At 32.3% G+C, this 72,089-nt stretch overlaps 2 protein-coding genes and 1 long non-coding RNA gene across 4 annotated transcripts; all 3 read right to left on the bottom strand.

Annotated features, from left to right (window-relative positions):
• Nucleotides 1-6,518: 6,518 nt before the first annotated feature.
• LOC128032466 (uncharacterized) lies at nt 6,519-7,399 on the bottom strand. Its single transcript, XR_008188639.1, has 2 exons — nt 7,178-7,399; nt 6,519-6,850 (listed from the first exon to the last, which is right to left on the bottom strand). It is a non-coding gene; the product is annotated as an uncharacterized LOC128032466 (long non-coding RNA).
• Nucleotides 7,400-23,328: 15,929 nt separating this feature from the next.
• Nucleotides 23,329-28,054, bottom strand: LOC105798093 (protein DETOXIFICATION 41). Its single transcript, XM_012628006.2, has 8 exons — nt 27,694-28,054; nt 26,777-27,321; nt 26,281-26,367; nt 25,655-25,711; nt 24,754-24,992; nt 24,140-24,258; nt 23,583-23,669; nt 23,329-23,495 (listed from the first exon to the last, which is right to left on the bottom strand). The coding sequence occupies exons 1-8, from the start codon at nt 27,985-27,987 to the stop codon at nt 23,427-23,429; spliced, it is 1,497 nt and encodes a 498-aa protein (XP_012483460.1). The 5' UTR covers nt 27,988-28,054; the 3' UTR covers nt 23,329-23,426.
• Nucleotides 28,055-63,256: 35,202 nt separating this feature from the next.
• Nucleotides 63,257-70,530, bottom strand: LOC105798094 (auxin response factor 6). 2 transcript variants are annotated; one of them, XM_012628008.2, is made up of 14 exons: nt 70,341-70,530; nt 70,113-70,225; nt 69,723-69,821; nt 69,580-69,636; nt 69,336-69,494; nt 69,135-69,219; nt 68,016-68,106; nt 67,303-67,467; nt 67,100-67,222; nt 66,840-66,915; nt 66,573-66,720; nt 65,325-66,469; nt 64,890-65,080; nt 63,257-63,734 (listed from the first exon to the last, which is right to left on the bottom strand). In XM_012628008.2, the coding sequence occupies exons 1-14, from the start codon at nt 70,381-70,383 to the stop codon at nt 63,515-63,517; spliced, it is 2,715 nt and encodes a 904-aa protein (XP_012483462.1). In that variant the 5' UTR covers nt 70,384-70,530; the 3' UTR covers nt 63,257-63,514. The 2 variants fall into 2 exon arrangements, with proteins under 2 accessions (XP_012483462.1, XP_012483463.1); XM_012628009.2 differs by lacking the exons at nt 70,113-70,225; nt 70,341-70,530 and having other exon boundaries at nt 69,580-69,641.
• Nucleotides 70,531-72,089: the final 1,559 nt, after the last annotated feature.

Here is a 72,089-nt window from a genome sequence, read left to right on the forward strand (position 1 = left end):
CTACCCTTTTATGACTGTTTATCGACTGTTTACACTTTAAGCAACATCCACACTTTGTTATACACAATATACACCCTTTTATTTCGCATACTCCTTTCCTTTTGCTAGCTTTGATCTTAGTTCCGCAGAACCATTTTTCCTGTTACTTCATACTGCTCATTAGAGCCATCAAACCAATCATATCCTCCATACCTCCATTATTCCTCCTTGTATTTTGAACACGTAAGTGTTCCCCCACAAGGTCGGGTATTCACCAGTTATGTTTTGCACAAGAGTGCCATACCGAAGGTGAAACATAATATATTGTATCTTATTTTTATCATCATATGTAACAACCCTTTGATACCTCCTTACACCATTCTGGATACGAAGTTTTTGCACCAAGGAAGGAGTATTTATACTCATACACATGCAAGATTTCTATTTCTGATTTACTGACTATTACTGTATATGCATCGACTCCTTAAACATGTCCCATTTTTTTACAAGAATACAGGACCAAAGGTTAAAGCCACTTACCTGGATGTAAGTTAGGTAGGTTTAAATGAAATAATGCAGATAACATACTCAAGGTACAAAGGAAATCACCAGAAATCTTCACTCAGAGCTTTTCTTACTCAACGCATTCTTTCCTTTCAACACTGGGACGTCTCCCGTTTCTTTGGCTAAAGATACACAAGCGACTTCTTTAAATATAAAACAACAAAAGCTTAATGAAATAACATGAACCGATAACATGTAAACAGTTTCCAGATGGAATTTCCCTTTCTATCTAGTATTTAGATGAAATCCCTACTGAAAAACTCTTACAACAACCTATTTTCTATCTAGTAAAACTTAAAGACGGATTTAAGAATTTACCAGCAGACAGCTTAAGGTATAAGCTTGACAAGCAGCACTTTCATTAACGATTAAGAACACCTCTAGTTTTTCTTCGATGATAACAAAGGCAAGTAGAGAAGATGAAATAAAAATCTTCTCTCCACTATCAGGTTATCCTATTTATATCTATTTCTAACCCAAATTTCACTCAAGGTTAAACTCTAATCAATAATCATGCTCACATGTTGGGACGTCGGTACGTCTCGTGGTGCAGCGAAAAAAATATTCTGGCGATCATTAACCATGAATCTATGTACAAGGAATGAATCAGGTTGAAATAGGGTCAAAGATATACCTTTTTTGCAATGCCCTTAACCAGACTCAATTCACGAGGTCTGAATCTCGGGTGTTACAAAATGATACAAAACATTTATAAAAAATAGTTTACATTTTCTCATTTTTTCAACCTGTTATTGGAAAATTAAAAAGGAAAACTTAACATTTGGGGTTTTAAAGAAAAATATATGATAAATAACTTATTAAATCAGATTTGTTACAGAACTTTGCAAGACAGAAAAATTATTTTCAAGATAGACTCGAAGGGTGTATTCAAGACTGCACCACAATCCACTGTATGCATAACAACCCACTTCGCTGGCGTACTCCTGGCATTGTCCTTGTAAGTAGAAGAGTACTTAGTGTTTTCACTCCATATAATATATGTTCTAATGTGGTTTTTATCCTAGTTTGCTGAAATTAAAATGAAAAAAAATGGGAGAGGGGCAGATAAAACCTAAGACCTCTAAAGAGTACACTAACTACTTAACCATTAAGCCTAGGTTATTACTTGATTAATTATTTCAATTAACCTTCTATATTTTGAGGCGTGACAAAAATCACCATTCATTTACAAAATTTAATATTGTATTAATTGGTATCACCACCTTGATAAGTTACTACAAATTTTTATTTGCAAAGGTTAGAAAAGTTCCAGATTATTTGCAAACTAATAGAAAGATAATTATTTTCTCTTCCATATAATATATATTATTATATATCAATAATATATGAATAACTTTAAACTATAAGTCATCTCTCATGAATCTTATGAATCTCTTTAAATGGAAAAAAATACTAAAAAGCTTATGAAATTGTCTAGAAACTAACACTTATTTATAGGTAAATGTGAGCTATGAAAGTATTTTTAATTCATGTAGGATCAAAATTACGTTTTAATTTTTTTAAAATGTACCTAAAAGTATTTATCTTTTCATTTTATTAATTTATTTGCAAATTAAAAATAAACATGAGAATTTTTATTTAAATGATGGGATGTTTATAAAACTTTTTGGCTAAAAATAAAATAAAAGATACATAGTTAAGATAATATTTTTGCACCGATAATAATTTATTTAAAATTCATGTTTTTAATTTTTTAGTAGAACCATCATTATTCTTTCTTCGCACTGATAATTATTATTTTAACTAATCACAAAATTTTAGAGAATATTAATTAATTTAGATAAAACATTAAATTGTCCACGTCACTTATATGTGTGTGATTTTTCATTTTACTTTTAAAATAATATTTACTAAATTTAAATATTTAATTTTATGCTTTCCCATGATTTTTGCTTAAAGAAAATTTATTATATATTTTAAAAAATCATAAGTGATTTGTTTTATCTAAATTTAAATATATTCTAATAATCCATCTAATTTTATTTTATTTATTTAAAATTGTTAAAAATAATAATTGTCCATGGTTCAGTTCAGTAAGCTGTTCACATCAACATTGAGTCTTAGACCTTGTAATTTAATATATAGGATGAGCAAAATCCGATTCGATTTAAAGAACTTGATAAAAAAATTCAAATTTTGAATTAAATAGTTCGAGTTATTCGGATCAACTTGAATAAAAAATTAAAATTTTTAGTTTAACTCGAATACACAATTCGAGTTATCCGAAAATCTGAATAAGAAAATACAAAACTACGTCGTTTTGATAAATGTTTACCCGTTAAGTTAAAAAGGTAAAACCATTATATTGTTTATGTAGTTAAATAATCTTGTACTTTGTCTACTAGTTAAATAATAGGTCCTTGTAAACGCAACATTGAATATAAATAAGAGGATTCATTAACTCGGCTCGGCTCGGAATTTTTTGACTCAATTCGATTCGATTCGAAAAAATTTTCAATTTGAGTTCGGTTGCTAAAATAGGATTCGTCAACTCGATTAACTTGAAATTTTTTAACTCGATTCAATTTGACTTGATAGAATACTCACCCCTAATAATATATACTAGTTTCTTTCCTGTGCAATACATGAGTTGATTGTATGTATTAATTAAAATACAATTTACTTTTAATTGAATATTAAAAACTTAAAAGAAATGATGCCTCCTATAAAAAAATTCAAAGTAATAACATAGAATAAGATATGTTAAAAAAATTAAAATACTATTTTTTAAAACAATTTTATACAATAGTTGTAGACATTTATATAGATTTTTAGAATTTTTAAAAATTAAAAATTTAAATATCTAGTTATCTTAAATTTAAATTTAAATAAAATAATATTATGTATTATTATATTTTTAAATTTAAGGAAATAATTAAAATAAAATTTTAAACAAAAACTAAATTAAATTAAATTAAATGATAATGATAATTTTAAAAATCTAATGATGAAAATTTTAAATATTAGTATAAATAATATTTATCTTTATGATAATTTTATATTTTTTATGTAATAAAAATATTTATATAAATTTTGAAATCTATAATATATATAAAAGCAAGAGTTTGAAAAGCTTTTTGAATTAACGAGGATATCTTTTCTTTTCCATCATATTACTAAATTCACATTTAAAAATAATTGTAATATTTAATTTAAAATTATTGGTTCAAAAGTAATGTAAAATATAAGTTAAAATTATAAATATAATTTAATACTAAGTTATAATAATTGCACATTTAAAAATAATTATTAGTTAAAAAGTTGTGATAATTTTAAAATAGATTTATTGTTTAAATAGAACTCAAAGCATAAAATATAATAAAAGTTTTGATAATTATAGTTATAATTTAAATTACAATTTTAGTTAAAAAGTTTTGATGTAAAAAAATTGTACTAATTTTATGGATGTAAATGAAGTTATTACTTGAACATAATTCTAAGCATATTAGTTATCATTTAATTACTATTATAATATTTGAATTGATAGGTTAATATATTTTAATTATGATTTAAAAATTCAAATAAGAATTATTATTTTACGCTAATTTATGCAGATAAAAACACAAAATTTAATTAAAATCATAAAATCATATACAACGCATTTAACATTAGAAGCTAATATATATAAAAGCACGAGTTTGAAAAACTTTTGCACTAATGAGAATACTTTTTACTTCTCATCATTTTACTAAATTCACATTTAAAAATAATTATAATTTAATAGAAGTTGTGATAATTACCCATTGAAAAATAATTAGAATTAAATTACAATTATTAGCTAAAATGTTGTGCTAATTTTATCATTGTAAAATCGAGTTATTACTTGAATAGAATTCTAAGTATATTAATTATCACTTAATTAATATTAGAGTTAATTATGTTAATTATTCATTATTTTGAATAATGCTACTTTGCATTAATTGCATAAAGTAAATTATGTTGAATATGTTAAAAATGTTTTTATCGTTATTTCAAAATTTTTAATTATAATATGTGAATTGATAAGTTAGTATATTTTAATTATATTAATAATTCAAATAATAAATATTATTTCACGTTAATTATTAAATGTGTAAAATCATATGCAATAGCATGTGACATTAGAAGCTAGTATATATAAAAGCAAGAATTAGGAAAAAATTTAAGATGACAAAATACCCTTTATTTTCTATCATATTACTAACTTCACATTTAAAAATAATTATAATTTAATAAAAGTTATGATAATTACACTTTTTAAATAATTATAATTTAATTTACAATTATTAGTTTAAAAAATTATGCTAATTTTAAAATAGAGTTATTCTTGGAATAGTACTCTAAGTATAAAATAAGGAAAAGTTGTGATAATTATAATTATAATTTACAATTACAATTAAAATTATTAGTTTAAAAGGTTGTGTTAAGTATAAGTATCTTAATTATCACTTAATTAATATTAGAGTTAATTATGTTAAAAATCAATAACAAAAAATGTTAAAATGTTTTAATTATGATTTGGAAATTCTCTATTATGATATTAGAATACATAAGTTATATATTTTAATTTTATCTAATAATTCAAATAATAAATATTATTTTGGCTAATTATTTCAAATAAAATGTAATGTTTTTTAAAAAATTAAATATTAAACGAGTAAAATAACATACAACACATGCGACATTAGAAGCTAGTGTATATAAAAACAATTTGGAGAAACTTTTGAACCGATGGGGATGCTTTTTTATTTTCCATCATATTAATAAATTGACATTTAAAAGTAATTAGAATATTTAATTTAGAATTATTAGTTAAAAGGTTGAAATAAAATAAAAGTTGTGATAATTATACATTTAAAAGTGATTTTAATTCAATACAAATTATGATAAATACACATTTAAAAATAAATATAATATAATTTAAAATTATTATTTAAAAATACTTATTATATAATTTTAAATTATTATAAAATGACTTTTTTTAATTTCCTTCTTTTCATATGAGTGTAGCATCACGATGCCTAGCCTTTGTTTTTTGATACAATGTCTTTTATACATTTAAAATTGATTATAATTTAATAAAATTGTGAAAATTACATAATTAAAAATAATAATTATTTAAAATCTTCTAATTAAAAAATAATTATTACTTAAATAAAACTCTAAGTTTAAAATATAATAAAAAATTTGTGATAATTATAATTTAATTTTGATATAAAATGACTTCTCTTCAAAAAGAATATATGATAATTTTATTTATGTAAAATAGAATTGAACAAAACTCTAGGTATATTAATTATCACTAAATTAGGATTAAAGTTATATATCTATCAAAATTTTATTTTATTTTATAAATAACATTCAATGATTAGGTATATTCAATCATGTAGATATATAGGGTTAGATGTAATAATTAATAAAGATATAACTTAATCTTAATGGTTAAGAGCTTAGCATACTCTTAAGAGATCCTAGGTTTTATCACGAAAGTCAATTCAAAATAAATGTTAAATGGAGTAAAAACTTACTAAGGCTGCGTTCTTCATTGCTTAAGAGACAGGACTTTTACTTGAAAAAGTGCTTTTCTTTGAAAAGCAATGAAGAACAGCCTTCATTTAGTAGCAAATTCTCAGAAATTGAGAATTGCTTTTAGGCAGATAGAGAAGTAAAATTTTTAAGCTTTTCAGCCAAAAAATGCTTTTGGCTGGTTCATTTACTTTTTTAGCCACACACGACCGCCCTTCTTTGTTCTCTGCTCTCTGTTGGTTCTTTGCCCTCATCTCTGCCCTCTGCCGGTTCTTTGTTCCTCTGCTCTCTGTCGGTGAGTTTATCTTTTTCTTCTCTTCTTCTGTATATTTTTGTTTGTCTGGGATTGATTTTCGTAATTGATTGAAGATTGGATAGGAGATAAACTTAGGTTGTCAACACTTCCTTCATCTCCTACATCGAGCGAAAAGAGTAAGAGACAACAATGGTTACTTTCCGGGTAAGTTATTGAGAGTAAAAGACTGTTTTAGGATCAAATGATGATGCTGTAATAGGCCATTTTAGCCCGGGCCCAAATGTATAAACCTTAAAATAACAAATACAATAAACAGTCTATTTTTACAAATAACCCAATCGGCCCAATAGCTTAGCCCAAACAGCAGAAATTGGCCCAATTGTCCCACAAGATGTTTTTGGCAAATGAGGCAGAAACCCTAGGACGTGCTGCACGACTCCCTCGCATGCCTCCGCGAATGTTGCCCCACGTCGCTTCTCTCGCGTTCAGTAGCCTCAGACGTTATACACGTCTCCTCTAGTGTTTCTGAAAGAAGTCACGATCAGCACATTGGGCAGTTTTTTTTTTCACATGGTGGCAGCAAATAAACTAGGAACAGTACTAAGAGAAAATAGACAGCAAAAAAAGAAGGTAGAGGGAAAAAAGGGGAAAAAAGATTTCTGTAACTGGGTTTTTAGCAAAATTTTTGTACCGAAATTAAAGGAAAAAATACAAAAGAGAATGAAACGATCTTTTGAAGGTGACCATTGGGGTTTTGTCTTTTCCCTTTCCTGTTTACTGTTTTTTTATTTCATTTTCCTCTTTGTTTTTTTTAAAACAAAACGCGAGAAAAGGGAGCGGAGGAAGACTTACCGTCGCGGCGGCGTTGGAAAACCCTTTCGTTTCGCGGTTGTCGGAGCAAAGTGGGTCGAAAATGATGGAGAGCAGAGGTGCTGCTGCGGCACATTTTGGGAATGGCAGAGGGAAATTATTTTTTAGGATTTGAGAAAAGGGGTTTATTTGATTTGAAAAACGGCAGCATCCATTTATTTCTTCAAAATGGACCATTTTCGCAATTGATCCCCTAATTTTTACAATGTGTTTAAATTAAATTTATTACTTCTTTTAAATTCCACTACACATTTTATTCTTTGTTTCAAATTGGCCCAATGATGGGCAGTGTTTTGGGCAGCTAGGGTAATTTGCTCTTTCGGTCCTTTTCCTATTGTGCGTGTTTTAAACTGCTCCCTTTCTCATTTTCTATTTTTGAATTTAGCCTTTAAACTCTGTTTATTTTTAAATTAATCCTTAATTCATCATTTTATGTTTTTTACATTATTATTTTTATTAATATTGTTAAATTGTTATTATTATTGTTTTTTATTAGTATTATTTATTATCATATTAAATCTTAATGTTATTATACATATATATATATATTCGTATGTGCGTTAATATATATATGTACATATTTTAAATGGTTTTAAATACATATACATGTCTTATATATTATTATCACTTTATTTTCTTAGTTTTATATACATATATATGCGTACATATACTTATATTTTTCATATCGTTTTTCATATTGTTTTAAAAAAATTCATATATATATATATATATTTATATTTATATGTGTATGTACATACTCTATTCTAATCTATTATAAATATATTTTCTGCATTTTTTTATATACCTATATATCCATATTTTTATAATTACTAATATATTATGTTTATACATTATTATGTTTATTTTTTTTTAAATGCACCTACATTGTATTATTGATTCATTTTCGTGATTTTCGTATATATGCACGAGCATTTTATCATACTTTTAGAGAAAATATGTTTTGGTTTCGTTAGCATTAAAATTGTTTTTTTTTTTAAATTAAATATTTGGCAATCATGATTCTCGAGAAAGATCGTGTCCTAACTTACTGGATCGTGATCATTTTTTTCGATGAATTTAGCAAGCTAAGTATTTATTTCACAATAAATTTGCAATTTCCAAATAAAAGCTTATTCTCGGGAATGTAAAATGTCGGGTCCTAACTTACTGGTCGTGACATTTCGTCATCTCGAAATAAGAATTTCTAAAACAAAAAGCAATATTCGGTATTTTGAAGATTTAAAATATTGTGCCCTAACTTACTGGGTGTGGTGTTTTATTTCTTTGAAATGAGAATGTTTTGTCATTTTAATACATTCACGGGTTAAAATTTTTTAAACTATTTTCAAATTTTCGACATCAAGACATAAAATAATCAAATTTGGTACCGATTTTTGGGCGTTACGAGGGTGCTAACCCTTCCTCGTGCATAACTTGACTCCGAACCTGCTTTTCTCAAATTTTGCGACTGAATTGTTTTTATGGTGAGCCGATCACACTTTAATAAAGGATCGGTGGCGACTCCAATTTTTGTTTTTAAAGTCGATAACTTATTTTTGTTTTCAAAAAAATGGTTTCGACAGCTTGGCGACTCCACTGGGGACCTTCGAGAGTCGAGCGATAAATTGATTATTTGGTGTCTTTTTGTCGAAAATTAAAGTTTTTTTAAAATCATAATTTCCTTTTGCATTCATTGATTTTCATTGTTTGCTTGTTTGGCTTAAGTCTGTTATCTTATTTGCATTTTGCATATCATAACGTCAGTCATTTTTACCCCTTTAAGTGGGAGTGAGAAGCTAGTCCTTCGTGAGGTTTTCACCTCCGTGCAGGATAGTGGATCACTTTCGGGATACATCCGTACCTATGTCTTCGTGAGATTTTCATCTCCGTGTAGCCATAAGGAAATGTATCCCCCTGAATCGAACTCGGTCTATATAAGCCTATAATGGGTGAGGATCGAGGAATCTACTGGTTCGGGTACCCTTTCCTTAGAAACCAAACTACATATAGTAAACCTTAGGAATTTGCCTTAGGTAGAACTATGCCAAACCCCTAGAGGTCACCGAGTAGGTACTTTATTTATTTTCTTGTTTGCTTTTACTTTGTACTGACTTGGTTTTTTATGTTGTTTTTATTCTGATTACATTGCATTTGCATCTTAGAAAAGAGATGTTGATTCACGTTCAGTTACTAAATAGAGAGCTTGTCATAAGAAAATGGATTTCTTGATAAAATGGAAAATAATACGGCTGCTTGAATATATTCCGGGAAACATAGAAAGGGCGATGGAAGAATTCGTGACTTTACTTCGTGGCCTGAGGATTTAAGCTGATTATACGAGAGCCACTGACATTCTAACCTCCTTAAAGAAGCCAATGAGCATTACGAAGATGGGCAGATAATGGATCTCAACCAGGATCAAGCAAAAAGGGAGATAGAAGAGACACCCCTTTTGGAAATTCGTGATGTTTATCTTAACATCCGGATGAAGAATGAGAAGATGTCTTTACCTAGAATATGAGGGCAAAGCCATATATATATCCACTTTATGTAAAGAAATTTATCTTTTAGTAAAGTTTTCTAAATGGAATTGAATCAAAATCAACGTCTCTTTTTGCATTCATTCTCATACATCGCATCATATGCATTAAAAACTATTAAAGGGTTCTGATTAATTAAATTTATTCCTCAGTTAACCTGGAAACCAACCAGCCAACTCAGCACCGTTACGGTACAAGAGCGAAATTAAAAAATATGGACCAAAGGTTGGAAAAGCTCGAGCAGTTTCAAAAAGAAACGCAGGATCAGCTTCAGCAGCAAATGAAGGAACAACTCGAGAAGATTCAACAAAGTTTGATGGATAAAATGGAGGAATCACAAGGAAGTATGATGACAAAGTTAACGCGATTGTTGACTGAAGGAAAGGATAAGGGAAAGAGCCCTGTAACAAATATTGAAGAAGAAGGTGAGGATGGACTCCAGTATCCTCCAGGCTTCACTCCTCTACATGTGCAACACCAAGCGGAAGTGTACCCCTGTAAATCTTCTGTTACGATTAGGCCCCAACAATTTCAGGCCGATTCTTCGAGGTCAATGAATTTCCAGGTCGGATCAGGCTTTAGTCTTGAGAATAATCCTACTAATCCTATTATTCCTGATTTCAATGAAGCAGTTGAAAAAGAGAGAACAAAAGAGGAATTACCAAAGCAATTGGAGGAAAGATGGAAGTGGATTGAGGAGAAATTCAAAGCAATGGAAACTACTGAAAAATGCCATGGGATTGATGCTAAGGATTTAAGTTTGGTACCAGATTTAGTGCTCCCTTACAAATTTAAAGTGCCGAATTTCGAGAAGTATAATGGGACCAGTTGCCCTGAGGCCCACATTACCATGTTTTGTAGACGAATGGCTGGGTATGTCAATAACGACCAGTTATTGATACACTGTTTTCAGGATAACCTCGCGGGGGCAGCGTCTAAATGGTATAATCAATTGAGCCGTGCTAAGATTTGTTCCTGGAGGGATTTGGCACATGCTTTTATGAAGCAGTACGGTCATGTGGTAGAAATGGTTCCTGACAGAATTACTTTGCAAAACATGGAGAAAAAGTCGAATGAAGGTTTTAGACAATACGCTCAGAGGTGGAGGGAGGTGGCAGTGCAGGTCCAACCACCGCTCCTTGAAAGAGAAATGACGATGCTCTTTATAAATACGTTGAAGGCCCCATTCATCACACATATGTTGGGAAGTGCCACAAAAAGATTTTCTGACATAGTTATGAGTGGTAAGATGATTGAAAGTGCTATTAGGAGCGGAAAGATTGATGCTGGAGGAGATAATAGAAAGCAAGCCCTAAAGGAAAAAGAAAATGAGGTGAACAGCGTGAACACGTATAGCAAATCGATTACGGTGAATCAGCCAAGAAAGGTGGTTACTAATCAGCAGGGTTCATCAAGACAAGAATCAGGTGTGAAGCAGTCTCGAGAAGCTCCAGTTCACACCAATTCCGATGTCCTATAAGGAGTTGTATCAAAGCTTGTTCGATGCGCATGTTGTTGCTCCTCATTACTTAAAACCTCCACAACCTCCGTATCCTAAGTGGTATGATGCGAACGCGCAATGTGACTACCACGCGGGAATTACGGGGCACTCAATAGAGAATTGCATTACCTTCAAAAAGCTAGTTGAAAAATTCATCAACATGGGTATTGTCAAGTTGGGTGACTCATCTAATGCAGAAAATCCGCTACCCAATCATGATTGACAATAAGGTGAATGCGATGTATGAAAAGATGTTGGGAAGTGTTCACATCAATGTCATAGATGAATGTCATAGATGAAGACACAATCGAAAAGGGACCTTATTAGATATCCACCTTTGTAAACCTGGGAGTGTTTTAAACAATCGAACTGCGGAAGAAATATTTGTAGTATTTAGGGCTTATTTAGAGTAATGTTCAAAACACAATTGTTGCTTTTAGCCTAGAGGCAATAAGAATTCCTTTGTGAAGTAGGCTCATGTCTAAATGTCGTTATTTTAATGAAATGCATCATTGCGGTCATTTTTTGAACCAATATTCTTTCAGTCTATCTGAATAGCAATTCTTTCATTCTTTTGGATTTTCTTCCACATCATTCATTCATTCATAATCATATTGTACATATAGTTCTTCATAACTTTATACATTCTTTTGTATATTCTTTGATATTTATTATGGGCCCCCAGATATCAATGACATGAATGACACTGCTACAGATTTAGAATCTCTTTTTGAGCGTGACATGTGTTTAGAGGGATCTCATGACTTTGAAGATGACATAGATTGTAGCCTATCTCCAGACTTGTTGAGGATGGTAGAGCAAGAAGAGAACAAATTTGACCTCTTGAAGAGACAATAGAGATTGTAACTTTAAGAGAACATGTATAACCGGAGAAACAAAGCAAGACCTTGTTAAGTTACTTCAAGAGTTCAAAGATGTCTTCGTATGGTTATAACAGGATATGCCCAGGTTAAGCACTGATATTGTAATCTGAGCAAAAGCATTTCTCAAAAGCACTTTTCTACAGCACTTTTCAAAAGCACTTTTCAAAAGCAATGAAGAACTGGCCCTAAGTGTGGGCAACAACTTAATAGTTAAGCATTCTCCCTTCTTCTTTTGCATCCTAGGTTCAAGACATGTTAAACATTTCCCTATTTCCGTTTTTAATTTCAACAAGAAGGGTTAATTACCCAAACATTCCCTAAAATTTACAAAATCCTAGGTATTTAATCTATTTTTCTAATCATAATAGAATTGTAGCTTCTTTTCCCAATTAAACAAAAATTTTACTTTCTTTTACCCTATTTTTTCCTCCTTTTCTTTTTCATCTTTTATTTGCAAATATTCTTCACTCCAATTGCTGAAATTGCTTCCGTTTACCGAATTAAAATCAATCCCGAGCGTGAATCATTTTCCATCAATTATTGAATTTATCATCGTTAATCTCTAAACTCTCATCAAAAGTTTAGTAAGTACTCTAGTTTTAATTAGTAGAACCCATAAATTCTGAAATAGCATTATTTCTCGTTAATCTTCTAATTCGATTACGAATCTTTTACGAATTTTACTGAAAATCTTGATAAATCTTGGTTAATATTCATGTGTAAATCCATTTTGAATGACCTATTCTATGTACCCTAGATCAGATTCAAGGGCAATGAACGATGTTCGAGATCCCTATAACACCATAAACCTGACCTAGATGTCCAAACCAAGTCCAGAGAGTTACATCATCGATTCTAAAATCTTATAGTTATAACACATTAAAACTAAACCATTCATCACATAAAATCCAGCACGATAGTTAATTAAGTGTAAAATCTTCCCAAACATCATGTTATCATAGATTACTGAAATTCCTAATAGTAGTATTTCAAACGAAAGATAAAAGCTTGACCGAGTGCTCGCGACGCAGACCCGCTCAAGTTTGAGAACCACCTGAAATCTAATAAATAACAAAATGAGTTGTGAACTCAGTGCGTAAAAGAAGTTTATTCAATTAGAACATATTTATATGGTAGTTTTTGAATTTAAGATTCAATTTGGTAACAGAAGTAATTTCAGTTCAGGTTTAAAATAAATTAGTTACATATACAGAAGTAATTTTAGTTTCACAAATAGAACATATCAGATTTAGATGTAACATTCCTACTCCCATTCGCTACACACCATTTTCGGCCATCCCAACACACCGTTAAGGGCGTTCAATGGCCAACCAACCCTACACACCTTAGAGTGTCTGTTTACACATTTACAGAGACGTAACTTAGCTGCTAGATAGAAATGCGACAAAGAGCTAGAATCAAGTTATAAGAATTGTGGCTTAGCCACTAATTCAGAGAATATTACTTCTTTCTTCACAATATCCTAACCCATGCAAATGCAGAGTATAAATATCCACAATATCTATTCAGTCATTCCAAATTGTTTCACAAGTAAATAATACAAGTCAAGATCAGAATAAGTATCACAGTACGCATACAATTATGTTATTCATACGTTAGTCACAGAGTATCAAAGAGTTCTCGTATAATTAAATTCAAATCATTCATGCATTGGGGACATCAATATTAATGTTGAGCAACATTCACAACCTCAAAAATAGGTTTTGGACCCTATTTATATGCCACACGGCCTGGGCACACGCCCATGTCCTTTGCCCAGTGGTTTTAAAGCATAAACAGTGAGTTACACGGCCTGGACACACGCCTGTGTCCCTGCTCGTGTGACTCACACGGCCTGGGCACATGCCCATGTCCCTGGCCGTGTGGTCTTAAGTCACAAATAGTGAGTTATACGGCTCGGATACACACCCGTATCCGTTGCCTGTGTGAACCCTACACTAACATGTCCATACACGGCCTGGATACACGCCTGTGAGTTACACGGCCAACCACATGGCCATGTGGCTCACACGGCCTGAACACACGCCTATGTGTCTGGCTGTGTGGCATCGACAGCTATGTTTTTTGGCAACCAAAATTCACAAAAAAATGAAGTTTTCGGCACGCACCTGAAGAGGTTTTGAAGAAAAAATAATGCAACGGACTCTTGAGGCCTAAAATGGACGATCAATACCCAATTAACACAAAATTATCAGAATTATTCATATTAACGCTTCATCGACACAATTCAACATGGAACCACAGTTCAACAACCATTACCTCTGCACTCAGATGAAGTTCACAAATTACGAACGTTAGAAGGATCGTCGTCCTCGAGGCTTTCTCCTAAGTCATTAATCAAACATGCAAGCAAGGATTTCATCATTAATTACGAAACTACTTTCTTAACAAAAAGAAATTTTAGAAATTTCACAACCAACTTATAAAGCTTACCCAAAAAAAACTTACCGACAATAGTAACAGGTAAAGGGCACGAATCTAAGCAGACGATACAAAGCAACAGGAATAAATCACTAGTACGAAGAGCGACAGAAAGCAAATGAAAATTAAAGAAAAGGAAAAAAATGGAAAGAAAGGAACAAACGAAAAAGAATTTGGAAATGGAGAAGAAACGTTAAATTAATTGATTTAATTTCTAATCAAAATTCTAACAGTTAGCAAAATATTTCTTTACGCATACACTAGGACTCGAACACAGGACCAAACAGAATACAAAGACTTAACCAGTGAACCAATAAACTCATTCTTAACATAGATTTACACAGAATTAAACTTAAATATGCAACAAAAGAGTAAGGTTATCCTAAAATAAATAACAAAATTTCTAATATTATTACTCGAACTCTTAACTTCGACCACAGAAAAAAATAACATAACCACAAACACAAACACTTAATTACGACGAAAATCAATAGTCAAATGTTAAAATTTTAGGCCGTTACAATCCTAGTAACAGGTGTGTGTTTCTTTTCAAGTGAATCGGGGCAAACCGTGCCTCAAAATAAGGCCACACAGCTAGTCACACGACCATGTCTCCCTTGTAGGTTGATTCTATGAATGCCACACGACCACAACCTGTCACACAACCTAGCCACACAATCGTGTACCCCTTCCACTCAGTCCAAGGCTTTCCACACGGTTCGGTTACACGGCCGTGTGTTCCTTAATTATCAAATTTTATAATTTTGCCTAAAATGTTTATAAATTCTTCAATTTAGTCCCTATAAGATTCGTGAACTATTTTTAGAGTTTTATCTCTTACAATTAGGTCCTTAATATTTTGAATAATGTGAAATCTATGATTTGGTTGGTTAGATCATTGTTGTTTATGCATGATATATGACCAAAACTTGTTTACTGTCATCAGATTATTGATGTATTGTCACTATTACTCATACTACAGTATTACTGATTACATAAACAACATGCCTACTGTTATTGATAAACTAAAATTATGACATTCATGTCCACTACTACTGTTAAAAATGAGTACATGTTATGCATGTCTACTGTTTTTATATCATACTGTTAATAGCATGCCATACTGCATTGCATGGAGAGGGATGCTTTGAAAGGAGGAAGTGTTGACAGTTTTATCTATAAACACTGGTGGTTTATCCATAAATTACTAGCAACTCTTATATGCAAACTTACTAGCAGCGTATTAACCTGCAAGCATTCGTGGTTTAACCACAATTTATACTAACAACTATTATTTGCAAACTCATTGTGTAATCACAACTACTGACAGCTTATTAACCTACAACACTAGTGGTTTATCCACAAACTAGAGTGTCTGGAATATTAGAGTTCTGGAGAACTCTTACTGTGAGTGTAATGGTGGGGTAGAACCTATATGTACTTTAAAACTAAAAGTGCTATCTATTACATCATCACAGATAAGCATGCTCGATTGAACCGTCAAATTCTAATATGCTATATGATTGCTAATGTAATGTAAATTGTTTTTACATATGCTTGGATTAATGTTTGGAACTGATTTTTTTGTGATGGAACTCACAATGAACGTCATAGCTCACTTCCCCTTTAATTTCATCCTTACTAGATAACCCACCAGGTTAGGACACAAACGCGGCATCCGAAGGATCTCAACTCAGTTTTTATTTTATCAAGCTATTTTAGGCTCACTATTTTATTATTATTATTCCAGACCGTATTATTTTATTATGTACTGTGGCATGGGATTTAGGATCTGAGTTTTATATTGCATTACACTTAATTTAATATTAGGATAACAAGATATGTTTATTATTGAGTTATGCTTGAATCCTTGGTTTTCATTTAAAAACAACCATATATCACTTTTTCATTGTTATGTCTTTATTAAATTTTAAAGGAATAATAAATTGATATTTAACTAAGTCTTTTTACTAAATTTAAAAAATATTTAAAATTGTTTGTACTCAAAACACGGATAGTTCACTAGGCCACTTCGGTGGCTAATGTAATCTTTCGAATTCGAGTCTAACATCTAGGCCTAGTTGGAGAGGTTACATAGCATCTAAGAAAACTACCGATAAAAAATGAAAATTGTTATCAATAAAAAGTTAGAATTATATAGAAAAGAATGGAGCATTCAAATTTAGTTTCACCCTTGTTCAAGAATTGGATTCAATTGAATACTGATTGCGCAATAAAAGAGGATTCCAGATTAGCCACGATTAGGGGTGTCTTACAAAACAAGAATGGGAGATGGATTCTTGGCTATAATCAATTTTTAGAGAGTTGTTCTATTTTGGATATTGAATTATGAAGTATTTTGGATGGTTTGACGATTGCACTTGATTAGGGTTTTGTCAGTATGCTTATTTTCTTAGATAGTTTGGCAGCAATACAAGCTATACAGGGTAGTTTTTCAAAGGTATCGTATTCTACTTTGGTCAGAAAAATCCTAAATGTATTTACTAAAGCTGCGCAATGGTCAATTCATTATTTATCTAGAGAAGACAACAAAGAGGCAAATAATCTTGCTAAAATGACTGTTGATAAAAAAGGTGACCTACAATTATTTGGAATGTCTCTAAGGGGGTTTGGGCATAACTTTAAGTAGATTAATGTATTTTTTTTTATTCACCCAAAAAAGAATGGAGTATTAAAACAATGGTTATTTGAATAGACAATATGAAATCATATTCAAACAACACTAGCACTAAAGAGGATAGAATATTATTTTAATTGATGATGAGGTAATATAAAATTATTATATTATTTTTAAAGTTTTTTTTGTAAGTTGTTTATTCTATGTGAAGCAAACAATCTTAAATCCGTTTTTATTTATCCATTATTGTTTTCGCGGGTAAAAATGTTTTGTAGATTTGTTTTGAAACGAAATTTGAATTTCAACAATTATTTTTAATCATTATTATGAAATGTGATAACTAATTTAGTAAAATATATTTTGTATTTATTTTATTATATAGTTCCAAATTTGTATATTATTTTAATAATTTATTTATTTTCATTATTTTTAAAATATTATTTTAATCTTTCAATTATTTTTCAAAACTAATTCACTTCTAGTATAAATTAAACTAATCCTAATATAATTAACACAAATATATTTTTTAAATTATAAAAACATATTATTTAATAAATTAAAAAATTATACAAAATCACGTACAACGCACATTGTAACACCCCTTACCTGACCTGATCATTGAGTTCGAACTACAAGATGCTACATCCGTTGCTGGAGCAACTGCAGTCAAAATATAGTAAAAATATCAAATAAACAAACATTTACGACTTAAATACATTCATAATCTGATTCAGAACTAAATCCGAGCCTTAATCGAGCTTACAAAATCTCTTTTATTGACCCGAGCATAAAATAGGATCAAATTGCAAAGTTTTAAAAATTTAGGACCGACGTCGTGACGTCACCTCCTCCATGTTGTGACGTTGCAAAATAGTTGGTCACATTGCGATGTTCGACCACTCGATGTTGGGACGTCACAATCTGTTGGCCAATGTTGCGACGAGGAGGGTTGCTCATCTTGATGAGGACTCTGTTTTTGGTACATTTTAGGTCATTGAATACCTATTTCAAGCTACTAATGTCATTAATCCATTTGGTGCATAGTTGCACCTTTATTCCTGCATAAAACCAACAAAAATACCATATAAAACAATCATTTGTCAAACCATTTCACATTCCAAATGGTCATTCAAAATGCCAAACATGTTATCAACCAAACACATATAGATATAGGCAATAATTTTATCAAAGATCAACCATTAACCATGATTCAAACCAAACTATCATTTCCAAATAAACTCATGTTTAGAACACCTATGTACATGCCACATAACCGAGATTTAAACGAATAAAATTCTACCAAAATTGTGATATGATAGTGTGAGCTCTGTAGTGGTCCAACCGATGTGTTCTGCAAACCGGCAATCAACAAGGAAAAAGGAGATAACCGGTAAGCATTTTGAATGCTTAGTAAGTTCATACGAAATTTGCTTAACTTACCTTAACATTACAACAAATTTAAGCAATTGAAATTCAATGGTATAATACATGACATCCTTTGGCACCTTATGTTTTTATGCACAAATTAACAATACAACCAATGAGTTAGTTTAATTGCATAACAAACCATGTTATTCAAATCATATGCATATACAATCATTCAAACCATGATCAATTTGCAAAATTAACAACTCATTTCATGTTTACACTATTCAAACTTTCCATTTTCCATTTTAATACAAGATTGATTTACTTCACGTGCTGACATATTTAGACTGCTAACACTAGCTTTAGATCAGGGTTGCTAACACTAGCTTGGTGCGATGCTGCTAACACTAGCTTCAAAGAATCCACATCAAATGTTGGATCTCAAGTCATCGTATTAATCCCTGATCAAACACTCGTTTTCCCTTTTCGTATCATTTCAAACCCTGTAGCCTTATACACACTTTTCACATTTCGAATAGTATTCCATATACATTTTAAATATTGTAACATCATCATATACATACTATTCAATCATATAACAATTCCATATCCATTCAATATTATGTATCTATTCATAGTTGTCGTGTATTTCTTACTTTACAGTTTAGCCCTTTAGATGCCAAATTTATCGAAATTACACATGTGTATAAATTAATAAGTATATTCACACAATTCAAGCTTAATATAAGAGAACATAGTAAGTTTCATATGAACTTACTTGAGAAAAAAACAACGACACGACATCAATGACTAATCTGTAATTTTTCTTTTTTCTTCAATTATCTTCCGTTTGATTCAAATCCCAATCTATGGATGGCTGAAAGTTTGAATTTTCAAGACCTTATTTTTTTCTTCTTTGTTTGTGAGGAAGAAGATGGACATGAAAAATGTCATATTTTTCCTTAATTTTTATCTTTCATACATTATTTAACATTTAATTAAACATAATTAATTTAATTAACCTAAATAATTAAACTATAAGCTTAATTAAAATTAGTTAGTGGAGCACATCTATCATCCACCACCGTTTGGTGTAATTAAAGTGGTTTATTTGCTCAATTGATCTTTTGATTAATTAAAAATCCATAACGATTAACTTTTATCACTTTTACAATTTAGTCATAATACTTTAATTAGTCACTAATTCAGCAAAATTACCTATCCAAAACTCAATTCACCTATACAATAACTTAAATATTTATGGACTCGATTAATGGAATCGAGGTCCTGATACCTTACTTTCCAACACCACTAACTTTAGGGTCAATACACTTATACCTTAATTAACTATCAATTAAACAAAATTACTAAACCATGATTCAATATAATGCTATAATAAACTTATAAATATTAATTAATAATATTTACAGACTCGACCATTGAAAACGGAATTCAAAAACTACCGTTTCTGATACCACTGAAAAATAGGTTGTTACACACGTGATATTAGAAGCTAGTTCTACTTAAGATTATAAAATTTATTTATTTAAATTATTAAAAATAATAATTATCCACATGTCAGTTAAATAAACTGCCATCACTTTGAGTCTTAGAAGTTGTAATAAATAAATAATAATAGCATATAAAAAATATATGAGAAACCTTTTTGCTAGCTTTTTATTCAATATTAATAAAATAATAGAAAGTATATCATTTTTAAAAGTAAATAGAAATCTAATCTATGAAATAAAAGTTATTTGAATTATAATAACTGGATAAAGCCCAAACAACTGACGCGACTAGTGTAACTCGAACTCAAGTCACACCTGAGGCGATGAACACCCTTGACCATCAGGCCATCACATGAATTCATATAATAAAATATTTTGGGAAACAACCAAGAGAAATAAGATTTCAGGCCGACCCTAATGGGACTTTGGCCTTCCAAAATTTCAGAAAAGTTGTATTTTTTGCTTATAATTTTTAGAAAAATTATTTAAAAAAAATTATTATATCTTTTTCAAAAATTTAATTAAATTTTCTTAAAATATTTGAAAATTATCATCAATCTCATAAAAATTTTAATTAGATCCTTAAAATTTTTTAAAACTTTTTTTATTAAACTCTTAAAAGTTTTACTAAATTTCTTAAAATTTAATCTCAAAATTCGACACTAGGGAGGCGATGGTAAGGAAGGAAAATTGTAGCTGAAGATGGTGAAGATCATTGTTTTGTGGGTCAATAATTCAAACGTGCAAGTGTCTCAATCATTAGTGGAAAAGCTAGCTTACCAATAGTTGGATAAATTGAAAGTTAGGTGAATGTTTCTTTTCCAAAGGAACGAGAAATCTTCAATAATATCTACCCATTATTTTCCTTTTCAAGTCTCATGTCATAATGGATGTAACATTTCGCATTTTTAATTATTTAAGTTTTAATTCTACATGATTTAATATTTACGAATTAATTAGATATTTTGAGACTTTATTAGATGCATACAAGATTAGAATACAAGTTTAAAGACCATGAGTCGTGGCATCGGGACGTGGGCATGTGTGAGCCCCAATGCCAACGTTGATTTGTGCAACTATTTTGATCACCCCTTTTTCAAAATTTTTAGCTCAAGTAAGTCTTGTAAATCTAATCTAGGTCGATTAGACTTTATAAATAAAATCTTTTAGTAGAGGATTAGGACTTTTTGTCAAATTTTTAGCTTATTGCAACTTTTATTATTTTCGTGTTCTTCTTGTTCATAGATTGCTAAACTCCCTTTTTCTAGTCAAAGGAACTTCAAAGTTTGTGAGATCTAATTGCTCTTCATATTTTCTTTGTTCTTTAGTATTTGTATGTCTTCTGCTTCAATTACAAATATTCAGGTTTGTCGAATATAAAACTCGTATTTGATAACTTAGAATATTTATTTTATCAACTAAAATAATTAAATTTGAAATTGTTTAATTGATTCTAATACTTGTGATAGACAACATAATTGGATATAAACTATGTATGCAATTTATGTTGTGTGGGCATGCAATTTAATCTAAATAAATGTCGCTTGTGTGTGTTTGTTCGTTAGAATTAGGTCTCTCTTGTTCTTAATGTTATCAATAAACTAAACCATAGGCGTGAAGTTATAGGGTTGTTTATTGATAAGGGAAATAATTTCATTGAGCTTTCTCTTGGTTATCAACAAGGTAAGGAAAGATTGGTCATTAGGCGTAGCGCCAAAAGCTATAACTAATTTATTAAAAAAAATATTAAAATTATCTTTGCATCAATGATGAAACTAGTGAATGAACGAGTGCTTCATCCCACCGATTTTCCTTTAATTTTAATTGTTGTCTTGTTTAGTAAGTTATAAAATTTAATTTTAATTTTCTAGAAATCTCCTATCATATTTACTTGTTTTTTTATTTAAGGAATAAAGTTATCATTGATTTTATATTTTATTTTTGTAACAACCAACCGTTGTTATCATGGGTGGAGACTAGAGGTGCTCATGGGCCGGGCGGCCCAGCCCGGCCCGAGGCCCACTCGAAATATGAGAGGATTTGGGTAAAAATATAGGCCCGAAATATGGGCTTGGGTAAAAAAATGAGGCCCGTTTAGAAAATTGGTCGGGCCTCAGGCATCACTTTTTTTGGCCCGAGCCCGGCCCGGCCCGATATAATAAAGATATTTATTTTTTTAATTTTTTTAATTTTAAAATATTTTTAAAATACTTTTTTTAATTTTTTTAAATTTTAAAATATTTTTAAAATACTTTTTTAAATTTTTTTTAATTTTAAGATACTTTTTTAATTTTAAAATAAATTTTTAATATTTATTAAAAAAATGGGCCGGGCCGGGTCGGGCCCAGGCTTATAATTTTTTCTCGGGCCGGGCCTGGGCAAAAGTTTAGACCCATATTTTGGGCTGAGCCAAATTTTTTTATGGGCCCGGCCCGGCCAATGAGCACCTCTAGTGGAGACGGAGAGGAGAGGCAATTGGAAAGGAGGATAAGTTTGTTGCACCAAGCTATCGACATGCAAACTGCCAACGGAGGTCATGTCCCACCAAGGCTTGCAAAAAAACAGGCACCATAGTTGCCATGTTGTCGACCAGAACTTCAACGGAGAAATCAAGGCTGTCAAATTGCCTTCAACCACCAGAAGACTCTTAGCTTCCCGAAAGCTTTGTCCAATGCGATCCATGGAGAGCCAGGACACCATAAAGCAATGAAGAATAGGGCCTCATTGACCAAAAAACTAAAGAACCCATCAGAAGGAGGGCAAAACGAAATAGACGGATTAAAGATGGGTCCTACCAAATCAGGCAAAGGCCACCTTTTGATAGTGATTATTGCAGCGACGAACAAAGGAAAAGAGGAAAACTGTGAGGTGAGCCATTTTCTCTCTCTAACAACTGTTTGGAGAGAGAGGAGAGAAAACACAAAGGGATTGTTTTGATCACATGTGATGATAGATGGCTAAAACAAACACATGGTTTCTAGAATCAACCTTCTTGTTTCGGACCATTTTTTTAGGATTGAAAATTAAATTGTAATTTTTACGATGGTAAAATTATAAATTTATCTTTGATTATATCTTTATAATTTTTAATGGATTAAATTAAAATTTTATATTTTTAGGAGCAAAATATAATTTTATTTTTATTAATTTAAAATTTTAAAAATTTTAAAGGAGCCATATGAAAAATTTAATTTTAATTTTTTTGATAATATAAAACCTTGAAATAATTGTTTTAAGAAATAACATCAATTGGCAAACAGATTTATATTTAAAAAAATAAAACTAAGAAAAGAGAGAAGTAAATGTATGTTATGTTTATTTGATTACATCTCAAGTGCCATCTACCTCTAATCAGTAATCAAATGTAATGTCTCTTCATTGGCTGATTTCCTCAACCGATCTGCAGCTTTTTCAACCTACAAAAAATGGGATATTTACAATAATCAACCAACTAGTTTTATAAAATGCCAAATTAAATTTGATATTTACTGTGGATTAATTACCTCCAAGTCCCAGTTTGTTCTGGCAGTGAGAATGATTAGAGTTATTGTTTGTAGAAGAACCCCAACTACCATCCCCCACCATATACCCTAACACAATAATGAAAAACAATTCCAAGGTTAGATAAATTTTTAAATATCAAAGTATATATTTCACTTAAGATTCAAGAAAATAATTTTAAAAAATGAAAAGAAAATTAAAATACAATCATATTTGGTAAAATATATCATGGAAGCTTTTGTACTAGGTGTCAGATTGCATTTTGCCCCCTTTAGTAAAAAATTGAGCAAATTAATCCCTACACATTAGATCAAAGAGAAAACTGGTCCTTTGTGCTAAAAATTTCATTAATTTCTATTGTTAAAACTGACATGTCAGACAAAATAACCAAATAATAGTATTGGCATGCCACAAGGATCAATTTTAACAATAGAAATGGGTAATTTTTTTAACAATATGACCAACTTACTCTTTTATCTAACGTATTGAGACTAATTCCTCCATAGCAGGAAAATATTATTCTAGTAAATGTAGAAATAAGAATGAAGAGATCACTTACTTCTACTCCTAAGCCTATTTTGAATCCAAGAACACATCCAATTGGAAGACCAATAATGTAATATGTAGTGAGGTTGACATATGCTACTATATGTTGCCATCCACTCCCAATGGCCACTCCTGTGATTCATAAATAATATAAAATAAATAAGTTTAAATTCAAGGTGATTAATTTTATTTATGGATTAATTTAAAATGTTTTTAAATTTGATAAAAGTATTATGGAGGTCATCATACTAAAAGTTGGATTGCATTTTGTTTTCTCTACTTAAAAAATGTGCAAATTAGTTCATGTACGTTAGATTAAAGAGCAACGTAGCCATTTTATTAAAAATTCCATCTATTTTTACTGTTAAAAATTGGTCCATGTGCACCAGCATAAGGTACATGTGTAACTATTTGATTATTTTGTCAATCACGTCAGTTTTTAACAGTAAAAATGGATGAAATTTTTAACAGAAAAGACTAGTTTGCTCTTCGATCTAACGTATGGGACTAATTTATCTATTTTTTAGCAAAGAGAACAAAATACAATGTAACTCTTAATATAGAGGCCTCCGTGATACTTTCATTGAAAAAAATGTAATATAGTGAAGGAAAACATGTGATGCGCACCTGAGAGAATGGGCTGAATTCCATTCAAGAAAATGGAGATGGCAAGCAATGGAATCAAACTGGAACCAGCTTGTATAACTTCAGCGTCGGTTGAGAAAGCTTTGATTAATAGGGATCGACATATGATAACAATGGCAGTGAAAACTGTGCTAATGAAAATGCTGGTAGCATTCACTACTATGACTGAAAATTTGGTCAGCTTGGGATGCCCTGCCCCTAGCTCATTACTCACTCGCACACTGTCAAAAGTCCAAAAATTATCAGCATTTTCAATGAAATAGTTGAAAATTTTATGGGAAAGGTCACCTTCTATTAGTAAATTTTTCTATTTTTGGACACCAGTTGGTTAACGTAAAAATGAAAACACCTAAAAATTCAAGATAGTTGAATGATTAAAAACAAAAACAAAAACAAAATTGAATAGTTGAGTGACCATCTTGTAATTTTTCATAATTAGGTGACCGAAAAAGAAATTTACTAATAGTTAGGTGATCATTTTGTAACTTCTCATAGTTGGGTGAACAAAAAAGAAATTCACTAATAGTTGAGTGACTACTAGTGTAGTTTATCCAAAACTTTTAGGGTACATTACAATAGAGGTCTCCCAATTATGGTTCTTTTTCTTGTTTAGTCACTCAATTATGAAAAGTTACACAATGATCATGCAATTATTCAATTTTTTCTTTTTTTTTATCACTAGCTGACTAACGTAAAAAATGGAAACACCAAAAATTTTAAAATAATTGGGCGATAAAAAAAGACAATTAAATAATTAAATGACTATTTTGTAACTTTTCATAATTGAGTGATAAAAAAGAAAAATCTATCGCTGAGTGAATATTAATGTAGTTTACCCAAAATTTTATTTAATTTAATAAGAAAAGTTGGTGTATGTACTGACCTGGCTGCTGCACTAAAGCCTAAAACAAAGTTGATATCCCAGTTCCAGTAGTTCATGCTGAAAATATGCAAGCATGGGAAGAGATTCAGCAAATTAGTATTTCAACTTCACAATTCTTTTCATATTGAAATTTAAATTTGATAATTTTTTTACACTGGGGCCTAATCTTTTAAGGTTTCCAAGAAAATATCAAAGATTAATTTCAAGTTCAAGACCAAATATGGATAAAAAAATTCAAACCCTAAACCCTAAACCCTAAATCTTAAACCCTAAACCCTAAAACCTAAGCCACAATGTGAGAACAATTGACAAGTTCAGGTCTTAATATGAGAACAATTGCTAAGCTTAGGGACTAATTTGAACAAAAAAAAGTTTAAGCCCCAATGTAAAAACAATTGCCTAATTTATCCCGAATGCAAAAACAACTGACAAGTTTAGAGTCTTCCTTGAACCAAGAAAGAGCTTAAGACTTTAGTATAAAAAAGTTGTCAAATTAAGCCTCAAATAATGATTTAACTCATAATATTAAAAATAATAATTTCAAAAATTGAGACAGGTGGCGAAAGGCAGCATGCATTTAACAAAATTGCCTCCCACCAGTGGTACCCAAACAGGCGTAAACGTACCAAATAGAAATGGAGTCTAGTGCAATTGCTGCATTAGGAAGAAGACCAGATATAAGCACCAGTCCTTGGTTATACCATATCTCCAAGCTGCATTACCCAAAATCTACAAAGTTAGATAGGTAAATGTATCATAAGGTTTTTGTATTAAAAATCAGATTGAATTTTAGTTTCTATATTCAAAAAATGAGTAAACTAGTCTATGTACGTTAGATCAAAGAGTAAACTGGTTCTTTTATTAAAAAAATTCATCTATTTTTACGATTAAAAATTGGTTCTTATATGTACACGTGACATATCTGGTTATTTTGTCAGCCACGCTAATTTTTAACAATATAAAAGGGATGAACTAAAAAAAAAAAAGAACTAATATGTTGTTTGAACTAATATACAAAGATTAATTTATCTATTTTTTAAATATAGAGAGCAATATGTAATCTAACTCCTAGTACAAACATCATACGTTATTTTATGATTTGGAGGGGCAGAAACAACATACCAAAGCATAACAGCAGAAGCAGCAGTAATCTTGAAATAAGGCCAAATCCCTTTAAGAGCTTTAGTAGACAAACCAGTCCAAGTCTCTTTACAGGAAGGACTTAAAACAATGTAAAGTCCATTAAGAATAGTAAGAATCCACCATGAAAGACTTAATGTCAAAGATGCCCCAAGAAGACCATATCCCAATACATCAACGGCAAGCCAAGTAAGAAGAATGTGGAGCAAAAATACCCCAACGGAGATATAAGCCAAAGGATTCACTATGTTTTGAGCTTGAAGGAACCTTTGCATGGGGCAACTTATGGCGAATGCGTAAAGTTGAGGGATTAAACCACGGGCGAAAACTTGGCCTTGCTCTGCTATACTTGCCGATTGACCTATTGCTTGAAGGACGGTGTCCGAATACCAATAGAGGAATGTTAGGATAACTGAGGCTCCTATGTGTAATACAATTGCTCTTTGGCAAATGATCCCCATGGCTGCGTATTTCTTGGCACCGTATGCTTGGCCACACACGGTCTGTACCGCACTCGCCATGCCCAACTGGTTTTCATGTGTGGGGGAAAAAACAGAGTTATAAAACAAATTGGACCCACAATAAATTTAGTTAACTAAACAAAATTTGAATTTTTTAAATTAAAAAATAATTAATTAATTATTGACTTAACATCCACATGATAATCTATATGCATACCATGTCAATAAAGTTAACAAACCTTAATTTTTTCATCCATTTTGATTTGATAAACAACATAAGTTTAAAGGCTAAAAGAGACGAAAATTTTATCTAATACCGACGAAATTTAAGTTTAAATTGCATATAAATTCAAATGTAGGTAAAGCACGATATTAAAAACTAAAAAGAAAAGCGAATTTTTAGAAAAGGTAAAAAGGAGAAGAGATAAACAAAATTACCATAATCCCATAAGCAAGACCTTGAATTCCAACACTAGCAATAGAAGCACCAGCCAATTCCAATGCATTAAGATGACCAGTGAACATTAGGGTGACAAAAGTGAGCATATAATTAAAAACAGAGACAACTATGGATGCCCCTGATAACAACCACAAAATCCTCGATTCCCACGCAACAAGCCTCACCCACCACCCTACTCCTCCGCCGCGGTCGCCACTTTCAAAAACCTCTTCGATCGCATCCGATGATAATTCCGATATTCGTAGCAATGGCCGCTGTTCCTCTGAACCCATGCTTTACAGCTTTCTAGTATTTACGTTAGGCAACGGCTTTTATTATTTAGTTTTCTGTAATATGTTATCATTTATCAAGCAATATATATATGGAATATATGGATTCTACTGTTTTTTTTATTAGAGGGCATGTTTACCTAACATTCATTGCCTTTGGCTAGGTGAGAATGACAGATTTTGTTCTTTGGTATTTAGCGCTTACTTTGGGTCTTTCTTTGTTTAGTTTAATACTTAGAAGTTTGTAATTTTATAACTTTGAATTCCGTCAAGATTTGATGATGTAACTAATGTTCTTGAAACATGATCGAATAGTTGGTTAGACTAATTGAAAAGAGGACTGCCCGAGATACTGGTCCAAACAAAGGGGTTATATTGATTAAATCAAAAACTACTCAAATTTGATAAAAATCGAAAACTTGGACAAAAAACCAGTAATTGAACTGGTTTGATTTTTTTTTATTTTTATGAATTTTTAATTATTGTTAGTCTAGCAGTTAAACCGATCAAACTGGTTGAATCGAGAATTAGTAGTCTAACTAGTTCAACCACTAATTCTATCATTAAAATACTGTATGTGACATTTTAAGATTATATCACGTCATCAATTGAAATTTTATATAATTTTATACCATAAATCATAAATTTAGAAAGAAAAACAAACCCATAAACCTCGCGTTACTTTTATTTATTTTTTACATTAATTTTATTTAATTAATCAATATTAATTAGGGATAAAATATTATTAATGAGAATTGATTTAATAATTTTTTAGTATCTTATTAATATAATTTAAAATCTTATTTCAATTTCAAAGTCCCACATTCTTCTTAAGTTTACGAAAGAGGGCCTAACTTTTTCATCATATTGAATTTTCTGGGTAAATTTCATCATTAGTCACTAAACTATGAGTAAGTTTTTGTTTTGGCCACTTAACTAACAAAAGTTATAATTTGGTCATTGAACTATTCAAAAAATTTCATTTAAGTCATTGGGTTATTAAAATCGATGCTATATGCCTTTCTTTGTTCGCATTACATGCCCCAATATAAAGCTTTCTTTCCAATTCTCTTCTACAATTTAATTCTTTTTTTCATGAAACAACTTTGGACATCACGAATTTGCAAACCAAACTTTAAACAACTTTTTTCTCCGATCTCCAACAATAACCGTCAAATCAACTTGGATCTAAAGTATGTTCTTCTACTTGTCGGCCGATACTGATCCACCGCATCGATTGTTGAATTGTTGTTTGAAACTCGTTAGCAAAACTTTTAAAAAAAAAAAACTTAACAACCCAGTGACTTATAGTTCAGTTTTTACTCCGATCTTCGATATTGAACACCAGATCAATTTGCCACCACATCGATCATCGAATCAACGCTTAGAGCTCGTTAGCAAAACTTCTTTTAAGAAAAAAAACAAACTTAACATCTCAATGACTTAAATAAAATTTTTCGAATAGTTCAGAGATCAAATTGTAATATTTACCCATACTTTTATCTTTATTTCAAATTTCAAGGTCGTAGATTCTTTTTAAAACATTTATGCTTTAATAATAATAATAATAATTTAATGTTTCTAAATCACCTAACTTTTCCACTTGTAATTTCTTATTGATGAAAAAGAAGACAAAGCCATTGACTTGTGCTCCCTAATTTATTAATAGCGTGGTAGATATAATAAGCAACTATTCCCATAGTGGTAGATATAAGCAGCTGCTTATGAAGCAACTTTGTATGTATTGGTTTTGGGTAAAAGGTTGAGTTACCCATAAAAAGGGTAATTTGGAGAATTGGTTTTAGTAGAGTGTCATTTACCCCAATTGGAAAACAGGAATCGTACCTCGCTGCTCATTTCCAATTTTTACTTTGAAACCTGTGAATTACAGCTCCAACTAACCTTCCATACCTTCACTGTAACACAGATGGTTGAATCTTTTAGTATTTTATTAATATAATATAATTTCTTATTTTGTTCATTTCAAAGACACTTTTTAAGTTTATTCAAGAGGACCTAATTTTTCATCATATTGATTTCTGATCTCCAACAATGACCGTTAAATCAACTTGGATCTAAAGTATGTTCTTCTACTCATCGATAGGTACTGATCTACCATATCGATAGCCGATTTGGTTCTTGAAGCTCGTCTAGTGACTTGAATGAAAACTTTTGAATAGTTCAGTGACCAAATTGTATTTTTTTTAGTTAAAAGTGACTAAAACAAAAACTTACCTATAATTTAGTGACTAATTATGTAATTTCTTTTTTTTTAAACTTTATTTCGAATTTCAAAGTGGTACATTCTTTTTAAAACATTTATGCTTTTTGTTTTTTTAATTTCATGTTTCTTAATCACCTAACTTTCAACTTGCACTTTTTTATTGATGGAAAAGGAGAGAATTATGCCGGTGAAATGCTTGTGAATTCAATGGGAAGCCATTGAGTGCTGCTGCCCAATTTATTAGCCCTTGGTAGATATAATAAGCAGCTAATCCCATTGAGTGGTGGATATAAGCAGCTAATTTGTATGTAAAATAATTGCATGTTGTCCCCTACAAAAAATGATTTAGAAATTTATTTTCACTACAATACCTTTTGTCTCACTCAAATATTTAGTTCCCCCCTACACCCAGTTTAGGAATGCTTCTTTTTGGGATAATTTTTTTTTTTTATAAAAACATCCCCAAATAAGTTACTTTTTTTTAGAGAAAAACTAAAAATTGGTCCAAATGTATTTTTGCAGAAATTAAAAATTTTAACTTTTTCTAAAAACATTTTTTTCCCAGTTTTGAGGCCTAATCCCTTTGAAGAATCTCACCTCATTATCGATATTCAAACACCATGAATTTTTACATTGAAAGCTACAAAACACAGCTCCAATAGGATAATTAAATTAAATAAGATAGAATTTAAACTTAACACTTTTAAAAAGAAAATTGAAATTGAAATGTAATTTGATTTCACTCATTTATATGTATAAAAGTATTGGAAAGTGCTTTCTAGAAGAAAAAAAAAATGTTTTTGAAAAATGTTGAATGTTTTTCGTTTTTTTTTCACGGTAACGGAGAATCCACCTTAATTTAAGGTTGTCTGCTATGGTCCTAAGAATACAGACATTAAAATATTTACATGATAAAGACAATAGCATTCCACAAAGATGGCTCCCCACTTGGAGTCTTTTGGTACTAAATTCAAATGAATACATATGTTAACTATCATATAATAAAAGGTTTGATACAGAGGCGAAGCCAAAAAATTCTTCTAAGTGGTCGAAATTAAATTGTAATTTTTATGATAGTAAAAATATAATTTTTAAAGGATTGAAATAAAATTTTATCATTTTTAAGGGGACAAAGTACTTTTCTAATTTAAAATTTTAAAATACTAAAATAAAAAATTTTCCATTTTAGGGGGCCGAAGCCCCTGCCAGCCCCTAGATTCGCCCTTCATACTGTTAGGTGATCTAATTAAAAATAAAGAAACTTGGACTTTGGGAATTACAAAGGTTACTGCAGATACCATTGCTTTTAAATATTCCATTTTCTTTTTGTGAATTTAAGTTTATACATACATATAATATTTATATTGTAAAAGTTCTGATACTGTTAGGTGATTTTGTTTTTGGAATTTTTATATATTTTATTTTATTTTTTTATTTTTTTTAAGGTTCTACAGATAATGATGTCTCAACAACGTTATTATATGGCACGTGGTAGTATATCCCAACAACTTGTTTTTAATGTTCAAAGGATTGAACCAGGAAAAAATTGATAACGCTAAGGACTAAACTGAAAACTTTATGATAACATTAGGGGTTGATGTAAGTAAAAAAACACTTTGAAAACCAATGTGGGAAAAATGGTATACCTCATTTTAAATAGTTTAATAAATGGGATAATAGGTTTTACTTTTGAGTATAATAGATTCAAATATTTACATCTACTTTATTATTAAAGGTAGCGATTTTAGGATATATCGATTCTATTTTAATGTTACGAGATAACAGATTTGGATTTGAATATCGAAATTAAACTCGAATATTTATACAAAATAGATATAAATTCTTTTCTTTACTAAATTACGAAAAGTTACAAAATAGTCATTAAATTGTTCAATTTTTCTTTTACGGTCACTAGCAACCTAACAATAGAAGCTTTTAAAATTGACATAATAACAACTTTAACTCTCAACATTTATACATTGTATCAATTTAATCTTTATTCTAGAAAATCTAATCCTTAACATTTTTACATTGTATAATTTGGCATTTCTTGCTGTTTTACTTTTCTTTGTGATCTTTCCACTTAAAAAGTAAAAAAACAAATTTATCAGATAAATTTAATTTGAAAATATACAAAATAATGAAATCACCCAAAAATCCAAGATAATAATTTTCATCTTTTCTCTCTCTTTTTTTAAAAAAACCATCAATGTTGCTGAATTACCCAATAATGTAAAATAAAAAAAAAGTTTTTAGGTCGATTTTAGTCATATTTACCGGAATAAGCCAATCCATTTGTCTTTTTTATCACCAGTTAAACGCGTTTTCATCCTCTCTTTAAAATCAGCTTATTCTCTATTTTAATTTTTTTTTGACAATTTTGGCTAATCCAGCCCCTAAATGTCATAAAAGAAAAACAAACTACAAAATAGAAAAAATCAAATTACACAATTTATAAATATTAAAAATCAAAATTTTAAAAATAAAATAAAATAACATAATTTATAAAGATTAAAGATTAAAAATACTAAATAAGAAAAAAACAATGGGTACACTGCTCACTGACATTACTGAAATAAAAAAGCAAGTAGCCGCCCAGGACTGGAAGATGGGAGTGTTAACAGCAAAGTACAAGTGACATTCGGATACTCGACATTTATTACATCACATCCGACCTCAACTAATTCATTTGAATCCTGAATTTCAGTGTTTTGGCTTTGTAGTGCAATTTGCACGTTCTAAAAAAGTTTGAATTTATTACCATTTTAATAAAAACAATATTTAAATCAAAATAATTAATTATAAATATAAAATATTTTTAATACAACTATAATAAATATTCAAATTTACAAATTTTGAATTCATAAAAAAAAAGCATGAAAGCCTCTTTTAAATAATTTTTTTGTTAATTGAGACATTTTGATGATAAGTAAATTGGTTAAATTTCAAAATTGATCAAATTAGAGAAATGGGTGTCCAAATTTAAATAAACTTAGACATTCATTTGTGTTGGTTCATTCTCGCATGTTTTTAATGATTTTAGGGTTTGATTTTAATAAAAGAAGAAATTTTAAAATTATACACGAACTTTGATTTAATATGCAATTTGATACATGAACTCGATTTGGTACAATTATACACAAAACATTGACTGTTGTTCAAATGCATACATGAAATTTTAATTTGATTCAATTATACACATTTAAAGAAATTAATACATTAGTTTAATTTTATATTAGGTAAATATATTATTTGTGTATGCAATACATAAACATATAATGATCATATATCGATAATTGTGTTAATAGTTTATGAGAATTAGATCAAATCAAAATTTTATGAAAAAATTACATAAAACCAAAGTTCTTATATAAAATGCACACCAACGCTCATGTGTAGTTTTGAGATTAATCCCTTTAATATATTGTACGTGACATGCCACGCCAACATATATATTTAGGTGGCTTGCTATGTGTTAGCGTCTCATTGATTTCGTTAGCCACGTAAGTGTTTGTTAACAGTCAAATCGACTAACGACGGTTTTCATTATCAGAAGGACATAGTTGAATTTTTTTATCACTAAGGACTCAATTGAACGCATTCTTTTAAGGGCTTGATTGATTTTTTTATTTGTTTTATCTAAAGGCTTCTTTTACCCTTAACTCTAAATATAATAAAATATTTTTAAATATTCAAAGTTTAATAATAAAAATAAAAATTATTCACATGCCAATTTAGTAATATAATAAATAATAACAATTATTTTTATTTTTTAAAAGTTTTTTCAATCTCGTCCCTTATATAAAAATAAATATATATTCTAGATAATAATTCAAATAAACAAATCTTATATACGTATCATAACCATAAATATTAGATAAAAATAAACAAAAAGATATTTCATGCAAAATTCATATACATATTATATAATAATATTAATTATGTTTGCGATTCCAAATGGGAGTTTTTGGTAGAAGAGGATTAAGGGTAAGTGTTGGTTACAAGCACGAAGAGTAAGTTTGATATCATTGGTTTGTGGACAATTTCTTCTAATGGATAAAAGTGATTTTTAATTTCCAATCTGATTTCATTAAGTACAAATCTAGTTTCGACTCACTTGGAACTGAAGTGTTCGAGTTCCGTTTAGGATTTACAATTTAGACAAGTTTCAGGTCTGTGTTTTATTCAAGTACTTTGTGTGATAGTAATAATCTTGATTAAGATATTTATATGATAAATTTAATGTTAATATAACTATAACTTGTAGCAAAAATAACATGGTAAGTGATTATGTGGATTTAAGGTATGATTTTAACTTATATCTTTTTGAAATGTTATGATATATATTGCTAACATGTGATTTTGTTCTAATTCTCATGGCATGTGATATCATGGTATATTTGTTTATTATGATATGTTCATATTGAAAATTCAAAATATCATTTCTGTAAAGCATGGATTACCATGACTATCGATTTCTGATTTGTATACGACTGCATGTTTAGCATGATTACTATTTTGATATTGAGGTTGCATGCCATGTCACATTTCATGGGGTTGAGACTTTATGGTAAGGAGAAAGATTTGACAGATTAATAATCTACATTATTTGGTGGTTTAACCACACATTTGTTTTAGCAGCTTAACTGTGATTCTGGTGGCTTGACCAAATATATTTGTTCTGGCAGCTTGATTGCAACTCTGGTGGCTTTGTCCACATCTATTGGTGTGTTTTGGATGGATGAGTTCTAGGAAACTCCTTTTGGTGTGTAGCAGGATGAGTAGAAATTTTGTTGAAAAACAATCTGTATATATGTTTTATAAAAATATTGCATTGTCATAATCATGCACATAAAAATCAGCACAAATTAATATTATATTTTCTGTGATATTTTTTTCTGTTTATTATAATTTCTGTTAACAAACTTGATATCATACTCAAATTTAGCTTATTAGCTCACTACTTTAATTTTCTTAAAACTTTTCAGATAATACTCGTGGTTAGGACTTGGATGCAACATTTGGAGGAGATTCTCGGATCTGTTTAAATAAAGTATTTAAAACTCTTTTGGATTTGTTTTGGACTCTAGACTTTGGATTGTTTTAAACATTTTAAACTGTGGCATGAGAACTTTGATATGATAATTTCAATGCGTGCATAAACTTTGGATTTCTAAATCGTTAATTCTTGATTTTAGAACTTAAATTGTTTTATCATTTTAAATAAATCTAAATAAAAGATTTTAAAACTATTATTTAATCTGCTGCAAAATTTTGAAAATAAAATATTTGGAAAATAATGTTTTAAATTTTGTAATTCAAGTTTTCTTATCTAAATTAATAATAGTATTAACTAGAACTATTTTGATAATTTACTTAAATTAAACATATTTTATTAAAGACTTTCATTAACAATATTTCTATAGAAAAAATATTAACAATGTTTTTCAGAAAGACGATTTAAACATATTTGATTTTCTTTTAATTAATGTGGCTTTCAAAATTTGGCCATAACGTCTAGGTCAAGTTTTGGGGGTACATTAGCTAAGGTAGTCTCAACCACTTGAATTTAATTTAAGTGGATCTTGCATGGATGTATTAGTTTTAATTTCTAAAAAAGATCTGCAATAGGATTTTTAATAAAGTTATTAAATAGGAACTTCTCTTGTTATTTATTATAATAAAGCATGTCAATCATAGCACCCATGTAATTCTATTCGAAATTGTGGGGAGGTGGTCAAACCACAAGGACCTTACTAAAGAGGTCTCCGGACTTTCCGATTAATCCAATTTGAACTTTGATAAATTCTAACTTTCCACCAAGTGGTCTTTTCTATTGTTCTCAAACTCCCAAATGTTTGGAGAGTCTGATCTAAACTAAAATCACAAACACAAAATATTCGAAAACATGATGGTGAATTTCGACAATCCCCTTCTTAAAAATTGGCAACACACTTTCTTAGATCCCAAATAATTATCTGTTTGAGTTGAATAAACAATAATAATCTCTCTCAAATCTAAGTGGTTGAGTCTTGAAAAAGAATTCAAAAATAAATGATTAAACTTACGCCCTTGTGCATAAGTGATCTAAATGAGCATAAATGTAACATCCACAATATGTCTCGGAGTTGGGTACAAGAGGTATTGAGTTAGGATTCAATTGAAAATTCTTGAAATGTAATAAATATAAATTTTGAGTATTAAATTAGAAAGTATTTAGATGTGATAGGAAATTAGAAAATACTCCTTAGGTAGGAAAATTTTAAATAGAAGTATTGACTTAATTGAAAGAGTATAGAAATTGTTGTGGCCAAAGTAGGAAAAATAAAAAGTTAGGAGATACATAGTGGTGGTAGAAAGGAAAAGAGGAATAAGAAGAAAATTTACAAAAAGTTAAGTATGATTCATTGACCATCTCTGGACGTACTAACGTCTAGAGTGTGAATATTGCAACCAAAATATAAGCGTTAGGCGGTTTCTGCTAGTATACGTTTCAGGTTGTAATATAGTTTTACAATGAAGTACTCTAAGGATCGTACCCAAGAGAGGCGAGATTAAACTAATCCTAACTTCTACGCTAATAGTTCTAATTAGTAATTTAATTAAACTATATTACGATAACTCTTAAGGTGATGGAAAATAATAATTTATTAAAATACTGAAAGAACATAAAAACAATTAATGAAAAACATTTGTGGATTTTATCAGATCTAATGACAAAAGACTAACTCTCTTCAGTGTTTATAATTAACTTTTATTTCAGGTTCTATCCAATCAACTAGTCATTAACCTAGTAGGGCATCTCATATTTCCACTAACCTATTGAGTTAGAAAGAACTACTTATCTCTCGACCTCACAGTCTAGACCGGACTGGGGTGAGGTTTTCATGGATAGGCAATACCAATTTTGGGTTCATTTCCACCTATATGACTTTCTAGGGCCGTTAAGCCTAGTGTTTTAAGTTTTTCCTATCCCAACTAGTTTATCCGTTAAGAAACCTTGTATAGAAGCTAATTAATCTCACATCTGCTCGTTAATCTCCCGATACTAGATTAGTTCCCCATGGATTTAACAAACATCACAAACTTGATAAAAAACATAAATAGTAAGAATAGATCAATAAAAGAGTTTAGAAAAATCCTGATAGATATATTGATAATGTGCGAACAATAATCCTTTGAAGAGTTTGATTGATCCACAATCTGAATTCCATGAAGAGTAGAATAAAGTTAAACTCTAATTATGACAAAAAAAACCTAAATTACAAATGAAAATAAACTAAGCAGAAAATGAAAAATTAAACTTGGTAAAAAACTGTCCATAAACTAGGCAGAGCAATCCTATTTATAGGCCTAGGGTTGGCTGTCGGTCCTTGACCTAATTTGATTGGATATTTCCCGTTAAAAGTTTTTGTGTGGACAAGAACACTCTTGGCTTATTAATTGGCTTCATCACATCGGTTTCGCAACATTGATGGCAATCTACTAGTCTTAGGCATGTTTTCAAGGTTGTGTTGCGACACTGGAAGCAGACTACCCCTATTAAGTACTCTGTTCACTGTGTTGCGACATCGAAGCTCCGTGTTGCAAAATTGATATTTCCCGTTAAAAGTTGTTGTGTGGACGAAAATACTCTTGGCTCATTAATTGGCCTCATTACATCAGTGTCGCAACATTGATGGCAGTTTACTAGTATTTTGCATGTCTTCAAGGTTATGTCGCGACACTGAAGGTAGACTACTCCTTTTGAGTACTCTGTTCACTGTGTTGCGACATTGAAGCTCCGTGTTGCAACATCGCAGGTAGTCTACTATCTTCAGGCCTTCGTATGGTGTCCTACACACTCACTGAATAGATTAGTTTACCTTTAGTGTAACGGCCTACCCAATGGAGTCTTCGTAATTGGTTAATGTTTTGCTTGTAGTTGGTAAAATAAGGATAGGTATGAATAAGTAAGGTTTTGTCTTGTTTAAGTATAAAATTCTTTGTAATTCACCATTTGGCGTACTCTTTGTTTTTGGGTGAGTTCTATGGTTTGATGGACTCTTTTGTTAAGTATCCGCCCAACCCAGATGCTTTGGGCGAACTCGTTAAGTTTGCAACTATTTAGATTTTTTTATTATTTTAAGTATGGTAATTTGGTTAGTTAAGTTTGGATTTAGTTAGAACACAACTAAACTACTATAGATGATAAGACATGATTAAATTATGTTAAGTGCACTTAATCACGAGAATTAAGAGTGTTAGTGGAATTATCTGTTTTTTCCTCTAATCCTTTCCTCTGTGCTTAAGTATATAAGGATAGCGTTGGTCTTTCTAAACATCTTTATGTTTTCTTCTTCTTTCTTGATTTTCTCTTAAACTCTTTGAAAACCCAAGTTCAGAAAACCTCTTCAAAGTTAAGGTTCGCAGTATTCAACTAACTTATACATTAGTACCAGTTCACTAGTAATTATTAATGAACCTTAGGTTACTCTCTAAGTAATTTTCGTGCTTTTTGTTGCGTGCATAGATGTTTGAGTGGTGTGTGAAGGAGGAAACTTTCTGATTCTGGACTAAGTGTGATTGGTTCTTGCATGCATGATCAAATTTGATAGATTGATGATTTGATATGTAACAGTTCGTTTTTTAGTGAAATCGAAGTAGTAGTTTCGGGACCACAAATTTGATGAGTAAATATTTATTTTATTATTATTTTAATGTCTACGGTATGTTAGTAGTGTCGTATAAAAATTTCGTTAAGAAATTTTGACGTTTGCATGTTTAATTAAGTGAAAATGACTAAATCGTAAAAGGTGCAAAAGTAGGGTTCTATTAGTTAAAGGTATCTATTAGCTGTGAAATTAAATTTTTAAGGGATTTATATGGTAAATAGGCCATTATTGTAAATAATGGACAAAGATGGACATTAAATAAGAGGATTTTTATGTTATAACTAAGGTTACTTCAGTAAATCAATAAATAAATTAATGTAAAATAAGAAAGAAAAAAACAAACCCATCATATTTATTCTATCTTCTTCCACCGAAAAACCAAAGAAAAAAACCCTCCTTGGAAGCCTTCTATGTTTGGCCAAGCTATTCTATTGTATATCAAGATAAATCTCAACCGGAATTAAATCGAAGAAAGGCAAAAATCATGGGTTAGCTCGATCATAGTTCAACGCTCTAGTTGTCAAAATCGTTATTGCTGACTTTTAGACGGATCGAATCTTCGGCTCACACTATCCATCGATGTTGGTAGTTCTTGTTCTCCTTAGGGTTGTGGCATGTATATGTAGTTATATAGGTTGTTATGGTATATTAGGACAAAAATACTAAACTAAGATGTTAGGTACTTTATTAAGATTATAAATAGGTATCTTTTTAGTACAATTAGAAATGTATAGAATGGATCACTTGTGGTTTGTTTTGGCTTGTGAATGAATAAAGTGCTATGCTAGAAATAGATCAAAGTTTACATGTTTTAGTTGTTGATGTTGGTTATAATTGTCATGTCTATGAATGGTACATTGGTAGGTTTTTTTTAGGACATTAGTATGGTATGTCATGTTGTGTTGCTTGTGGTCTCAAATTTGATATGCTTTAAGATGATATTTAATTAGTTGTATATGTTTTAATTTTAGTGATGCATATGTTTAAGTAAGGTATTTTGATATGGCATACTGGTTGAATGGATTTTGGTCTTTTAACTTGTCATTTTAATGCATGTTTTGGTATGTTTTGATTGCCTTGGTTAAGGTTGCAAATGGCTTGTAGGTATATGCTTGAAATGAGTGAAGGAAATGGCTTGATTTTGGCCAATTTCTTGTCCACACGGGCGTGTGTCTCAACCGTGTGTGACACACAGCCATGCGATACGGCCGTGTGTCCCTTGTAGGTTTTAAAGGCATTCAAGTCAGACAATTACACGGCCTAGCACACGGCCTGGCACACGGGTGTGTGGTTTGACCGTGTGACCTAAGTCAGAGAGTTGCCGGACACGGGTTGGGACATGGTCGTATGTCCCTATTTTGATTGTTACACGGCCTGAGACACGAACGTGTGTCTCTTCATGTAACAATCGATATAGGGACGCATGGCCGTGTGACCCCTGCTGTTTGAAATTTTCTAACTTTTTCCTCACCGTTTCAAATGGTTCTAATTTAGTCCTGAATCGTTTCTAAATTTATTATAAGGCCTCAAGGGCTCGAATAAGGGACGATATGATTGTATATTAATAGATTATGCTATGTTTATTAAAATGTTTGGAAATGAATGACTTTAAGTTACTTTAATTAGGTAATGCTCCGCAACCCTAAATCCGGTGACGGAAATGGGTTAGGGGTGTTACATGCGACTTCATGGCGTACTAGTTTCCATTACCTCTGATTGAAATTCTGGAAAAGTCTGCAAGAAGCTTTAGGTTCAAAACGTAACTTCAGTATTGCTTATCATCCACAAATATATGGTCAATCGAAAAAGGTGATACAAGTATTGGAGGACATGCTACGAAGTTGTATGTTAGAGTTCGCAGGAAATTGGGAACATTATCTACTTTTAACAGAGTTCACATACAACAATAGTTTTCAAGCAAGTATCCAAAAGGAACCTTTTGGGGTGTTGTATGGCAGAAAATGTAGAGCTCCCTTGTGTTGGACAGAATTGGATGAAAACGGATAGTTGGACAAAAGATAGTTCACAAACCAGAGAAGAAGGTGAAAATGATATGCGGATGACTAAAAACTACTTTAGTCAAACAAAAATCCTACACTGATTTAAAACGATGAGATATTGAATACCAAGTAAGAGAGCGAGTGTTTTTAAAAGACTTACCATGGAAAAAAGTTTTGAGGTTTAGGCAAAAAGAGAAATTAAGTCTAAGATTCATCAGTCCATATAAAGTGGTTGAAAGGATTGGTCCAGTGGCCTATCGACTCAAGTTGCCACCAGAACTTGAGCAAATCCATAATGTTTTCCATTTGTCCATGCTAAGGAAATATCGTACGGGCCAATCCTATATAGTGACAGTAGATGAAGTTTAGGTGTAACCTAATCTAACTTATGATGAGGAACTAGTTGAAATTATAGCTCGCGAGGAAAGAGTCTTGCAAAATAAGAGAATTCCTTTAGTCAAAGTGTTGTGGCGAAACCACAAAACTAGTGAAGCCACTTGGGAAATTGAGGAAGCGATGAAGCGTTAGTATCATCATACGTCCTGACATAGGTAATTTTAATGACGAAATTCCTTAAGAGGGGAGAGTTGTAACATCCCAAAGTGGGGCCTACAAGTTTAGGCCTGGTAAGCTAGGATTCACTAGTAGGCCTGGTGAGCTGGGGTTCGCCAGAGGGTCTGGCGAGTTGGTATTCACCAATGGACCTGGTAAGCTAAGATCACAAGTGGGCTTGGCGAGCTAAGATCGCCAATGAGCTTGATAAGTTGCAATCATAGGTTTAGGCCTAGCAAACTGAGGTTGCCAAAGTAATCTAACACATGACCAACCAGTAGCAATCCAAGCTTTTCATGTATTCAATATTGATAATAATATAGGGCATGTCATTCATACGATCGCAAGTATATAGATACATGGGTAACATATACTATTCATAATTTATACAAATATTCATAACTATAAATATATACCACATTAGATTTATCAATGATGGATTCTAGCATATCTCAAATCATCAGGGACCTATTTGCATAATTTAATTCACTAAAAATAGTTTGGAACCTATTTAGGGACTAATCTGATCAAAACATAAAATTTTGGATCAAAACTATAAATTTTTGGTTCTAGAGGACACACAATCGTGTGACTGGACCGTGTAGGAAATCTTGAGCCATGTGGAAGAGGTACACGATTGTGTGTCTAGGCCATGTGAGAGACTATGGTCGTGTGACATTCGAAAATTTCAACCTAAAAGGAATACACGATCGTGTGGGAGGCCGTGCGGGGGGTCCTAGGCCATGTAAAATTCAAACATCCTAGGGTTTTAGGGGTGACATGGTCATGTATGGGGGTTGTGTAGTCCATACGGGTGACCCACACACCTGTGTGGTAAGCCGTGTAGTTTGGGCTAGGTTCGATTTTTTCTTGATTTTCTTGTAAAAGAATACACACCTGACTTTTGATGTCTTGAAGAATGATTATCACGTCCAAGTCTGGCTCAAGATACCTACAATGAGTCTTTCGATCGCCAAATATGCAAGACTTAATATCAACTTTCAAGATTTATCGAAATTATCAAGATTTTCAGGAAAATTCGTAACCGATTCGTAAGATTGTCAAGAATGATGTTATTCCAGAATTCTAGGGTTCTACATTAAAACGAGAATGCTTACCGGTCCTTAATGGAATTCCAAAGATTATCGATGATAGATTCGACGGTTGATGAAGAAATAGATTCGACGATTGATGAAGAAATAGGTGGAAATAAAAGAAGATTAGGGTTCTAAAGAGGAAAAAAAAGTTCAATTTAGGGTTGAAATCAATGTATGATTAAGAAAAGTTATTAAATACTTATGGTTTTAAAACTTGAAGGGTTGATTGTACAAATAACCCTTCTTGTCGTACGGAATAAAGTAATGGGAAAGAGAGTGGCGTGATTTGAACTTAGGGACAATGGGGAATTGAAAGGCCTTACCACTTGGGCTGCTACCCATACTTGGCATATTTCTACCATGTATAATATATATACTAGATTGAGTTTGTCCCTTAGTTGCTGAAAAATAATAGAGAAAAAATGAAAAGAGTGGGGCTTTAACCTTGGTTGTCTAAGGAGTTTACTAAGCTTTCTACCACCTAGACTAAGGCTTATTTCTTAATGGTCTTATTCATTCTAACCCTATGGTTTTTGGGATGTTACACGAGCACTGAGTAGTTTCTTTCATAATGGTATGTTGTTGGTGAGAGCTCAGTCACAATACTATAGTGAAATGACTTCGTGACTAAATGAGTTTATAAATAATAGGCGAAAATCTGGAACTTAATTATAAATCATTTGAGTCTCAACTATATATGTCTGATTGGTCCCTCTGCTAGCTCGTTGAAACCAAAAATAAATTGCGTTTTTGAATAGAATGAATAGAAAAAGAGAAATGGGAAACATTCATGAATGATTATGGTTTTCTCTAAAATGGAGAAATGGAATCATTTGGAAATGAATGTAGGTTTCCAAAAATGGGAATGGAAATGGAAATTCACAAATACTATATGGATTACTTAAAAATGATTTGAAGAATGAATTTATGTTGAAGCCCGAAAATGAAAATAAATCATTCGATCATAGTGAACATGTTGATTTGTGAAATATTGAACATATTTTCTTGAAATTTACCAGTGATAAAATAGTCAAAATTTTGTTGGGGGTAAAATATGGATGAGAAAATTGTTTTATATATAAATATTAAATTTTATTTTGGGAAATAGAAAAACTTAATCAGGTTGGATCACATTACAGAGTACTGGGTCAAAAAGACCCAATAAGTACTCGTAATTAGACCCGATGTGACAGAGGCCCAAAACCCCTCATGTAACATGAAGTGGGCGACAATCTTAGTAGGAATACTAGGGTGTGTCATCCACCCCTTTCTTACTATAAGTAAGAAGTTATTTTTCTATTTGAAATAAACCACTACAAATCAACTAGGGTTCAACCTGCTCTTTGTATCAATAGATGGCACCGGTAGAGCTATTAAAAGAACGTTGAGAGATTGTTATTTTGCCAAAAAATTGAGAGAATTTACTCTCAACTATTACATATATTTTTTCGGAAAGCAATTCTACCGGTTTCTATTAAGAAAAGATAATTTTCGTTTTCACCCTAAAAACAGAGAAATTTTTTTTCTAGTTCTATGTTTCGATTCAATTTGTTCGATCCCACACTCGAAGCATTTCGTGGTACAATAATAACAAAGAAGATCGTTTGGTTGAAAGTCGGGAACAATGAATGTCTGTTAAGTCGAAAACATAGGTACGGATTCGGTTAAGGTTTATTGCTATAAATATCACAAACTGAGTCAATTTTCAAAATTTTAAATTTCCATTGTGTAAGAAAACTGTTTTCAAACTGAGATTTTTCCGTTTTCAAACTGAGATTTTTCCAACAAGAATATCCAAAGCCTCCTTGGCAATTTTACATATCGAAATTCTCTTGAACTCCTGGGCATCCAATCCCCAAAAAAATAGCATTGGGGGCTTTTGAATTAGCATTTGCAAGTATTTATTCATTAGAGGTTCAAGTCATTTTTTATTTGGGCGTCTTTTTTCTTGATGTCTCGGTAGTAGGAGGTTCCCAGCCAGTAAGAACAAAATGCTATGCTTTTTCATCTGTGGACTTGATGAATGCCTTAATCCTAGCCTTCCAATGAGAATAATTAATCCATCTAACATATGAGACGAGATATAGATGACCCTCCATCTTTGACAATTATCAACTCAATAAATCACCACTAGCTACGTTAAGTGAGAGGCTCTAATACCAATTGTTGGAACCTAAAATTGATAATTGCAAAGTAAACAAGTAGTAATAACCAAAGTGTTAGTTGTAGTAGATATTGAAGGTGGCATTGTGAAATAAAACTAAAACAATAATTCAACAAGTTGTTTACACAGTTCGATTTTCCTATATTTTCGGAGTGAGTACATCCACTATCTTTAATCCCAATACAAAAAGTGATTTAAGTATTATCATACCTCAGTATAGCAACCTTAATTTGGTACTTAAATATCTAGATCACTCATCTAAGTTCTCTTTGTAAACCAAGCAACAAACTTGTTTACATCTCAATACACTCTTCAATACAAGTTCCTCAATGAACATATAAGTGCTAAAACTCTTGATACACTACCTATAAAAGTCTCTCCAATATATAAGATTTTGAGATTGGCTAATGTATTCAATCAATTACAATAAGTTCTCCAATAAAACAACAGCTAAAACAGCTAAGACAATATACTAATAATGTCCAAGATACTTAGAGAATAAACAGAGATCATCCTTCAATAATTTCTTTATATCCTGGGATTCGATTTGATCCTGAAAATAAGATGCTCCAAACTATCAACATAAATATCATCCCAAAAATTTCATTCCAAAGGATTGCTAATTCCAAATATAATAAGTTGTGCTTGTATGTTGCAATGCTACTCAGTAACCACAACACGTATAGTACTACACAAGTCATTTGCATATCTACCTCAACAATAATAAATGAAGTTTTTTATATTTAATATGAATACATTAAACATAAACTTACCAAAGAATAATTAATTTAGCTTCATGTTGTTCAATCATTAACAGCGCGTTTGGTTGGGGGAATGCATGCATACTCCCCCTATGCAGCGGACCCACTAGGAAACGGCTGTTTGGTTCGCTGTAACCCCATTCCCCCCCGAATCGGTTACTCCCTTATTACCTTGATTACACGTAATAGGTATTACACCCCTTCAATGCCGATTACCTATTCCGCATTTTTTCCTTTTCTGCTATTTCGTTTTTGCCCTCGTCCTCAACATTCCGATTCTCCGACGCCTCCTTGCACAGGTAATTTCTTTTCCCTTCCACTCATTCTGTCATCGATAATTGTTCATCGTTTCTTTGATTTTCTTTATTTTATCAAGAAGGAGAAACCGATTTCCAGAGGTATTTTCACTGTTCACTTAAAATCGATTTCCCTTTTCTCATTGCAGGTTCTTCTTCATCGCACTCTTCCCCGATTTGCTCATTACAGGTTAGTTTTCCAGAGGTATTTTCAATGTTTGTGTTGCATGTTCGATTGAAAGAGTTGTTGAATTTTAGGGCTAAATAGTTTTATTACAGAGAATTGAAGAAAAAAATTTGAAATATTTGTTTCAGTTCTTGTTTGTATTGCAATATTTGTTTCAGTTAATCGATTTCCCTTTTCTCATTACAGGTTCTTGTTTATCGCACTCTTCCCCGATTTCCCTGGTTACAGGTTAGTTTTCCAGAGTATCAAAATTTATTGTTTTTGTTGCGTCTTGGTCTTTTTGAAATTAGAGGCATAGCAGTGCAACTAAGAAACAGAAAATGTAGATCGTACCACATTCATAGTTTTTAATAGAACTTAGACCAAAAGCTGCCATTAGCTCTCCAAAAGCTCTCAAATCTCCTGAAGCCCAAGCCTCTAATCCTGGAATAACCATTATACAGCTCCCCTATTAGTTGATAAGGCATTGAACAACATGGTTATCTACATATGATCATTATGTTGGCCAGATAAATGAGAGGAATTGTAATAACACAGTTGTACCTTTTCTAACCCACATATTCTCTGAAAAGTAATGCTCTGCTCTTTTGGCTAGATTTGGTTCCATTTTGAACTTCAAAATAGAAGGCGATCTGATAAAGAAATAAACTTATGAGAAAAACTTAGAATGTAAAGTTGACAACTAGTTGAACAAGTTATATGCATCAAACATGTACTATCTACTGCATTCTTTGCTTAGCTTAGGTGGAATGGTGTTGGGTTTGGTAGAGATCTTACATCTGAGACATGGAAGATTGATGGTTCTTTTCCTTTGTTATGTAATCCAAAGAGCTTTAAGGCATAAGGGCAAGTATGTTATATGAAGTTGTTTAAGCTAGGTTTATTATTTCATAGGTACAGAACCATTAGGTTCATTTTGCTTGCAATCAAAGTTAATAAGCTTCTACTTTATGTAATTTTCATATTCAAGGAGCTTTTGCTAGTAGCATACTCATGAATGCATGCAAGCTACACCTCTAACTTTTTAATAGTGAGAATTTATAAATCTTATTTCGCAAACTGAATTATTTAACTTAAATGTTTACTCTTCTAGTAGGACAGGTAATCATATAAAATTCATACAAAACATAACAGTTTAACTGATAAGAAGAAATGCTGCAAAACTCTCAGCTTCTAAAATCAGAGTCTGTATTGATGTTTATACCTTGTGCGCTTCGTAAACTTCTGGTTTAACTTCTAAAATCAGTTTCTAAAATTGTGTCTTGTGCACAATGTCTTCTAAAATCAGAGTCTGTATTGATGTTTATACCTTGTGCGTTTCGGATTCCATAACTATTGAATGCCAGGCTTAACTGCAGGCTTAACTGCAGACTTGTTGATGAGCAAGTGGTAATATTTTTACATATCATCTCACATCACCTGAAAAATCGAGTTATCAAGCATCACTTTAGTAGGTCCGGGGAAACTGTTAGAAAATCATTTCATAGTGTTTTAAATGTTGTCAGACACTTACAAGATGTGTTCTTTAAAAAACCAGAGCCAATTACAGCTAATTCTTCTGACACAAGGTGGAAATGGTTTAAGGTATTGGACTGAGTTTTATATATAGCTTGTACAACATTTAGTTGATTTAGATTTAAATTTAGTATTCTAACTCAATGTTTTATATCATGTGGTATAGAATTGCTTAGGTGCTCTTGATGGAACCCACATCAAGATTAGGGTTCCAACAGTTGATAAACCTAGATATCGAACACGAAAAGGTGACATAGCAACAAATATGCTAGGTGTTTGTACACCTGATATGCAATTTGTTTATGTTCTTCCTGGTTGGGAAGGTTCAGTTGCTGATGGACGGGTTCTTCGGGATGCCATTAGTAGAAGACATGGACTAAAAGTTCCTCATGGTAAAGTGGATAGTTAGATGACTTTGAATTATTCATTCAGATCAAAATTTTTTTCGAGAATTAATCATTTGAAAAAAAAATTTTATAGGTTGTTACTATCTAGTTGATTTTGGATACATAAATTGTAAGGGATTTCTTGCACCTTTTAGAGGACAACGATATCATTTGAATGAGTGGCGTCAGGGTTATCAGCCAAGTACTTCGCAAGAATTTTTTAATATGAAACATGCCTCAGCACGTAATGTCATTGAAAGATGCTTTGGGTTATTAAAACTTAGATGGGGAATACTTAGGAGTCCATCATTCTATCCTGTAAGGGTGCACAATAGAGTGATTATTGCATGTTGTTTACTCCATAACTTTATTCGAACCCATATGAGTATTGATCCTATTGAAGCGGAGGTGGGAGAAGGATTACCTAGTAATGTGGTAGATGACGATGAACCGAATATCGTAAATATTCATCCATCGGATGCATGGGCTACTTGGAGGATGGAACTAGCCAACCAAATGTTCAATGAATGGTAAGCGTCTAGAAATTAGTTAGGTTTAGGGACAAAATGAGTTTGAGTTAATTTGTTTTTGTTATTTTATGTATCTAGTTTGTGAAACTTTAGTGGTGTTTGAATTGTTTTTTGTATTGTACTAAACTTACCGAATTATAATTTAATTTCTTTTCATTCATCATGTGTTATGAAATTATATACAGTGTTGATATTTGATTCATGATATTTAACTTAATTATAATTTTATGAAGTGTTCACCTATTGATTCATAATATTAAACTTAAATTTAATTTGTTTTTTTTTCTTAAGATAATTATGTCAGGTGTTTCAGAAAATGTTTCCTCCCAAGCTTCTCGCGGAACCAAAAGGAAATAGGTTCCGGAAGAAGATGCAGCATTGGTTTCTTGCATGGTGGACTTGCACAATGTTGGAACCTTTAATGTTGATATGGGGTTCAAAGCCGATTATTTATACGAGTTGGAAAAAATGTTAGAAAAGGCTTTACCCAATGCAATGTTGAAGGCTAAACCTAATATAGAATCGAGGATTAGGTTACTAAAAAGGGATTGGTCAATCGTGTATGACATGCTTAATGGCCAAAACAATAGCGGTTTTGGTTGGGACGAGCATAGGCAGCTCGTTGTTGCTGAAGATACGGTTTGGAACTCTTATTTAAATGTAAGAATTATTTCAAGTCTTTATTATCTTATTTATTCTCAACTTATAACTAATATGATTTCCTCATTTTTATAGAGTCATAAAAAAGCTGGTCAATTCAGACATCGTAGTTTCCCTTACTACGACCAACTTACAGCCATCTATGCACGAGATCGAGCGACTGGTAGAGATGCTCAAACAGCCGCTGATGTTATTGAAGAAATAAATGCTCAAACAGCCGCTGATGTACCTACTACAGATATTAATGAAGAAAGAAACGAATTCTATGACTGCGAAGCTGATGTCTCTTTGGATGACATGGATGTTTCTGCTACGGAGCCGCAAATGGGTAGAAACCAAGGGGGTTCCTCATCTTCAAAGAAGAAAAAGAAGAATTCTGATGCAGGTGATAATATTTCTTCTTCATTTAATGAGGCTTCCACTTTATTGGCCGAAAACATGCGGGCCATTGGCGAACAAATCAGTAGGAGTATTGCCTCCGATGTGGTAGTTCAACAGAAGTCAGAAGAATTTCATATCATCCAAGAGAAAGCTACAAATTTATATTCAGCCTTATGTGAAATTGAAGGTTTAACCGTGGATGAGCGGTATCGAGCTTTGAGTAAAATTCCAGATCATCCAACTCAAATGCTCGTTTTCTTTAGTTTACCTTCAGATACGCAGTTGGAATGGGTCAGAAGATTTCTTTCTGACCATTAAAAATCAATGTTCAAACTTTTTGATGTTATAAAACTATATAACATATGGATTATGATGTAGAATTTCATTTTCATCTAACCTTTTGTTAATATAAGTTAATTATGTTTATGTAGAATATAATTCTCAAGTTATATTATGATTTTAGTAAATTCATATAAGAATATTTATTATTAAGAATTTTATGAAATTATATGTCATTATTAAATTATATTTAATAATTATTTTAAATTATACAAATTCATAGAAGAAAATTTATTATCAAGAATTTTATGAAATTATATATTATTATTAAATTATATTTAATAATAATTATTTTAAATTATACAAATTCATATAAGAAAATTTATTAGTAAGAGTTTTATGAAATTATATATTATTAATTATATTTAATAATAATTATTTTAAATTATACAAATTCATATAAGAAAATTTATTAGTAATAATTATTTTAAATTTCATTAAATTATATATTTTAATTAAAATATATTTAATAATAATTATTTCAAATTATATTTTATAGTATCATATATTATGATTTTAGTAAATTCATATAAGAATATTGATTATTAAGAATTTTATTAAATTATATATTTTAATTAAAATATATTTAATAATAATTATTTCAAATTATATTTTATAGTATCATATATTATGATTTTAGTAAATTCATATAAGAATATTGATTATTAAGAATTTTATTAAATTATATATTTTAATTAAAATATATTTAATAATAATTATTTCAAATTATATTTTATAGTATCATATATTATGATTTTATTAAATTCATATAAGAATATTGATTATTAAGAATTTTATTAAAATTATATATTTTAATTAAAATATATTTAATAATAATTATTTCAAATTATATTTTATAGTATCATATATTATGATTTTAGTAAATTCATATAAGAATATTGATTATTAAGAATTTTATTAAATTATATATTTTAATTAAAATATATTTAATAATAATTATGTTAAAATATGATTAAATTATTTATTATTGATATTAAATAATCTTATTAAAATTTAATAACAATAACAATAATCATTTACCTAAACAAATTTCTGCTAAGGGTATTCTAGTCATTTTAGTTTTTTCCCATATGCTATTACACCTCCATTCCATTCAACCAAACACAAGAATACTATTACGCCTCTATTCCATTCCATTCAACCAAACAAAAGAATTACCTATTACGCCTCTATTCCATTACACCTCTATTCCATTACAGCGAACCAAACGTACTGTAATTGTTAAACTCGATGCCGAAGAAAATTTTATTTATGTACAGATTAAAAGTAGAGTAATTGACCAGAAAATGCCCATTTCAAAAAAATTTACAGAAATGGGCTGTTTTAAAAAAATGACGAGAAATGGTCCTAAAAGAGTAAAACGCGCTGAGCTGGTGTTGTTTTAAAGGGAAACACAAAAAAGCACTTCCAGCTCAGCGCTTTTTTCCCTGATGCCTAGTAAAACGCTTCCATGTCAGCGCTTTTATGGAAGCTTCCACACGGGAACGCTTTTGCCCGTGTTTTCCAACGATCAACTCCAACGGTAACTAGCCGTTGGACCCCAACAGTAAAAAAATGCCAAAAATTATAAAAAAATTATAAAATCTCCCCCACACATTTTTCACACACAACTCTCACAAATATCTTTTAAATTCTCACATTTCTCACAATTCTAAAAAATCTCTCAAATTATTTTCCTAAAATCTATTTTAATTATTTTTATCTAAATTCTATTCTCAAATTTCAAAAATCTCTCACATTTCTCCTATTTTTTTTATTATTTTTATCTAATTTATTAAAATCTCTCACAATTTTATTTTTATTATTTTTAAAAATTTGTTCGTGTTCAAATATATATTTAGCAATGGTCAGGTCTCTAATCCGTCTTGATGATAAGCACATCTCCGTCAACCAATTGCAAATGGTAAGAATAAATTTTAATATTTTTTATTGCATAGTTATAATTTTAAATTTTAATAACTTTTATGTAAATAGGCGGAAGATTGAATTTTGCAATGTCATATTCATAATCTACCCGGTCCTCCATCACCTTTGATCGAAACATACCTGAGAGAAGCTGGTTTTTACCATGTGGCCCACTTAGGCCGGGGGTGTAAGTTGGACCCGGAACTCATAAGTGCGTTGGTGGAGAGGTGGAAACCCGAGACACATTCATTTCATCTTCCATGTGGTGAGTGTACTATCACTCTAAAGGACGTGCAATTACAATTGGGGTTACCCGTGAACGGGTCGGTAGTTACCAGGTCTATTCAGTCTGCTGATTGGGGAACCATATGTTATGATCTTTTGGGTGGGATACCGGAGACGACTTTTGAAGGTCGGATCGAAATGGCTTGGTCACGAAATAATTTTTTTGAGCTGGTGGAGGATTCTACTGAATAGAGAAGAGAACGATACACTCGAGCGTACATCCTTAAGATTATTTTGGGTATTCTGATGATGAATAAGTCACGAAACCTTGTACATCTAAGGTGGCTACTAAAACTCGTTGATTTTAGAGGAGCTGGGGAACTCAGTTAGGGGTTAACAGTGTTGGCGACATTTGTACTGGGAGATGTGTCGAGCGACGAAACCAGAAAAAATCAAAATTGGTGATTTCCTTTTACTACTACAATCATGGGCTCGATACTGTTTTCCATTTTTATGTCGAGTATACATTCCCACTCGTAACAAGGTGGAACCATACCCCGAGTCACATGGGGTTACCTACCGAGTTTGAAGATATACTGCTTCTATTGGACCAACGATCAGAAGCGGATGTATGTATTTATTTAATTTTGAACTATATAAAAATAAAGTAGTCGATTTCATATTTAGTATTCGGTAGTATATAAATAACTAATGTTTTGATCACGTTCATATAATTTGAATGGGCACCATACGAGGACCCGACAATTCGGGCAGTAATTCCTGATGATTTCTTTGTAAATCCCAATGCTTGGCACGTTAAGGTCCCATTGGTAGTATACGCTACCGTCGAGATGCACAAGGCAAATAGAGTGTTGCGGCAGTTCAGATTCCAGCAATCGATTCCCGTGGCACCTCAGCAATTTATTGATTTTCATCGTATCAACTTACGATGTCCGGATACGAATTGGTCTGTATTCCACTCGCAATACATCAACATGTGGAATAATCAGTATGATTTTTTACCTACTCGCGACATAATTCTCGTTCCAGAGTTAGCATGCAATCCGGATTACATGTCATGGTTTAGGATCCATGGCAAGCCATATTTGTTAGAGGAAGAGGCGAGGTGTCGGCGTCCCCATATAAGTAGCCACGACGGGCCTCTTTAAATCCAATGGGTGGTGAGGCGGGCCCATCATCAACGCTCGCGCAAGAACCATCCCAAGATTTGGCCTCGACGGCCTCAGCACTGCCACACTTACCGTACCCCCTTCATTATGTATCGCCTTATTCTAGTCCGTGTCTTAACTCTTTTATTTTCGCACAAGCACAAAATATTGTACCACATTTTTCTGCTCCTAGTCCTAGTCAGGTTGGACTGTTGGTTATCCATACGCAATGTGGTACACGCCCAAGCCATCTCATTTTCTGATGACGGTCGTATAAGTATCCCGTTTTTCTTTGTTTTGGTCTAGCAGTCGTCAAAGAAAATTCACTCTCAAAACTGTTTTGGGGATTTCTTCCGTTCGTAGTCAACTGGGTGGATCACGTAGAGGTCTGAGTCTCGATAGATTGCGGCTTAGTTCAACTGTAGATCAGACTACACGTTGTTGAGAAGTTGTTGTCTACTCAGAACAGCATTAGGTAATTTCGTAACCCTTTTCATCCCGATTCGTTCCTCACACATGGATTCGTGGTTAGGGTCGCCGATTATTAAATTTTTTCGCTGCGCCGTAGGGGTGCCGGCGATCCAACAGTGGTATCAGAGCCACTTGTGTTACACGGACTCGGGTTTAAATACTTAGGTGATGTAATTGTATGAGATGTATACTTCAATTTTATTAAATTTTTGACTGTTTAAATCGTTTAACAGTAACCAGATAATCGTTCCATTTGACAATGGATTAATTGTTAATCATGGTGTTATGGCCTAATTGGTTTTATGTTATTACTGTTAAGTGTTAATAGGTCTATGATGGTGCGACGGTGGTGTTGACAGTTTCCAGTAAGAGTTAACTGGTTAGCGGAACAAGGGTTGTTCCGGCATGAAACCTCAGGGATTAAAATCCCGCTCCCTCCACCGCCTCAGCCCCCATCTTCTTAAAGTATGTTTTTTTTAATAAATAAAACTTGATGGGCCATAAAAGTTGAAAAGATGTGTTTTAATACACCTTAACAAAAGTGTTTATTTATGTATGCTATTTTTGATATGCACGATGTTTGAAATGCATAGTTATAGCCCGACAGCCCATTTGATAAAAGGTTATAATTTTATAAATACGGCCTGCGTGTCGTGCCTTGCTACTATTCTCTTGTATTTCTCTTCTCATCTTACTCCCTCGTATGTAAAACGAGTTTCTACATATTGTAATCTGCAAGAGTTGCTGTGGGCTAGCCGAGAAGGAAGATGGGCCAACAAGTGTGGACTGATAGCTTGAAAACCGGCTTACACCTTTAGGTTTCCTTTTGGTTCACCCATTGGCTTGGGTTGTGCCACCTTAGTTTATGGGCTATAACTATCGCATTTATTTATTTCTTTATTCATGTATGAAATGCTATGGATGTCAAAAGTATGCCAAATTTTAAGCATGTTAAAATTTGATAATATTGAACCACATTAATTGATGAGATCAATTAAATGGCTAAATGGACTAAAGTAAACCATAATTGGAAATATGGAATGATCTTAATAAAATCCCTCTATTAAAATATTAAGTCAACATAGCCTTCCAATTTTGCCCTCGTTAAGGCCTCGATCAATACTGTGTAGGTTCTGCTAAAGCGAAGTACTAGTATTTATCTTGGTTAAACGCGAAGAATAAACAAGTGATATTTGCTGGTTAAAATTGGTTAATGACTTAACTAGGTTATTCTAATAGGATTAGAAACCTAGAGGCGAGTAATTTGGATAAATCATAAGATGATTAGAACAAGAGTTGTTTACCAAATTTTAGGAATTACATATGATGTAATTAGCAAAGTGTTGCTTACCTAGATAACTGTAATCTTGAGAGTAAAGCCAAAGCTGACTTAAGAGGAGGTGAAATATGGATCCTTAACCCACTTGAAATACTTTTCGAGAAAGTCTTTCCGAAACTAATCTATGAGGGTATTAGTTTTGTAATAAAATAGTGGGAACATCATTTAAGTAAGTCTTTTTAATGATTGATATAAATTTGATAAATTTTTACACGCATAATTTCATTGTTGTAGATATATTATGGCTGCAAACACAAATACACTATCATTACGATCGGTCCTTGAGAAGGACAAGTTGAATGGTTTAAATTTTCTTGACTGGTTCCGTAACTTGAGGATTGTCCTCAAACAAGAACGAAAATTATATGTCATTGAACAACCAGTTCCTAACGAACCACCCGCTAATTCCTCGAGGGCTGATAGAGATGCTTACATGAAGCATCTCGATGACATGGTAGACGTTGGATGTCTTATGCTTGCCACTATGAATCCTGAGCTTCAGAAGCAACATGAGGACATGGTTGCTTATGAAATGATTGAGCACCTGAAAGAACTTTATCAGGGGCAAGCACGGCAAGAGAGGTTCGATATCTTTAAGGCCCTATTCCAATGTAAGCTGGCTGAAGGAAGCCCAGTAGGACCTCATGTCCTTAAGATGATTGGCTATATTGAAAGCCTGTCTAAGCTTGGGTTTCCATTAAGCCAAGAGTTGGCCACTGATGTTATTCTGCAATCGTTGCCGGATAGCTATAGCCAGTTTGTCCTCAATTTCAATATGAATGAAATTGATAAGACTCGCCACAGCTTGCTCAAGATGTTACTTAACTGCTGAAGGCAACATGAAAAGGTTGGACCCAAGCCTATACTGATGGTCCGTAATAATAAGGGCAAGGGAAAGGCCAAAGTTCAGACAAAGCCCAAGGGAAAAGGTAGGCCCAAGCCTGGAAAAGTTAAGGCTGCATTGAAACCTAAAGGAGGGGTGGCTAAGGAAGGAAACTGTTTTCATTGTGGTGTGACTGGACATTGAAGCGAATCGCCCTATCTATCTTGAGGAAGTTAAGAAGGCCAAAATAAGCGAACGTCGCTTCAAGTATTTATGTTATTGATATTAATTTATCAACTACTACTTCATGGGTATTAGATATCTGGTTGTGGTTCTCACATTTGTACTTCATGCATGAGGGACCGCAAAGGAGTAAGAATTTGGCTAGAGGAGATGTGGACCTACGAGTTGGAAATGGAGCAAAAGCTGCTGCATTAGCTGTAGGAACATATAATTTATCTTTGCCTAGTGGACTTGGTTTATGTTTAGAGGATTGTTATTATGTGCCCAGTTTGACTAAAAACATTATTTCAATTTCTTGTTTAGACAAAATTGGTTTTGAGATAATTATTAAGAATAATTGTTGTTCCTTTTATCTCAATAATGTTTACTATGGTTCCGCACAATTGATTAATGACCTCTATATTTTAGATCAAACAAATCCTATCTACAACATAAATACTAAAAGACCAAAAATAAATGACTCAAATCAAACTTATCTATTGCATTGTCGTTTGGGCCACATAAGTGAGGAACGCATATCCAAGCTCCATAAAGATGGTCTCTTGGATTCATTTGTTTTTGAACAAATTGATGTATGTGAATCTTGCTTATTGGGAAAAATGACTAAATCTCCTTTTACTGGTAAAAGTGAACGAGCTAGTGATTTATTGGGCTTAATACATTCGATGTATGTGGGCCAATAAATACACAAAGCTAGAGGAGAATTTCACTACTTCATTACTTTCACCGATGATTTCAGAGATATGGGTATGTTTATCTCATGCTTATAAGTCCGAATCCCTTGAAAAGTTCAAGGAATTCAAAAATGAAGTACAAAATCAACTAGGAAAAACTATCAAGACACTTCGATCTGATCGAGGTGGGGAGTATATGAGCTTAGAGTTTGATGATCTTTTAAAGCAATGTGGGATTGTCTCACAACTTACTCCTCTTGGTACTCCTCAATGGAATGGAGTTTCTGAAAGAAGAAATCGAACTTTGTTAAACATGGTTCGATCCATGATGAGTCATGCTGATCTGCCGACTTCCTTTTGGGGACATGCACTTGAGACAGCTGCTTTCACACTAAATCGTGTTCCATCTAAATCGGTTCAAAAGACACCATATGAGATGTGGTGGGAAACGCCCCAAGATTTTTTATGAAAATTTGGGGTTCTGAAGCTTATGTTAAACGCCGACGCCTACTAAGCTTGAACCCAAATCAAAAATGTGTTTTGTGGGGTATCCAAAAGAAACCAAAGGATATTATTTCTTTAATCCCACCGAGAACAAAATACTTGTTGCTCTGATGGTGTCTTCCTAGAGAGAATTTGTTTCTAGAAAAGGAAGTGGGAAAAGATTGAACTTGATAAAGTTCGAGAATCGCAAAATACCACCGAACCGAGATAGAACAACAAGAAGTTCCACAAGGGATTGAGGAACAAGTAATTGTCAGAGAAACACAACCACCGCGTAGATCTTTAAGAGAACGCCAAGCACCCGAGAGATATGGATTTCTCATTACAACGCATGGTGACGTTCTACTTATAGATCAATATGAGCCTAGGACTTATCAAGAAGCGGTGACGAGCCCAGACTCTAAGAAATGGCTTGAAGCCATGAGATCTGAGATGGATTCCATGTATGAAAACCAAGTATGGACTTTGGTTGACCCACCCGAAGGGGTTAAGCCCATAGGGTGCAAGTGGGTTTTCAAAAAGAAAACAGGCATGGATGGTAATGTACAAACATACAAGGGGCGATTAGTCGCTAAAGGGTTTCGCCAAGTTCATGGTGTTGACTATGATGAAACTTTTTCTCCTGTAGCTATGTTTAAATCCATCAGGATCTTGCTTGCTATAGCTGCATTTCATGACTATGAAATCTGGCAGATGGATGTCAAAACAACTTTCCTTAATGGAAAACTTGAAGAGGATGTGTACATGACACAACCTGAAGGTTTTGACAATCCAAAGGATGCTGGAGAGGTATGTAAGCTACAAAGATCCATTTATGGATTAAAGCAAGCTTCTCGAAGTTGGAATCTTCGTTTTAAATATGCAATCAAAGAGTTTGGTTTTATCAAAAATGAAGATGAGCCATGTGTTTACAAGAAAGTTAGTGGGAGCATTATTACATTCTTGGTACTGTATGTGGATGACATACTTATCATAGGAAATGACAAACCTACCCTGCAGTCTATTAAGACTTGGTTAGGAAGTTGTTTTTCCATGAAGGACTTGGGCGAAGCCACTTACATCTTAGGAGTAAAGATCTATAGAGATAGATCAAGACGACTATTAGGTCTAAGCCAAAGTACATACATAGATAAAGTATTGAAAAGGTTCAGTATGGAAGAATCTAAGAGAGGATTCCTACCTATGAGACATGATATTTCACTCTCGAAGGAAATGTGTCCTTCAACTCCACAAGAGAGAGAACGCATGAGTAAAATTTCATATGCTTCTGCTATTGGATCTATCATGTATGCCATGTTATGTACCCGTCCAGATGTCTCATATGCCTTAAGTATGACGAGCAGATACCAAGTAGATCCCGGTGAATGTCACTGGACCACAGTCAAGAATATCCTTAAGTACTTGAGAAGGACTAAGGATACTTTTCTAATATATGGAGGTGAGGAAGAGTTAAGTGTAAAAGGTTACACCGATGCGACTTCAAACCGATAAGGACGATTCTCGATCACAATCGGTTTTGTGTTTTGCCTTAATGGTGGTCTTGTGAGTGGAAGAGTTCAAAGCAAAGCATGATGAGTCGATTCTACAACAGAGGTTTAGTATATTGCGACCGGTGAGGCAAAGAAAAGAAGCGATTTGGATCAAAAGTTTATTACTGAACTAGGGGTTGTGCCTAGCATATCGGATGCTATAGAACTCCGATGTGATAACAATGGAGCCATTGCACAAGCTAAAGAACCTAGATCTCACCAGCGATCCAAACATATACTTAGGCGCTATCATCTTATTCGAGAGATTATCGATCAAGGGGATGTAGAGATATGCAGAGTACCTACAGATGATAACATTGCTGATCCTTTGACCAAGCCTCTGACACAACAGAAGCATGATCGTCACACTAAGTCACTTGGTATTAGATATATAAGTGATTGGTCTTAGTGCTAGTGGGAGATTGTTAGAGTATGCCCAAAGATCAATCATGAGATGGTTGTAATAACATACTTGATTTATCATGTTTATTAATATAAGGCGTTACCATTATTATTTCAGTTTCTTTTACGTGTGTATAAATAAACTTTTCTAATAATGTCCTAAGAATAATATGATTATTCTTAAAAGATCCTTAGTCAAGTATTATTGTTGGATAGGACAACAATAATGCATTAAGACTAACATGTAGTTGATTGATGATAAAGAGTTATCATTGATATGGAATATCAGAATCGATGCATGAATATGTGTGTTAGAGAACAACATATTGGACTGACCCATTATGAGTATGTTTCTTGGATTATTATGTAATTGTCACGACATTACTCATAGTGATTAATATGTATATGATCCTCAGACTTGAGATCATCATAATCCCAACATCGTGAGTAGTATATTTTGATATAGTCAAACGTACATCGTAACTAGTTGTTCTATAAAGGCTGGTGTTGGATATACCACAATCGATGTAGAGGGATATGGTTGGTCGATATAGAATAAGTCCCTCCTACATAATGGGAGTAATATCTTAGGCCACTTGATTAAGTTAGACTAGAAATGCATGACCATGCTCAAATAAGTTGATATGAGATGTCATACTTATTTGTGTATCGTAGTCTGCTTAAAATATCAAGGAACATGGAATGGACTATACAAGTGTGACTATTCCATGACTTGTGTCCAATCCAGAGATAAAGGACTTAAGGATTATTGCATAAAAGGTTAATCATAAAAGGTTATGTCGAATCATGATCTCTTGTGACTTAGGTAGCCATGATGCATTGCTAGATGCCACTCATTGTTTGTAACATTAGAATCGTTCTAGTATTACGCTAACGTTACAAGAACCTCTGAGGTCACACCTATAGTTAAAATGAACGGAATAAACCATAGTTGGTATTGTTTTTAGGTGTCACTTGAATTAAATTAATTATAGAATTAATTTAATTGCTTTTCAACACATTATGTACAAGGTTGTTGTATACATAATGAGGTTAGCATATGAATTCAAATAAATATATGGTTTATCAAATTATATTATAATTAATGTAATTATAATTTTGGTTTAAAATATTATTATATTTATTTTAATTCATAAATAAAAACCCTAAAAATAAATAATAAGGATATAAGTATCCCGTTTTTCTTTGTTTTGGTCTAGTCAGTCAAAGAAAATTCACTCTCAAAACTGCTTTTGGGGATTTCTTCCGTCCGTAGTCAACTGGGTGGATCACGTAGAGGTCGGAGTCTCGATAGATTGCGGCTTAGTTCGACTGTAGATCAAACTACACGTTGTTGAGAAGTTGCTGTCTACTCAGAACAGCATTAGGTAATTTCGTAACCCTTTTCATCCCGATTCGTTCCTCACACATGGATCCGTGGTTAGGGTCACCGATTATTAAATTTTTCCGCTGCGCCTTAGGGGTGCCGGCGATCCAACAGGTCGTGCCTACAGCGATGTATAGATCATCTATGCATGAGGCATTGATGGAGAGTCCACTCGCTATCACATCAACTTATAGGACTCAACATAGTTACGCTCATTCGTTCTGGGTGTCGTAAACACCTCTAGGATCTTTGTTCTATCAAGGTGGGTCATCTTCCCAACCACCTATTTATAGACCAAAGGTTGCACGAATGCAAGGATATACATCAACCGAAGGCGAACCCCGACAACCACAACCCCACTCAGAAGCTAAACCTGGAAGGAATCCAACGCGTAATCATCGACCACCCGGATGTGGCACAGATTCTAACCGGCATATGCACTGATGAATTGTATATTGTATCATTTAATAAAATGGAAGTTCTTTTGAATCTTTTTTGTACACAGCCTGATTTTTATACCATTAAACCCTAATCAAAATAGAAATTTATTTTGCTTATTTTCACAAAGCATACCAATAAGATTTGATTTGAACAGACATAAAATGTTTTTGTTGAAAAATCACATGGAGAAATATCAAATTTAGTTTGGATTAACAATGACTAACAATTCCCATGAAGACATATATTACAATGCTTAACGTTAATGTGGACAGGACGGGATCGACCGAAACACAAAGTCGATACTTAATAGACGAAACTCTCATTACAATAGATCCAAAGATTTTTTGCCTAATTCTTTTACGAAGTTCTGTCAACTCTATGTTCTGGTTAAAAGTCAGTCGCGTTCTATTCTTCGATAAAAAAGTCACGCCGTTCTCGGTGTCACGAACCTCACCGTCGTAATAAATAATAGCAGTAATTCATCCACTCATTTTCAACGAATTTATCTGTCAAGAGAAATTTGAAACACGAAAAATTAACACGAAAAATCAAAACATTATGCAATAAATATAATGCTTCATATCAATATTAACACGAAAAATCAACTTATACCTTCAACCCCAAATTCTATTCTTCTGAACTTTTTCAATTTCTATTGCTCCAACTTATGCCATCATAGGCTGAAATATGGGTCATTTATAGCCTAAGGGATAGTATCCCATTCCTTTCTGTAAAATGCTCCGAATAGTAGGGGTTGAAATTTGTAGAGGAAAAACGCTCCAAGCAGGATGCACTATCTAAAGCAGTATTGAAAAGAGTGTCCAGCTAAAAGCGTTTTCAGTACTTTTGTTGACAATACATCCTGCTTGGAGCGTTTTTCCTCTACAAACCTCAACCCCCACTATTCGATGCCTTTTTCACAAACCTCATCCCGAGAATCCCGGGATTTTTTTTAGAACCATCTCAAATTTATTTTTTCAAAAGCAACCGTATTGAAAAGGGCATCCAGTTAGAAACGTTTTCAATACTTTTGCTTATTGTGCATCCTACTTAGAATGTTTTTTCTCTACAAAACTCAACCCATCTTGTCAAAATTATTTCTTCAGAATCCATTCCCTCAAAACTATTTTTCCAAAACCCATCCTGTACAAATTATTTTTTCATAAAACCTAAACTCTAAAAATTAAATAAAACCTTAAACCCTTGACCCTAAAAAATTAAAACATTAAACCCTAATTTCATAAACTTTAAACCCTATCTCTAACCCTAAACGCTTAAAAATAAAAAACCTAAACCCTAAAAATTAAATAAAACCCTAAAGACTAAAAAATAAAAAACCTTAAATCCTAATTTCATAAACTATAACCCTAACCCTAAAAAATTAAAAATTAAAAAAAACTTAGAAAAAACACGGGCAAAATCACACCCACACCTACATGAAAACTTTTTCCAAAAAAGCGCTGAACTGGAAGTGCTTTTCTGCGTTTCCCTTGAAAACGACGCTAACTCAACACATTTTACTCTTTCAAGACCATTCTTGTCATTTAAAAAAAAAATTGGACTCATTTTCGTGTTTTTTTTTTTTTTAGAAATCAACCTTTGTGGTCAATTACTCTTAAGAGTATATCTAAAATAATTTTAATTATTCTTATAATCTTTTGTACTTTGTAGGGTTAATTTTTTATAATTTAAGTGTCATATTTCTTGTAAATTATGCATGTATTTTAAATAAATAAATATTTTAAATATTTTAGGTAGAAAACACTATAGGTCTCTCAATCATATTCAAAAAAATTTTATCACTTAATTTTTAAAATTTTCAAAATGATCATCCAACTAATCAGATTTTATTTTTGGTTCATTTCCGTTAGGTGCCATCAACTGTTTGATGAGAGGGTAAGATGACAATTCAAAATTGATAAAATATCAATTTAGTCCTCAATTTTACATATTGTGTCAATTTGTTTATAATTTCTAATAAAACTTACCTCAATATTTACATATTATCTCAATTTAATTTTAATTCTAAAAATTTAAAATATATATAAATAAATATTTTCAAAAATTTAAAAGTTATATAATGTTTTTTAATTTTATTTATTTATTTAGAAAGAAGAAAATCTCAAGAAAATCTTTATTCTACAAGTTATATTAAAAAGTGTCCCGTACAATAAAATATTTAAAAATAAATATATAAAAAATAAAATACACTAGAGTATACCAACGTATCAACTGTTTAAAAGTGACGTTCAAGTTAAAATTTCCAACAAGAAAGTGAGTATTTTAAATGTTTCCTAAAAGTTGAGTAACCTGAAATATACTTTACCCAAATATTTTTTAACGCAGAACAAGACTTGAAATCTTAGTTATATAATTACATATATAAACCTTGGTACTCATAAGTACTATTAGAATCATATTTCCACTTATAATTTTCCCAACAGTACAGTAGTGGTCTTGACATAAAAGCTTCAATCTCAACCTAGGTCCCAGGCAGTAAGGGTAAATCTTAAATTGATGTTGTATCAATACATATGCTTACATATTACTAACAGTACCATATAACACCTACAACGTTCATGATTTATCACCTTCAACTTTCCATTTTCAATTCCTCAAAAACTTTATTCAGTCCTGAGGATGATTTTCATTTAGTATTCAAGAGACCCCATTGATGCAACAGAACTTCTCAAGTCCTGTCTGCTCATGTAGTCACCGCAGTGGTTGCCATTGCTGCTGCTGGTGGTAGCAGTGGTGGTGGCGTTAAGCCTTTGGTTCGGAATAGAAGTAGCAGGATTCTGACCTTTCCCCATTTGTTGTACTTCAAGTGGGGATAGTATCTTGATATACCACACATTGTTCACGAATTCCCTGATGATCACAAAAGAACAACGAAAACCTTGAAACACATTAAACTATAAAGCCAATGTTCTAGCGATGCAAACTAGACTCAACTAGATAACTCCCAAGTATTTTAGATTGGTAATACAGACTCGACTCTAGTGAAGACTAATGACTGGTATAGCATCCAACCATACCTTCAACCTTGGTGAATGTACCATAAAGGTCATTATACTAATAGTTGGATTGCATTTTATCTACTCTGCTCAAAAAATGGGTAAATTAACCAATGTATATTAGATCAACGAGCAAACTAATCCTATTAAAAATTTCATTCATTTCTACTGTTAAAAATTGATCCCTATATATCAGAATGAGGTGCACATGGCATGCCATGTGTAACTTTTTAATTAATCTGTCAACAATGCCAGTTTTTAACAGTAGAAATAGATGATTTTTTTAACAAAAATAACCAATTTGCTCTTTGATCTAACATACAAAGACTAATTTACCAATTATTTAGTAAAAGGGGCAAAATGCAACCTGATTCCTACTTCAGGAGCCTCCACGGTACTTTTATACCCTTCCTTAACCCGTTCATTTGCTTGAAACTGTTTAGCATCAACAAATACTTTTAATCCTATACAGCACATTAAGAACACTGAAAATCCTTTTCTGGTTTGCCTTCGATTGATACCTCAAATTTTATATCTAAATTCTAGTAAATACCATAAAATATATTTTCCAGTACTTCTAGTCTTCTAAACACTCCACTTTCCGGACATAAAATGTGTAGTTCTAGACTTATGGTCCCCACTTCCCCCCATGGTAGGCAATGCCTTCTCTTCCATAATTTTAGTCACTTGTAGACTAGTACCATAGATGCAATTTTATAAGTTTCCTATTCTTAGGAACCAAGTGTAGGAGACTATCAAAAAGTTGTTAGATTTTTCTGGACCTGATAATCCACTAAGCATATTCCTACATCCATTTAAACCGACTACTCCATTTTCAGTATCACGGTATCTTCATAGATGCAATATTTCAACAAACATAGCTAGAATAAGCAATAATGAGAGCTATCATCAAGAAATTTGATGCAATAATAATACAGAGGTTTTTTCACAGCTATCTTAATAGTCCAGACAATTCTTTCAAGAATAAATAGTGCAGTTTGGAACTTACTGCCATGGGTCATCACCAAGGAGAAGAATATCGTTCTCCCTGTCAACAAATACAAGCTGCCAGCCTGATCTCTGAGGGTCCTCTAATTGGCGTTCAAGGCCAAATAGTCGAGCAAGCTCACAGCGCAGCTCATCATAGCTGCCAAACTTGGAAATATCCAATGAGCGCCCAAAGGACCCCGACTTGTGAACCTGTCAACACGCATTAGATAGAAAACCATGAGAATCACATGCCATGAGACAATCCAGTTATGAAGTTTAGACAGTCTCCAACAGATATCATCAAATCCAATACAGTATGACCAGTACACAACTTTGTGATAACTAAACGAATTGATTTATACGCCATACTAACTAGATAAGACAGCTCCACATATTTGACCAATCTAAAAATAATCAAAGATACATTTGAAAATATAAGGGAAAATGCTATTACCTTGACAAAGGTTCCAGTTGGAGGGTTTACTTGGTCCACATTTTCAGAGGACTGCAAGTAACCTGATTCATCGACACAACTTGAGGCAGTCATGTCTGAATTAAGAGGAAAATCTGTGCCAGAAGCACTTGTGAAATTTGAAGCAGCGTACGGAAGGGACATTGAATCATTTTCATTTCTGATGCTTTTCGGGTTTGTCATCCCATGATGCAGCATAAGAGACGAAGAATCAATGCTAACCCCAAAGAGAAGATTGTTCTGTGGATCAGTTGCATTGTGGTAAGCAGAATACTCCCTTCCAGGAAATGGAGGTAATAAGTTGTGAAGTTCAGATGCATTTGATTGTGCAGTTCCCAACTGTTCAACCTGGGGAAGTACAGAGTTGGCCACTCTGGATGAAAGCCGTGGTTCAATAGCTGCAGGCTTGGACAAGAAAGTAGAAGAAGAGAGGATTGGGTTTGATCCATTCAAGTTGAGTAAATGGGAAGCTCCCATCTGGGATAATGAGCCTAAGATACTTTGCATAGAAGAAACATCAGATGTAGCTATGGAGTTCCCAAGATGGTCGGAAAATGTCGACTGCTGGCATTGTGAATCAACAGCTGGCAGAGATGACTGCGCTTGGTTGGCAGACACAGAAGGAAAAGCAGGGATTACATCAGAAATCTGCTGCGGAACAGGTGGCAGTTGCTGTGTTTCTTGAGACTGTCGCTGCTGCTGCTTCTGTCGCTGGTCATTGTACAAATTGGGGCACTGCAACTGCTGCAGAAGTTGAACCTGTGAAGCAGTCTGATTCTCCTGAAAACTTGGAAGAAACCCATTTTGTGTTTGGGACTGTTGTAACATTTGCCTCTGAACTAGAGCAGGCGACCCAGTGGATGTGCTCTGGTTTTGCTGGCATTGCAAGAGAGATTGAGAGCCTATTTTGGAGGAATCAACCGTCCTCATATCCTGAAGTGCTGCAGTCACCATTGCTTGGTAAAGATCAGGTTGTACACCTGGTATTGAAGAAGTATCAAGCCTTGGTTGCATCCAAGGTGCAACTCCAAATCCTTGGAAGTTTAAAGACTGAAGTCCTTGATCCCCAACCCCACCTTGAAGCCACATCAATTGGGAATTAATGCTCATATCACCATCTTTGAAAGCTGATAACAAAAAACTAAACTGATTCAGTACAGAAAAGGGAAACGCCAGGTAAAGAAGATACTCTGCAACTCCAATCATCAAATAGCAATGGTTTTAGCATACCATGGAAGGAGGGTAGTGTAGACGGCCATGGTCGCTTCAGCCGCAGGGGGAAGGGAGATGGATACATAGGGAAGGTTGTTAACGGTTCAATCTCCCACAAGGAAACTCTTGGCTGCCTCTCTCCTGCAGTAGATTCATCCCAGCCAACCTGGAAATAGTAAAAGCTTTCATGTCAGCAATTAACGCATTGTCTTTTAAGCCAATTTGAAGAGGAGGAAAAGATCAAATATCAAAAATACAATAATGGACATAGAAACTTCAAAAAACCTTAACAGAGCGCCAATGCGAATTTGGCCAGCGAACAGGATCTAAGTCACTAATGCCAGTTATTGTACCCATGTATCTGCTTAAAAAAAAATTGTTAAAACAACTGACCACCTATATTTGTCAATGATACTAAAGTCAATTCACTGATAAAAAAATATAAGTATTTACTTGAGGAATATAAACCATTACTGTGGAACACAACACCATAAACTATAAGCAATTTGGGGAAGCAAGAAAACATTCAGAAATCTAAGACCTACCGTCGGACACTTGACTCTTCTGTCTCAAACAGCATTCTAAACCGCATGCCTACAGAAACCCGGGTGTGAGAGATAGCTTTAACATACTTGGCAAGAGGAATGACAAACTCTGAAGGACTAGCCCTGCAATCAAGCTACTGTTAATGAACAAGTCTTTGTTGTACTAAGCATCAGCCTTTCTCAACTAGTATTAGGTAGTTGACCTTGGGTTGTAAAATATAGTAAAACGGCTATTGGTTGCAGCCGCATGAGCTGCAGCAGCAAGAAGACCAATGTGCATGCTATCACTTGATAAAACAGAAGAAGGCATAACAGTCTGAGGACGGTTTGCTCTCCGTATACCCAACAACAATTGATTCTTATCATTCCTGGTAAGAAAACCAAAAAAACAGAACAGGAATCAGAAAGAATATTGACTGCTTAGCAAGCTCATCGATCAGTAACACGACAAGAAACAGCAGTAAAGCAGTAACTGTCAACATAGAAATGTGCACCCTACAGCTAGCAAACCTGAACCAAAACTGAAAACCAGACCAAAGCAATTTGACCAAGGAAAGTTGCCCAGAACGACCAGAACTAAAATTAAAAACAATTTGATTACAAAATAGCTTGAACCTAAAGCAACCCAAACATAAAATGACCCAATTTTTTACTACCAGAAGTGACCCAACCCACTCAATTGGCACTTTTAGTGCACATAAAGCAATGCATGCCACTAGGCTCATCACTTCAGAAATGAAAAACATAGAAAATATATCCATATGCCAAAAAATAAGCATTCATATTTGTTTTGCTGCCAAACCAAGCAGGATGATTTCACTAGATTGATTCAAGTCCCATCAGGGGTTTGAAAGCTATTATCAGAATACAGTCAATCAAAGAGCAAAGGACTAAGTCACCAAATAAAACTATTTACCAGATAAAAAGGACTGAGTCACCAGCAACTAGTCTCTTTGCACTTACAAAAACACTCCACCCGGTTGTAAGAAGATGCCTCTTTGGCTGACCTGCATATGAGAGCAGAGACAAACTGATTAATAGTTGGAAATGCAACCATTGAAATCCAAAACCTTTTCATCAAAAAAGAATCCATCTCCAAATTCATACAACATTGGATCTCATCAAGTAAATCGTGCATATTAGAAATATTCCCAAGTTCTCAGATGTTATTCTCACAGAATTGCTACCAGTTAATAGACAAGAGTATTAAATGTTTTCAACAAAAGCCCCAACATAGACAGCTGATTAAATATTTGCAATCCCCTCATTTTCTTATGAATGGAAAAGGACTTACAGACTTAGTCACATCAAAGCCACATCATGAAGATTATAAAGATAAATCGATTATGGAAAACTGCCAGAAATATGTTTCATTTCCATCCAACACATCCACCACATCTGAAGCATATATTTCAAAAAGAGTGGATTAAATTTACTTGCGAAGATCATCATACTTCACAATGTGCTAAGACCAACATGAACCAATATTTCAGTCCAGAAAAAGATGCCTGAACAAGTGAAAGGTGAGAAACAACTAAAACTTACTAAAAAATGGACATGTGGACTCAGCATAAACAGAGCATACAGCCAGCAAAACAAACGTGAAAGCATTATTTGTAATATCTTATTAAGAAATATCCCATCCAATATTTTTTCCTTATTCATCAGAAAAAACTTCATTTGTAAGATTCAGACGTAACCGTAAAGAAAATATCTAAATCTCAGGTCCAAAGATTCTTAGCCACGATTTAACCAGAGCAAAAACTACTACAGAATATAACAAGGATATGTCCTGGCTCATCAACTAAATCTATCTTTATGAATTATCGTTTAAAACTTCTAGAAACAACCATATAAAACACCAAACGGTTAAGAAATGTTACAGCACACCAAAAAGTTAATAAACAGAATATAAGCTTAATACAAAAATAAATAAATAATATGACAAATAAAACAATGAGATCATGAAAATTCGGAAGTTCATCAAAAAAACAAAGTTGGAACACATTTGAAAAAAGCTATTTTAATCACTCGCCTCGAAATATATGTCTAAATTTCCACTCATTGTCATGAAGATCCCTGGCAATCAACTCTTGAGCTGGTGGTTGCTGGGTGTAGTCCTGAAGGTACAATAAACATTTACTTTAGAAAAAACTAATTACAAAGTCAACGTGCAATAATTCAAGTAAAAGCAGAAGCTAGTTAATTGAATTGCTTGTAACCAACTAAAACTTACAAGAGGAGGAAAGACTTTCTCAGCAGCACGGCGAGGAACAGAGAATCCTCCATGAGTGCTAGTGTCACTTGCTGTTAGTGTTTTACAAAAATAATTGGTTGGCTGTCTGCTGGGAGCACCTAGTTCTGCAGGCAGTAGGTAGACATCCTTTTGCTCTTGCTACAAGAATGCTTTCAAGTCAAGAAACAAGAAAAAGAAAAGATTACCAAGTACTAAATCTTCAAACAAAGTTTAAGTTCCATACTGGACTCAGTGGCTGCAAGGTCATTTGAGCATACACTTCATCTGTTTCCACATCTGCCTGTACTTGAAAGAATAAAAGACTTGATAAGCAACCAACTAAAGTTCCATAAAAACCAAGGTAGTCTATACAGGCATTTAACTTACATGCATGGTCACATTGTGAAGCTGACAGATAAGTTGTGGGGGTAAGCTCGGATAGTTCGGTATATGAGCATCTACTTCCTTGTTAGTAGAAGCAGCAACCTGCAGAGGGAGTCATAAACACCAAAAGTAGGCTAAAATATCAGAAGAATATACATTTCCTTATAGACTGCTCTTCCTTTTGAGGAGCTTCACCAGCAATTCATGCATTAACAACAAGAAAAGTGGGGATAAATTCAGCAATACTAAAATGGTAGGCCCAAGAAAATCATATCACTACAGATCAATGGGAAAAGAAATTATATACCATCCTTACATAGCTTCTTAAACTCTGTATAATCATTAAAAAAACTTCTGCTAGTAAACTATGATAAATGATGCAGGCATACTTACCTGTTCACTATGACCTTGTGGAAAGTAAACAACTCGGCTTCCAACAGGTGGAAGAGAAACCAAAGGACCAGCACATGCATGCCAAAGTTCAGAATTCAAACATTTCTTCTCCCCTGTACAAAAATATTTCTCAATTTCATAATTTCGAAAAAAAAAAAGAAAAAAAATGAAAGTTCATACAGCTCTATGCTTAAGGAAACTACTAGAAAAAAGCTAAAAAGCAGATACCTTCCTGAGTTTGCTGATTCAACCCTGATGAAGAGAGTCTCATTCTTAAAATCTAAAAACAAAAAAGGGGGTTTTTTTTCTATTCAAACGAAAAAAAAAAAAAAGAGTAGTTGAAAAAGGAAACTACAAGTACCCTAATTATTGAAGAACATTGAGGATTCATATAACATCATCCATAGTAAAAAGCAAAAGAAGGAAAAACCCACCCCCCACCCCCCCTTTTCTCCACCAGAAGTTTCTAAACCTAAGTTTAAAATATCCAAATAAAAAATAAAAAAACAGAAGTACCCTTTACTCAGAAGGGCTTCATGAAGCTCAGATCTTACTTCTTTTTCACATTAAATTTTTTTTATAAATAAAAAATAAAACTTCGTAAAGCTAAAAACCCTAGCTTTTTACTTCACCAGATCTCTGGTTTCTTAAGCCAAACTCTCATACCAAAAATGTTCCTTTAGTCTGGAGCTGCTATTAGTTGAGTTATAGAAATAAAACTAGAAAATGATACTTTTTTCAGATATATATATATATTGGATTGTTTTTGGGTGCGTGTGTCAGAGAGAGCGCTGAAGGACTGAACTGCAGGTGGGAATGGGAGAGAGAGAACCAAAAGTAATTTTTTTAAAAATATAAAAATAAAACAGAAAAGGTGAAATCAGCAATGAGTCCAGTAAATTTGGTATGTACTATGTATTCTATTTACATTATTTAATTTATTGAAAATTTCAAATACATGTGATATTTTTATATATTTATCAAAAGTGATAGCCTGACCTATTAATAAATTTTTTTATTTAATTATAAAAGTTTATAAAATAATCCTTTAATTATTTAATTTATTTTTTGTCATCAATTAGCTTATATAAAAACAAAACACTCGAAAATTTAAGATAATTAGATGATCAAAAATATAAAATTGAATAATTCAGTAGCTATTTTGTAATTTTTCATAATTGGTTAACTAAAAATATTAATAGTTAGATGATCAATTTGTAACTTTTCATAATTGGATGACAAAAATTGAAATTTACTATTAGTTAAGTGACTATTAATATAGTTTACCATTTTATTAAATTATCTTTCAAATTTCTAAAAGTCTAATACTTGCCTCAAATGACATTACACACTGGTATAAGTATCATGGAGACTTTTTATTAGAAGTTAAATTCTATTTTACTTATTTTACTCAAAAATGGATAAATTAATCTTTGTAAGTTAGATAAATGAGCAAACTACTCATATATGTTAAGATTTTCACTATTTCAACTGTTAAAAATTGACATGCCTGACGAAATAATTAGATAGTTACATGTGACTTGCCACTTGTACCTCATACTAGCGTACAAAGACTAATTTTAACAAAACAAATAGATAAATTTTAACAAAAAAAAGACTAATTTACTTTTTAATTTAACCTATAAGGCATAATTTACTTTTTTTTTTTAATTCAACTCCAAACTAAGTGCAGAAGTGAATTATTAAAAAAAGAAGTGAAGATATTAAGTGTTTATGAGCCAAACCCAATTTAAAAATATGTTGAACACTTAAAACTCTGCTAAATATAAATTCAATTCAAGTGATTCATGCTTGTATTTTATACATATATATATATTGTTTTTTATAAAAATTAAAAGTTAATCTTTAATAATTGTATTAATTTTAAATATACATAACTAAAATATATTTAAATGCTTAAATTTTTGTATATAATTATAAGGCTTTGTTTAGCATTACTTCTAAAGTATTTTGTAT

The sequence above is a fragment of the Gossypium raimondii genome, chromosome 9 (genome assembly GCF_025698545.1).
Source record: "Gossypium raimondii isolate GPD5lz chromosome 9, ASM2569854v1, whole genome shotgun sequence".
NCBI lineage: Eukaryota > Viridiplantae > Streptophyta > Magnoliopsida > Malvales > Malvaceae > Gossypium > Gossypium raimondii.

What these genes read in the sequence shown, in the direction of transcription:
- LOC105798093 (XM_012628006.2), bottom strand. Translation starts at nt 27,987, where the DNA reads ATGGGTTCAGAGGAACAGCGGCCATTGCTACGAATATCGGAATTATCA. An exon ending in GTCTTGCTTATGGGATTATG is followed by an intron (nt 27,322 to 27,693) that starts GTAATTTTGTTT and finishes CATGAAAACCAG; the next exon opens with TTGGGCATGGCGAGTGCGGT. An exon ending in GAACAAACTGGGACTTGGAG is followed by an intron (nt 23,496 to 23,582) that starts GTAATTAATCCA and finishes CATTTTTTGTAG; the next exon opens with GTTGAAAAAGCTGCAGATCG.
- LOC105798094 (XM_012628008.2), bottom strand. Translation starts at nt 70,383, where the DNA reads ATGAGACTCTCTTCATCAGGGTTGAATCAGCAAACTCAGGAAG. An exon ending in CACAAGGTCATAGTGAACAG is followed by an intron (nt 69,822 to 70,112) that starts GTAAGTATGCCT and finishes CTCCCTCTGCAG; the next exon opens with GTTGCTGCTTCTACTAACAA. An exon ending in AGAAAGTCTTTCCTCCTCTT is followed by an intron (nt 69,220 to 69,335) that starts GTAAGTTTTAGT and finishes TTGTACCTTCAG; the next exon opens with GACTACACCCAGCAACCACC.